The following is a 70,758-nucleotide window of genomic DNA, read 5'->3' as shown; positions in this document are numbered from 1 at the left end:
CCCTTCCCATTTGGGTTCGAGCTTGCCCCGGGACTCCGTTCTGGTGGTTCTGGTGAGGACTAGGTCTCCTCCCTCGAATTCTTTGGGGATGATAGTGTTGTCGTGCCATGCCTTCATCTGCGCTTGGTATTTATTCAGTGCCTCTAGGGCAAGAACACAGTCTCCATCGATAAGGTCCTTGGAGGTTGACTCGTCGACATCAGGATTGGTTGTGGAGCTCGCTCGTGGAGATCCATGCTTCAACTCTTGTGGCGTCATTGCTTCGGATCCGTACATCAAGAGGAAAGGTGTGAACCCGGTCGCTCTGAATTCTGTTGTGTTCAGTGCTCATATGACTTCGGGAAGTTGGTCTGCCCATTTGCCATTCTTGTCATCGAGTAGCCTTTTCTTGATGGCACTGAAAATTTTGTCGTTGGCGCATTCAACTATTCCATTGGATTGCGGATGGTAGACAGAAGCGAACACTGCCTTCGTGCCGATAGAGTTGCAGAATTCTCGACAGTCTTGGTTGTCGAACTGTTAGCTCTGATGGGACTCTGAACCGACACACGATGTTCTGCCAGAAGAATTTTTGGGTTGTTTTAGAGGTTATTGTTGATACGACTTTGGCCTTGATCCACTTGGTGAAGTATTGAATGACGACGAAGGTGAATTTTAGGTTGCCATGTGCTGTGGCAGTGGTCCAACGATGTCTAGTCCCCAACGTTGTAGTGGCCAGGTATGTGCAATAAGCTTTGTGAGTTGCAAAGGGGCACTTGTTCAAGGTGAGAATTTCTAGCATGCTTCGCACGAACGAGTTACCCGGTTGGCCATGCACACAATTGTTGACCAATAGAAACCTTGATGCATGACTTTAGCAGCAAGGGCCCTTGGTCCCGAATGTGACCCACATATACCCCTGTGGACTTCGCGGAAAGGTTCTATGCCTTCGGCTTCAGTTATGCATTTCAACATGGGTTGACTTATCCCTTTTTTGTAGAGATGTCCATTGACTATAGAGAAGTCTCTACTTCTGTGTTTTAATCTTCAATTGTTTTGTCCAGACATTTTCACCACACAGAGGACATGCAAATTTCCCATGAACCTTATGAGATGCAAGCATTCCTAAACCAGGAAGATCACTTATGGTCATAAGCACAGCCCCTCACACAGTAAAACTCTCATTTCTTGATGCATCATATGTGTACAAGCCGGTTAGAAATAAATCCTTTAGGTCATCCAATAGTGGCTCAAGGAACACATGAATTCTATCTCCAGGACTTTTAGGACCAGGAATCAATAAAGAGAGCATAAGGTTGTGACCTTTCATGCAAAGCCATGGAGGAAGGTTATATACCACCAATACAACAGGCCAACAACTATGCGTAGCGGTCATCATCCCAAATGGATTAAATCCATCAGTAGCCAAACCAAAACGAATATTACATGATTCTAATGCAAATCCTAGGAACTTTTCATCCAACCTCTTCCACACCGGTGCATCAGCTGGATGTCTTAGTGCACCATCCTTAATGCGCTCCTCGTCATGCCATCTTAGAAGAGAAGTTGTTTCTCTACACATAAACATTCTTTTCAACCTCTCTTTAATTGGAAAATATCGTAATACTTTGCATGATGTTTCTTTCTTTCTTTCCTTATTTGTTAATACAGATTTGGGATCCTTATCCTTCCACCTCGAAACCTTACAGGTTGCACAAAAATCATCATTCTTATTTTCCTTCCAGTACAACTGACAATTCTTTGGGCAGGCATCAATATTTTCGTATCCAAGTCCAAATTTAGAGATTATTTTCTTAGCCTCATAAAAGTTCTTGGGCAGTTCATTTCCATTAGGAATAGCCATATGCAGAACCTCAAGTAGATCCCCAAAAGATTTATTTGACCATTTGTTCATGGACTTGATATTAAACAAAAGCACAAATAAAGTTAGTTGTGTGAGTTCACAACCTATCCATAATGGCCTTTTTGAATCTTCAAGCTGTTTATAAAACTGTTATGGTTCTATATTGGGTCCCTGGACCGATTCTTGACCATCAGTCATAGGTGTGTCATCATACAAATGATCAACGACGTCTTGAATCAGCTGGTCAACATGAACATACCTTTCGTCAATATTCGAATTTGGTTCTGGACTACTTGTGTGTTGCACTGAAACATTACCTTGAAAATTCCATTCATCATAATTCTCAAGTATCCCATTACACACCAAATGCCCATACATGTCATCCCTTGTTTGAACAGTAGTGTGCACACATGTCTGACATGGACAATAAATCTTGATACCTTCAGGTTTATCTTTAAATGCAAATTCAAGGAATTTCTCTACACCAACTAGATATGGATCAGAACCTTTAGAGTAACGCAGAAGACGCTTGACCAGGCCAATATCCATTCTGACACTGGAACAAAATACAACCATTCATCTACATATGTTTATTTCTCCAAACGTAACTACAATACATTGATCCAAAATTCATAGATAGCTATCTTTGAGACATTGGTAACTCCATTGAGTAAATGAGTAGTCAGTTTCAGCACAGAATGATATCTACACAGCACACCAATATCTCCAAGGTGGGGAATGAGAGGGATACCTTGCCTGAGCGCTTGTGGTGGGGAGTAGGCCTTAATGAAGTCGTGGGGATCACGTCCTTCACTGTGGGAGACCGGCGCGATCCTGTTCCTCATCTCCTCTCGCTGTCCTACAGAAGGCGCACACTAACTTTTGTGGAGGCGTTGGTGCGCAGCGGCCAACAGGGAGTTGGTGTGGCCGGCGGCCTATAGGTGCTTGGGTGTGGCCGTGTGGGCGAGCTTGGCAGGTGGCGCCGGGCGCGGCCAGAAAATGGACACGGCGAGCTTGGCAGGCGCCGCCGGACGTGGCCGGAAAATGGAGGCGCGGATTTCTGGGATCCAGGGAGGCCGAGTGGTTGGTCTTGCAGGGATCTAGGGAGGCCGAGCGGATTGCAAGAATTGTTATAAGAAACTGAAGTGCCATCCATACATGCAAATCTACTAGGGTCTGTTGGTTAGCTGGTGTTAATGTTGAACAGTTGGCCTTGAGTTTGAGGCTCCTAAAGGCCTTTTTTTGCCGAATAAACAAATATAAAACTGTAAGCTCTTTTTTGCCGAATAAACAAAATTACAACAAATATATAACTTTAAGTGCCTTGACAAATCGCAACTACTATTTTCACATAGCTAGCGGGTGTTTGATAAGTAAAATCACAAAAAGGATGCAAAAAATATTTTCATAAAATAAAACACCAATACAAAAGTGGACCAAAAGGACTTCATACTTGAGTTGGTTGCCTTTTGTTACATTCTACATGTTTGTTGTTCAATTTCTCATTCTATATTTTTGCACAATTAAGTATCATACCACTATGCTTCATTAAAAAAATAAACAACACAGTTTCATTATTGCCTCAATACCAAAATTACTCAACAGATGTAAATGTTGCCACCATTCAAATTACTCTACGCATACGGTTGCAACGCATGGTAAACGTTGTCGTGGTCGTAGTTACTCTACGGATGCAGTTTACAACGCATGTTAAACGTTGCTAGTACCATTATTATTAACGAATGTGGCTTGCAACATATAACAAGCGTTGCAACCTAATCACTTCCAACACATATAACTATACGTTGCTAGGTATACGTTGCCATAAGGGGGTTTGTTTTGTAGTGACATCGTCGGACCACTGCCCATAGCACAAGGCAACCTAAAATTCACCTTCGTCATCATTCAATACTTCACCAAGTGGATCGAGGCTAGAGCCGTATCAACAATAACCTCTAAAACAACCCAAAAATTCTTCTGGCAGAACATCATGTGTCGGTTTGGAGTCCCATCAGAGCTAACAGTCGACAACGGAAAACAGTTCGACAGCAAAGACTTCCGAGAATTATGCAACTCTATCGGCACAAAAGCAGTGTTCGCTTTTGTCTACCATCCGCAATCCAACGGAGTAGTTGAACGCGCCAACGGCAAAATTTTCAGTGCCATCAAGAAAAGGCTACTCAACGACAAGAAAGGAAAATGGGCAGACCAGCTTCCCGAAGTCATATGGGCACTGAACACAACAGAATCCAGAGCGACCAGGTTCACACCTTTCCTCTTTATGTACAGATTCGAAGCAATGACGCCGCAAGAGCTGAAGCATGGATCTCCACGAGCGAGCTCCACAATCACTCCTAATGTCAATGAGTCAACCTCTAAGGACCTTATCGATGGAGATCGTGTTCTTGCCCTAGAGGCACTAAATAAATACCAAGCGCATATGAAGGCATGGCGCTACAACACTGTCATCCCCAAAGAATTCGAGGAAGGAGACCTAGTCCTCACCAGAACCACCAGAACAGAGTCCCGGGGCAAGCTCAAACCCAAATGGGAAGGGCCCTTCATCGTCAAGACAAAAACATCCCCCAACGCCTACAGGCTCGCTTCACCATCCGGCGAAGACCTAGAGCACTCATGGAATGTGGATAACTTACGAAAATTCTTCGTCTAGTCCCAAGGTCTTCACGACTTTGTAATTTTCGCAGACACTATCTCAGTCGGGCCCGCATTCTTTTCCTCGCAGGGGGTGAGGTTTTTAACGAGGCGAAGCCATGTAATAAATTACCGCAAAAATCCCCCCCAAAAAAAAATTCAAGACGACATTACGACTGTGGATGTCAAAAAAGATCGCGGAACCGGTCTTCGACATTCGACGCCAAAACAGTCACCGCAACAGCAAGGCTCGACAGCCATTGCGTGCGACAAATCCAGGCAAAAGTCGCCTAAGGGTGCAGCCGGATAAGCACCGCAAGTGCGTAACACCACCCACAGGGTGCGAAGTCTTCTACAAGACACATTTCTATTCGAGCAAAAGTCGCCTAAGGGTGCAGCCGGATAAGCACCACAAGTGTGTAACACCACCCACAGGGTGCGAAGTCTTCTACAAGACACATTTTTATCTGAGCAAAAGTCGCCTAAGGGTGCAACCGGATAGGCACAACAAGTGTGTAACACCACCCAAATGGTATGAAGTCGTCTACAAGACGCACATTGTCCGAGCAAAAGCCGCTCAAGGGTGCAGCCGGATCAACACAACACGTGCGTACCAACACCTACCAGGTGCGAAGTCGTCTACGACACGCACACGTCTATCGATGCCAAAGTCACCTAAGGGTGCAACAAACTCACAATAGGCACAACAAAAAACATGAAGTTGTCACAAAAGAACATCAATATATCAATATAAAAGGCACAAAGGCGCCACCAAGCGCAATTTAGCACACAACACACGTTACAACCACACGGTGTACACTATACATAGGATATTTACCCATCACAAAAGTCCCCATCACAGTTCTTTGGCGAAGGGGGGGAGGACATCATTTTCGCTCATCGTCGCCAAAGAACGGCGATGGTAATACTCATTATTACATCGGCTCTTCCTTCGTAATAAGACTAGCTTCCCGAAAATTAAACATCATCAAACTCAACTCTTCCCCTTCAAAAAGGTCTCGCAGGTCCCCTTCCTCGATACATGACCCAGACGTCAACGCCAGTAACTCACGACAGGCACCCTGATCCAGCCGTGGTCCGATCCGAAGACATGACCTCTCCATGCCCATTCGTCGATGTCTTCTAACACCTTGCGAAGACTCACCGACACTTTGTTTGGACACCCCACCTTTTTCGCCCTCGCAAGTCACCTGAGAATGCACCGATCGAAGTCACCAGCGCTTCGTGGGGGGCGGTCCCCAATGAAGACTCCACTGCTGCTAAATCCAATGCCGCAAAATAGTCTAAATCGTCCTCCGAGGATTCATCATCCATCCACAAAAAAGGGCTCCCCAAATTTCCACCCTCCGAAGACCACGACCCAAAGTCTGATTCCCCCGACACATTACCACTAAGAGACATCGCATTTGCATCCATCATAACATCATCACTCATAGCATTATCAGGGTTTGCTTGCGCAGGCCCGGACGCCAGAACCTACGCAACAACCGATCTTTAGTATCATACAAAACTAACACTATCAGTCTACCCCATATTACATTCTCTCAACCTACACTGAAGCATTTGTCGTCGCAAGACCCTTAGCGGCACCTCCTAGAAGCATCGTTTGCTCTTCGGCTCCCGCCTCCACCAAAGCATCCCTCCGGGTCACCGAGCTTTCAAGGCCAGCGAGGTCCTCCACATCTTCTTCGTTCATCACCTATGTAGACAACATAACAACATTTTAAAAAAAACGAACACACACAACACCCCTTGCAAAACCAACAAAATACTTGTGTCAGTGCTCGGTCCGCCCTTTCCCGGACGATGCAGCAGCCATGGGGACCCCATATCCTATCATAAAGTGCCCCAGCGGAGCGCTTCAGCACGTCATCTTCAATATGGAAAACTTCACGATCGAAGTCCTCATTCGCTCGGTCGAGGACTTCGAAGTGTCTGCATCCCTCTCAGGACAAAGCATTCGCAGCCCCCTCGCAAGTAATGAGAGACGTGTAGGACATGAGACCCGTCACGATAGACGGGAGCGACTCCAGCTCATCTTGCAACCACCCCAGAAAGAGGATCCCCACCTCCTCCCCCGATTCATCAAGGGGGGCAGTCTGCGCGCCAAGGTCACGATACTCATCCACGAAAAGCACGTGCGTCCGTTCAACCCCAGCGCGAGTGGAAGAATCCGACCTTTCGCGGTGGCCGCACATATTCTTTAACTCCAACTCTAGCTCGACGGTGCGCTTGTGGGCAGCCTGAGCCTCCGCACGGGCTTTTTCCGCATCCTCCTTCTCATCAGTAAGTCGGCGATCGAGGTCCTCCTTTTCCTTCTCCAGTGTTGTTAGCTTCTCGAGGTGGTTCCGGCTCTTATTTTCGGCCGTCAACTTATCCCTCAGTGCCTCATTGTGCTACGTTCGGAGGCGCTCAATCCTTCCCTCGAGCCGTCTCCTCTCGGAAACAAACTACGAGGTCAGCGACCCCAAGGCGACTTGCTCGGCGAAGGCAGTCACCTGACATCAAACATCCAAACTCAGTACAACAAAACAAAATCACCATATATATATAATAATTATACACACTCACAAAATCGCAGCTGCTGTATGGCAGACGCAGCCACACCAGCAGCGGTGGTGCCGAGGCAAGTCCGCCTCCGCCTCCAGCGACGGCCCAAAATCTCGATTGTTGGTCCTCCGAGGTCCCTGCGTCGCCCTTCGTCGTACCCATCCGGCCAGCAGCCGCTGTCGACAGTACCACCGTCAACTGCCCAGCCTCCGCCCCTACATCACAACTAAGTTTTGAAACATGGATTTACCTGACTAAGAGAAATCAAGACAACTCACCAGTAGGCGGCAACCCAGTCTGGGCATCAAACATGGTAACGCCTCCCACCAAGTAGTCATCTACTGACAACTCCTGGGTGGCCCCGCTAGTCCCTGACACCGCCGTTTTAGTCGCGCACGGTGGCGAAGGGAGTCTCGCAGCGGCAGCAGGCGCCACGGGCGGAGGCATTGCCGCAGCTAGGGCCGCAGCCTTCGCGCTAGCTCATGCCAGCTGCGCTTCTTGACGCGGGTCCACCAGATGGATGGGGGCCTTACACTTCTTTTGCTGAGCGTCTTGGCGATCTTTCTCCATCACTGCTGACACAACAACACCAATATTCCTCCGGTAAGGAAAATTTCTCAAATCACGAGCCAATCGAGATGTAAAAAAATCATCGCCAACCGCTCAGGTTATAGGGTCATTCCTAGGCAATCGACCCCCGGTAACCTTCAGCATGCGCGAAGAAGTTTCCCGGAGCTCGGGCGAAGACATCAATTCCTCGAGAACAGCACACGTCTCCATTAACTCCTCAACAAAACTAACAATGGCCCTCGGCCCAGTCTCATCATCCCCCATACCTAATTTCCTCTTTCGAGCGGCTGCAACCGGAGCCTTCTCCATTGAGGAGCCTTCGTCGGACCGGGGTTTCACTTGCTTGCCTCGATCATCGCTGACATTAGCGGAATCCCCCTCCGAGTAGGGACCAAAAGGAAATTTATTCAATTCAAAGACACGGTTCAACCTGACTTTGAACTGAGAATATCCCAACTCCTTAACATTTCAGTCTTCGGCGCAAATTTTCCGACAATCTTAACAGCCTTCGACTCCACTTCACGCACGAAAGCGTCCGCATCCCGCCAACGCAAGTCTACAGCGAAGGCTGGACCTCTCACCAATTTATCTCACATGGTTGGCATCTGGTGAGGTATAATCTCGCCCAAAGCCCACCCATGCGCCAAAGGCCACACTCCGGAAGCGATAAACTCTTCCACGAAGTCACATCCACTGCTCAGATAGGCTGCGTAGCGAAGGGCCTCCTTGTCTTGATCCCCCTTTGCCACCTTAAACTGTGGAAACACCACATAACAATGCGAGCACAAGATAGCAGGGGGCAAACTGGGCAACCCTTCGACGTCGCCTGGCGCCACATAAAACCAGAACTCCCACCAGTTACCCCACTTATTTTTCGCACATGGAACAATCTCGATAACTTCAGCCGAGGTATTTCCAGTCCTCGGCGTAAAGGTGCAGAACCCAAACTGAGCAATCATTCCACCTATCTACCTTTTTTGCCAGTGCAGACATTAATTTTTCGCGAAGAATTCAACAGATGGTTCCCCACCATATGAGGACACAACCAACTCCCCCTCTGGCTCAGGGAAATCTTTAGCCCCTGGAGCCCGTCCAACTCCGCTTCCAAAGTAGCCTAGCCGCTGCATCTCTAGCATGCGGCCTAAGTAAATCATCGAGGTCCCGAATTCAACCATATGATCGGGCTACAGGTCCACCGCCGCAGAATCGCTAATCGTCTTCTCAGACGATGGTGTGGTCGGCGACACGCTTGCAACGGACGACGACGAGGAAGAGAACGACATGGTCACGTATCGTCGGCGATGGCGGGTAGTCTGCTTGTGCGGGCCAGATCTCTGGTAGAGCAAGAGCAGAGAGGGCAAGCAAGCAAATGAAAGAACTAGGGTTTCGGTAGCACGCACTCGAACGGGTGAAAAGCTTCAGCTCGGGCTCGGTTTTTTATAGGCCAGGAGCGGTGCCTCGGGAACTCAACAGTCCCATAGTAACACATCTCATCAACGGTCACATTTCAAAAAACCCCATGGGACCACTTCGAGCAAGGGCAGCATTTTCGCCATCTTACGACATACTTCGGCACCAGCTGACTTATTCGAACTCGTCCCTCAGAGGGCAAATGTTGGGGCGAAGGCGTAATGCCCCCTCGGTCGAGAGGCTAGTGCTAAAGGATTCAAGATTGGAGACCTCGAAGGCCTGAAGATTGAGCTATATTACGAAATGCACGGGGAGAACACACAGGCGAAGACTCAGGTGCTCCCTTCGCTAGGACAGGCCAGGGCGAAGACCATCAAGGACTGCGGAGATTTAACAATCAGGACTGTGAAGACCATGCATTGTAACCTGCCACTAATTGTAATAGGGGGCTCGTGTAAAGTCGGCCCATGTTATAGGATCCCGATCGTAGGTCGCCACGCAGGCAGGGCTGGTAGTGGGTCAGCCCATGTTTGTAATTGATTACGCTGTAATGACCCGCCATAACCCCTCAAGGGGAATATTCCGGGGATAACGTAGGTAACTGAGGGTGCAATCGTCTTTGGCGGGGCAGGGCCGACCCTCGGTTACCTATAAATACCCCCGTACTGTACTATTGCGGGGGACAGAGAAAAACACTGTTGCCCTAATACACTATGTTTATTGGGATCAAACTGTTTTCCACTCTCCCACTATTTGACCTTGGCTGACCGCGAGTTAGCGAGTTCCAATGGTGCTCACCCTTACTAAATTTTGATCAAAAGGATGTGAAGAAGAAGGCTTTGAGGAAGACGTTGATGAATTCTAGATCTAGCGATGCGCCAGCCATCTTCCTGTGGGCGATCACCCATGAGAATTGTTGTGTTGTGATGAGAATTATGTTTAAGCAAACTTTGTCATTGAGTTGTGATAAGTACTCTACTTTTATTTACGTATCAAGCATTGTCTTATGATATTTGACACTCGTGACATCAACATATGTGTGGAAATGAATCCTGGCGCACATATGTTATGCATTCGGTTTTGCCCCTAAAACAGGGTGTGACACCCTCCTCATTGACCTTTGGCTCAGTTGCACTCACCGCCCTCATTACCTCAGAAATAGGGGTCGTCTCAACGGTATTTGGTGTTTCACCCTCAGTGATTAATCTAGTAGTTGAACAAACTCTAGCCATCGGCAGATTACCGAAGCTTTGCAAAAGCACTCATGCACAAGAGGAGAGCTTCGGAGGTAGAGGAATTTGTGGCAGTAGGTTGGTGCAAGCAATAAATGCCGTAACAAATTCACTAGGTCGCCCGACTTATGAAGCCCGGTAAGCGATGCTTTCACCCTCTGATCAGTGGACCATTATGAAATATTTAACTTCGTTTTTAATAACGCGCCCAAGGAAGGCGTTTTTGGACTTTTGGCACGAGGCCTTCGTCTATTTCGCGAGCTAAGCTCGTTATGAAAAGTGAACTGGCACCGCGAGGGACTACTGTTGGGGGGGGGTTCTTCTCCCGAAGGACACTAATTTGACAATTGTCTTTTATCTTGTTTCATATGATGTTGTAGTAATGCCGATGGTCGGTTTCTTTTGAAGCTGCTAATAGACGCAGACACGAAGACAACAGCTTCGAACATACAATTGTGCATGCATGACTGACGAAGCCGAGCAAGATTATGAAAAGTCTTGAAAACTTATTCATCAAGACAACGAGAGGAAAAGACAACATTACCCTCAATATATCTAATAGTTTAAATGTATAGGCTTGAGGACACAATTGTAATTTCGCCGAAGATGTTCCCTACACCTATAAATAGCGGAACAGTGTCATGCATTGTTCACACTTTTTGTCAGAGTAGAACCTATCGCTCTACTTACAAAGCTTAGTGAAAGGGCTTCGAGCTGAGTTGGTTAGGTGGTCTGAGTAGGACTCCTCAGGTCCTGAGTTCGAATCGAATCCCAATGGGAGCGAATTTTAGGCTGAGGTTAAAAAGGGTCACTCGTTGGTTCGTCTGGTTATGTGTACACGAGATGAACTGACCTATAAGGTCATATGCTATATATATGTTTGATTTGTGTTGTATATTATTTTCAATATTAGTTACATTTCATTTGCTCGTTTTTTTTTGCATCTTCATTCTTTTATTTTATGTTCTCTGTGAGAGTGTGAGATTAAAAAGGATAAATATAAAGCTTGATCTAATTATGTTGCCTGCTTATCTTTTGATGCCTTTAAGAGGTCAAAATCTAGTGACCAACATCAGTCTTAGTCCTGGTTTCCCTCCCACCTTCTTCGTCTGAACCCTTCCCGTTGCTAACATCCTGGAATCAATATAATGGCACGCATGAAAGATCACACACATCGAAAGAATAGCCATACGTATATAATTAATTACTCTCTTTATTTTAAAATAGTAGTCATTAATTTTTAATGCATGTGTTTTATATATGTGTCTAGATTTATTATTATCTATTTAAATATAGACATAAAAATCAAGAACGGAGAGAGTAATATAATGCGAAACAACTATCTGCTGCCGATCGACCGACGTTGATTTCTAACCTCACATCAGTTTATGTAATGGGTTTAGTTGGCTTCAGGTGTCTCTTTTTATTACTGACAGCACCACCCCCTGTCGTTGCGAGAGAGAAAAAAAAAGTTGCGTTGGTTGGTTGGTTTGCGAGGCCCCATCGGGATCGGAGGTAGCCCGAGAACGGGAGCAAGAACGCGGCAGCCAATGGCGACGCCGCCCCCGCGAGAGCCGTGCGGGCATCAGATTTCCCTGCTGATGTCTCCAGCTCCCAACAGCGATTCGGAATGGTCGTTGCGGCAGCCTCTCACACTGCTCTCTTCTTCGGCAAGCTACCCGCTCGGTGAGAGTGCGAGACAGCAGACATGCGCTTTTTCCTTGTGGTTGTCAAGCACGGCAGCAGCTGGACGGCTAACTCTGACATGCATGCATACACTATTCCACTCGCTTGGTTTGCTTTCGCCGGCCAAGGCTTATCAGGTTTGCTTTGCTGGAGGGGAGGAAGAGGACCATGCTGCTTGCATATTGCTGGCTGGTGGAGATGTTTAAGGGGCGGGCAATTCTCCGTCGTCTAGGGTTAGGTCCTTGTCCCTGTCGTCTCCTGCGATGCAGAAGTTTCTCCTTCTCTATCTCCAATGAATATCATCAGGGATAATTTCTTTCCCGTGTGTTCTCTCGTTGAGGAATTAAATTGAATGTCAAAAACCTCCAGGATTAACACCAAACAAAAGTATTTAGGGCTTGTTCGGTTCTACCCCAATCCATATAGATTGAGGGGGATTGAGGGGGTTTCAATCCCTATTAAGTCAAAATCTCCTTCAATCCGTATCAATCCTCTCCAATCCATATGGATTAAAAATAACCGAACAAAGCCTTAGGGCTCGTTCGATTCTACCCCAATCCATATGAATTGATGGGGTTTTAATCCCTAATAAGTCAAAATATCTCACAATCCGTACCAATGCCCTCCAATCCCTATGTATTGAAAATAATCAAACAAGTCCTTAAAAAGTTTTCAATTTGAACAAGTTGGAAGGGTTTTTGTGGAGTTGGACCCTGAGTTTCAGTAATCGAACCATAGATGACTGGTCTAACACCTCCACATTGTAATCCTAATAGAGTACAGTTGGGCAGTGGACCATGCAACATCCGATGGGGTTGGAACTCCTCCCATTTTTAAGGATGATGGTTTTTCAAATTAGAAAATTTATATAAAATCTTACCTTGAGGCTATTAATATTGGAGTTTTTTGAGCTGCTACTCATAAGTTTTTTAAACCTAAGATCCCACTAACCTAGTAGAAGATGGAATCATTATGAAAAATGGAATGCTTAAGAACCCACTATTAGAGGCCTTTGCAATGATGTATTCATTAGAGTTCTTAACTACAAGGAAGTCATGTTCTTTGGTCTGATATTTATGTACTACATAAAAGATACCAAGAGATAGCGAGAGGAGCATTGCCACTAAGCCATGAAGCAAATATTTTTTATATTCTCCAGCATAAAAATATTAATGATATGAACTCATGGTTGAATGTACATGTAGAGGAAGAGAATGGATTAGGACTAAAAAACTCACCAAACTAGATGTTGTGACAAAAATATTAAGTGTACTCTCAATGGAGAAGTACGACCATAGCATCACCGTGCTTCACTAAATTGATCTTTTCACCACTACACCGACTTAAATATTGGAGAATAACAATTCTCTTAAGATATAAGCATACATCCATGATCAAGATGATTTTTCTTCAAATAAGAAATGTCTGACTCTCAAAGCCAATCATAAGAGAAATGACAAAGCTAAGTGAAGATTGCACTGACGGTGAATAAACATATAGCAAGGTTAATTCATTCATGCACACCACATAATTTGATAGTTCCTGTTGAGAAACTTTTAAGAAACTTATACACTAGAAGTCATTGATTCATTAAATAAGCACATGTTTGAAAAAAGAATGATAGACAATATATATATATATATATATTATTATAAACAAAAAAAACTTCACAACTCGAGCAATACATTTGTTTCATCATCACTTTCGCACTCATCTATGTATGTTTTATGTTTACATACTAGTTTATATTTTATTATTTTTATTGCTAACGAGAAAAACATTTCTACTATTTTTGATACAACAATGATGAGAACATAAAAACTAAAGGATGATGATGTATTAGTATATTTTTTGATGTTTGAAAAAGGTTCCAATTATATTGAAGTTCTGTTATACAAAACCACCACGCCTTGTTCCCTTATAATATCAAGTATCTCTCTAATCATATCATACTCATCTTACAATCGGGTGTACCAAATATATTAGCAAGTGTATATATCAAGCCAATTTATGAAAAATGTTGATAACATCATATCTGCTTTATGAGAAAGAAGCTCGAGATAACAAACTCAAACTCGATAAATGAAATCTATCACCTGCGTGTCGGAGCTCCTCCACGCCCAACCCGCAATCTTCTTCTTGCTCAGGACTCAAATACTGCATGCTATCTAGCCTCTATATCTCGTGCTTCTTAAACCTCAACCGCTTCTTCTCTTTTTCTACTCTCCACGTCCCTCCGAGCTCTACTGTTCCAAACCGACTCCCTTCACGCTCGAAGCTCTGCAAATACAAACACGCTCTTCTTCTCCCCCACACCCCGTGCTTAGAGAACTGCAATTTTATCATCATCTTCTCCTCCCAAACTTACTAACCTCCCATTCCTTTCACAATTGTGTGCACAATTGGATCGAGTTACCAATTATGTGTGGTTTCTTTCTATCTTTGTTCTCTAGCAATAACAAATTATATTAGATAAAATTTAAACCTATAATGAATAATAACTAAAGACACTAAAAAATAATATAAAAAATATCTGGTCTAACTCGTGTTATCCGTTTCATCGAATTTGGTGTACTCCAATGTCCCAAAACAAAGAACTTAATTAGGCAACAAAATCTTATTAGAAAAGCAGTTGTGTAGACAAAGAAGGATCAGAAAAAGATATAGCAATATCAAATAGCTAGCCACTAATCTCTTATCCCTATCAACATGTATACATATCTTATAGGGCTGGGGTTGGTAACGCTCGTCAGTAGGCAAGCCATGAATACTAACATGCTATTCATGTTATCTCTACTAATCCTTATGATCGGAGCGAGGGCGTCCACCAAGCCTCCGTGCCCCCGCCCGCGCGCGTCTTCCTCCCTACATCCCGCCCCCGCCCGCGCGTTCCTTCCTTGCATCCCGCCCGCGAGCACGCGTCCCCACCAACCCCGCCCCCGCCCGCCCGCGCGCGTCTTCCTTCCTTTCCCACCCGCGAGCACGCGCCCCCACCAACCCCGCCCCCGCCCGCGCGCGTCTTCCTCCCGGCATCGCGCCCCCGCCCGTGACTCGACGGTAGACGTCCGCAGATCCCGCCACCAACCTCGCCGCCGGGTATCTTGCCCCACACCAAACCGCGCCCCCTGCCCTCGCCCTCGGCCACAGGGTGCGCCATGCCCCCGCCCCCCGACTCGGCGCCGTGACCGCCGCCCTTGCTCTCCCCTCCATCCTGCCTCTTTCGCCGCCCCATCCTCCTCGCCCTGGTGCCCAGGCAGCCGCAGAGCGTCAAGCCCCCTCGGAGACACCGTTGCCCGCCCCACTCACGCCGTTCGCAATCGTCCTCGGATCCGCGACCACCGGCCCGCTCAGGGAACCAAGCATCTCGCCTCCCCGACGCAGCGATCCAAGCATCTCGTCTCGACGGACGCTCGCGTCGGAATAGATGGCATGTGAAGACGTCGTTCACCTCCGTCGAGGACGCCGTCAGCAGTTGCGTACGTGCGTTTGATCTTCCTCTGATGCCGTAGAAATGTTAGTGCCTACTGTCTTAACTATTAGTAGTCATGTTATTAAAAAGCTTATTTTTCTTTTTGTATTCTCTTAGGTTGAAGCTGTTACAGTACATGTGACTCAGAAGTATTTTGTGAGTGCTTCCAAGGATAACTCTTGGTGCTTCTATGATATTTCAACAGGATCTTGCCTGACACATGTTACCTCCCTCACACACATGCACACATATTTTTACTACATTTGAGTATGCATATCATTGTGCATGATTATTTTTATCAGGTTGGCGAGGCTTCAGGACAAGAGGGATATACATCTGCGTCTTTCCATCCAGATGGTCTTATCCTTGGAACGGGAACTACTGATGCTGTTGTTAAAATTTGGGACGTGAAGGCTCAGGTGTGATTTGGTACTGTGGTGTCACTTTATTCAAGTTTGTTTTTAGGTGATCATGCTCTTAAAACATGTCTGATAATGACATTTCTATCTGTAGTCAAATGTCGCAAAGTTTGAGGGTCATGTCGGACCAGTCACTGCTATGTCTTTCTCTGAAAATGGTTACTTCCTAGCGGTACGTAATTTAGATAAAAGCTACGTGCACAATGACAAATTTATTTAGTTTCTAATATTTCCATCACTTTACAGACTGCTGCTCATGATGGTGTTAAGCTTTGGGATCTTCGTAAATTAAGAAATTTTAGGACTTTCTCTTCCTATGATTTGGACACGCCAACCAATACTGGTAAGTAACTTGGCCATGAACAGTTAGAATGGTGCACATGCTTGCATTTGCATATGTATAATTATAGCTATCGGGAGAGGGTCATTTGATGTATGAAATGCAATATCAACTTGTTGCCTTGATACTGTATTCTTTTGTTTGGATCTGCTTCATGTAGAATTTATTTGTTATCTTGTTAACTGGATTTTTTTTGGTTCTTAAGAGCGAGTTTAATGATATGATGTATGCTATTTTTTTCCTTGCAGTGGAATTTGATTTTAGTGGAAACTATCTTGCCATTGGTCTGATATGATGTATGCTATTTGTCTCATATGGAGGAACTCTTTATACTTCCAGATTGTTTTACACTTGGTGCAATTATCAATGGACTCTGTCTGAAAGGTGAGACTGAAGCTGCATTAAGATTCTTTAATGAATACCGCCATAGGAATATAGATCCTGATTTTGTTGGTTTCATGAGCCTTATCAAAGGACTCTAGCAAAAGGAAGGATGGAAGAATCCAGGGGCATCTTGAGGGAGATGTTTCAGTGCAAAGAAGTCACGGAGTTAATAAACAGTGTTGGAGATAAGATTCAGGCAGAGTCCCTTGTTGATCTCCTATCTTCTGCATGTGATCAGGGGAGGATTGATGAGATTGTAACAATCCTAAATGAAGTTTTGGAAATTATCTAAACCCACTGCAGATATAATGATGAAAAAACACTGCACACATACTGCATTGCTTCGTTCAAAATGATATAAAAAATACTCTTTTCAAAAGAAAGCAAGATGTAAACTCTACCATTAATTAATTGCTCATTATGTTGTCTGTGCCACTAATTCTATACTATTTTTTTCTTAAACTCTTGTCACCTTACACCCACTTTGGGAGCAAGTTCATGTGTAAGACCATGCAAATCAATGTTCATGAAAATTTTGTAGAGAGTACATGTTGTCGTCACCTTCACAATATAGACGTAAATTGTGAGTCACCGTTATCTCGCTTTACTTGATACTTGTACGTGAATTTTATATTTGCTAGCTACGTTGTTTCAAGTTAATGAATAAGTATTCATCATAATTCATCCATCAACTATATGGCAATGTCGGAATGGTCAAACCGCTTGCTGTAGGTCGAGCATGGATGCTTTGATTAGTTCATGAGTATCTTTAATCATTTCAGGTAGGGGATTTTCTTATGTTGCTCAGAAGATGTAGTTTGTTTTCAACTACCAGCATGTTCTTACTTTGTTACTGTCATGAGGATTATAGGATTTGTGCTTGGAGATTGGCCACCAGCCCACCAAGGCCTTAGGCTCAGTCGCTCAGGTAACTTACCTCGTTGATTGTTGAATGTAATAAGCCGTAACTTTCTCTGGGACATTATAATCATGTTGCAGCTCTTGTTTGAAGACCTAAATGTTAATAATGGTGTGTCTGTCTGTCTACTGCTTGTGTATGTCTGCTACTCATGTTGGATCTCTTGTTTCATATTTTGGGATGTGGAGATAATCTTCGTGTCGCTGGACCGCGACGAGGCCAGCTTCCGGGACCACTTCCAGGGCATGCCGTGGCTCGCGGTACCGTTCGACGCTGCTGGCCTACTACGGCAGAAGCTGTGCGCGCGCTTCGCCATCGAGCGTATCCCTGCACTGATCCCTCTGTCAGCGTCAGTGACGTCGTCCAGCGGGCTGGGATGTGGAGAGGACGCGGTGAGGCTGGTTGGCGAGTATGGAGTAGATGCGTACCCGTTCAGTGCGCAGAGGAGGGAGCTGGAGAGCATGGACGATGCCAGGAGAGAAGGAGGCCGGCTTCAGGAGCTTCTTGGCTGCGAGGAGAGAGACTTTGTCATCAGTGCAGATGACATAAAGGTGAACAAAAAATTCGTGAAATTTCTCATTAATCAAAACTACTTCCATAAGTGCATCCCCCTTTGCATTTTTCATTTTGACCATTTAGTCAACCTGGTTTAGTTTTACAGTTCCTCTTATCCTTTGACAATGTTTTTCTCTTTTCAGATCCCTATAGCTGACCTTACTGGCAAGACAGTCGGCCTGTACTTTGGAGCACACTGGTGCCCACCTTGCCATGTCTTCACCAAACAGCTCAAGGAGGTGTATAACGAGCTGAAAATCTTGAGACCGGGAAGCTTCGAGGTCATCTTCGTTTCGATAGACCGCAGCAAGGGGGAATTCCAAGCAAGCATGAGTTCAATGCCATGGCTTGCCATCCCTTATTCTGACGCTGCAAGGAAAAGGCTTATAATCAAAGAGACTAATTTTGATTGATGTATTTTCTTTGTCATGTGATGAAGTTTGGTAAGGAACCAAAAGAAAATGCCTCCAAGACCAGATGTGATTCAGCTCCGTAAATGTGATTTTTACAATTCTATCATCCTTTGTGTTGGCTGAACCATCGTCCAATACTTTGATGTCTGGTCGTCCAAACAATGCCTGAGTTTGCTTCTCAATCAGTGAGACCATAATTTGTGAGATATTAAAGTTGATAATATAGGTGGTGTTTGTTTTTTAATCGTTGTGCACTAACATTTTATCGAATATTTTTTTAGTCTGTAAAGCTCTTACGATGATTTTCTGGTTATTTCTTTGCAAATGTGATTGCAGCTGTCGATCTTGTCATGTGGATGAACAAGAAGATCTCATGCTCGGTACTTTCTGGTGCCACTGCCATCTGGCTCCTATTCGATGTTATGGAGTAGCATCTCTTCGCCTTGGTGTGTTGATGCCCTAAACTTCTTCTTTTGTTTATTATAGGTTTCTGGTTCCTACAGTTCTTGGGAGCTGTTGCAACTATTATGTGAACTATAATTTTACTATTATGATTGTATTTGTAGCCTACATTTTGTAGAGAAAATAGAGACTAATAGAGAAGGCAGAGGAAGAAGAGTGTTTAAGAAAAGAGAAGGAAAAAAGAGAATAAGTGCCTCCATGTCGGGGTAAGTACTACTGAACTTTTAGCTTAAGTGCCTCCACGTGTTTAAATCATCTTTGCTTTTATCCCTGTTAAGAGTAATATCTGTTCTATTTGAAACTGAGAGTCACTACCGGTGAACCATCTATGTATGTTATCCTACATTCTCTATGATATAAGTAGGTTCTAATTTTTTGGCCGTTCGCATAACAATTTCTGAAAAAAACATGACATAATTCTATCAGAACATTTACGGTATTCTTTTATTGTTGAATAAAACACTGAATGCTAAGGCATGCATTAATCCATACGTCTTGTGAAATACTACGGTCTAGGGAAAAAGTGTGTCTAAAAAATACGACAATATTTTTTCTCTAGAACTGATATGTGACATTTGTGTATTTTTTTGAATCTTAGAAGAACTTCCAGGTTAATATGGACGAACTGAACCATCTACTCGTATCTAAGAACTTGCAAGTTGCAGGTTAATAGGATTCCTGATGTAAGCTTTGTTGGGTTCATGTTGAATGTATTTTTTTGAAATGATTTTGTTTTTGGTGATTGTAAAAATTATGTGAGCATGTTAGTTATTTCTCTGCCTGGCGTGAGTTTGAGGAATGGTTTGTATGAATCCTGCCTATGTTTGCATATTGTTTGCTTGGATAACAACTTGTTTGGATCCATTAGCCCTAGATGCTCTTCTATGCCACTGGAAGTGAGTAATTATGTCGTCGTCACAATACACGGGTATTATATCATGATGCACGGGCATTTTTCTTGTCTCGTGACAACGCACGAGCACGTACCTAGAGCTCTGCCAGGGCTCTAAGTTCATTAGAGGCTCGCAATTTGTGTTCCGTGGCATCGCACGGGCACCCACCTAGTTTATATATATGAGTGCTACCACCGTTTGTTGCTGCTTTTGTTAAAAGAACATGCCACGCTGCTTGCCCATACATATATGTATATCTATTGAAAGCATGACGCCGTTGAATAACTGCAAAGAATTCAAATATAATTCAGTACTCTAGGTAAACGCATGTTTGAAAAAAAATACGGCAATTCTTAAAAACAAAACAATAATTTCACATGTCGACCTATACATTTGTTTCACCGTCACACATTGACACATATGTATATGTTATGTATACGCCGTATACATTGTGTATACTAATTTTACTTCCTCTTATTCTTGCTGCCAACGAGCAAGACGACGTAGAAGAGTGCCCTGAAGAAGAACCCCCAGGCCACAGTAACCAGCAGGCATTTCCATTTGCCAATGTCCGTGACGGCCTGCTGCGCCAGCACGTCGGCGCCGGTGGTGACGCAGGTTGTGGCCGTCATGTTGGACCCCAGCGTCCTGCTGATGGCCTGCAGCACCTTGAGCTTGACGGGCTCCGTCATGTGCCCTATGGGCGTGCCCTCGAACATCTCGACGCCGCGCGAGAAGCAGCGCGAGGCGTCCCTGAACTCGTTCTGCAGCACCGCCTGGTACGGGTACTTGACCAGCGACAGGTAGTGGAACCAGATCCAGTAGTCCGGGATCCTGTCGCGGTTGATGAAGAAGCCCGAGAAGAGGAGGAAGTAGGCGAGGATGGCGACGACCACCGTGTAGCCCAGCATGACGTGCGGCACCACAGCGGAGAGGAAGGTGACGAAGCCGCTGCCCGCCCAGAAGGAGGCGAGGATGATGAGCACGAAGAAGAGGAACGAGGGGGCGCCGCCCGCGAGCCCCACCGCCCAGAACGTGGTGACCGCGAACGCCAGCGACAGGAACACCAGCGGCGGGAACGCGACCACGGCGTTGGCCAGCACGTAGGAGATGCGGCGGTAGGCGTTGTGCGCGGTCTCGCGGAGGTAGATGTGGCGCTCCTGCACGAACACCGGCAGCGCGTCGGCGCACACGTAGAACATGGTGGACATGGCCATGGCGAAGAAGCCCAGGCGCTCCTGCACGCCCTTGGGCGTGTCGTCGAGGCGCCAGAAGATGGTGGCCAGGATGAAGCCGGTGACCATGATGGTGCCGAGGCGCATGACGAAGAGCTCCGGCATGCGGCCCGTGTTGGTGAAGGAGCGCTTGATGAGCACCCACACCTCGGTCCACGGCGGGTTGGCGAACGTTGGCACCGACGACGCGGTGACCGCGCTCCCGGCCACCAGCTTCCCGCGGGACACGCTCTCGGCGATGGCGAGCTCCAGCGGCATGAGCTTGCTGCTGCTATCGTTGTCGTCGTCGTTGTTGTTGTCAAAGGTGGAAGTGGAACTGCTGCCGTTCTGCCACTTGACGTTGAAGTCGGCGAGCGGGGCGGCGCCGTCGGGGCAGCGCTCGTACTCGCGGATGGTGTCGAGCGCGAACTCGGCCGGGTTCTCGTTGTCCGGGATGGGCGCGCCGAAGTCGGCGAAGAAGGGCTTGAGCCCCGCGGGCGTGCCGGCGTACACGGTGCGCCCCCGCGAGAGCAGGAGCAGCCTGTCGAGGATGGCGAGGATGCGCGCGCTGGGCTGGTGGACGGTCATGATGACGACGCTGCCGCTGCGCGCGATGCGGCGGAGCACCTGCACGACCATGAAGGCGCTGGCGGAGTCGAGGCCCGAGGTGGGCTCGTCGAGGAACAGCAGGATGGGGTCGTGGATGATGTCGGTGCCGATGGACACGCGGCGGCGCTCGCCGCCCGACACCCCGCGGTGGGCCTCGTCGCCGATGATGGTGTCGGCGGCGCGGGCGAGGCCGAGCTGGTCGACGAGCGCGTCGACGCGCGCGCGCTTGCGGTCCGCGGGCAGCGCGCGGGGCAGGCGGAACTCGGCGGCGAACAGCAGCGTCTCGCGCACCGTCAGCATCGGGTACAGCAAGTCGTCCTGCATCACGTACGCGGAGATGGCGCGCAGCCGCCGGCCCTGCAGCGGCTCCCCGTTCAGCGTGGCCCCGCCGCCGCGGAGGCTGTCCCGCGCGATGCGCCCCGCCAGCGCGTCCAGCAGCGTCGACTTGCCCGACCCGCTCGCGCCCATCACCGCGAACAGCTCCCGCTCCCGGGCCTCCCCGGAGATGCCGTCCAGCAGCGTCTTGGTGTTCCGGGTGGCGCTGGCGGCGGTCGCGGACGACGCCGGCGCGTCCAAGGACGCCAGGCGGTTGCTGGGCCAGCGCGAAGGCAGGCAGCCTAGCCCGCTGCCGCGCTTCCTTATGCTGTAGGACAGGTCGGTGAAGCGGAGCACGTACGGCACCGTCGGCTGGGGCAGCGGCGTGGCCGCCGCCGCCTCGCCGTTGCCGCAGGAGGCTGGCTCGTCGATGTCGACCGCGACGGCGTGGCCCGGGGTGGCCATCCGCGTCAGTCGGTTGTTGGTCCTTTGCTCCTTGCTGGGTGCACGAGCTCGGCGCGCTCTGGTGGTGGCGTGTCGCTGCGGAGACCTCGGTCGGCAGGTGGTCGGGTTGGGATGGCAGAGCGTGGCGTGGCTTGGCGCGTTTACTTATATATGTAGAAGAAGCATAGGAGTGGAGCTGCCTGGAGCTGGAGCACGCGAGTCGGAGTTGGCCGCTGCTGGGCGAGTGGGCGTTTTCCGTTCCCCTTCGCGGCTGTTTCTTATCGAGTTTGGTAGCCAAACTTGTACAAGACAGATCGGAAATAGAATGCAGTTACAAAAATCGTATTTGAGCCATATATGAACAAAAAAAAATTGTCAATCAACTGTGCAGTGAGTCATCGCAACAGCTTTGTAGGTGCACTATAGGAGCCCTTGCTCTTTCTCTTCACAAAGACACGCTACAAAGATGGTGAAGGTGTCGGAAACCATGTCACCGAACATATCGTAAAAAGGAAAAAAAAGAGAGGATCAAACAAGGGTCGTTGTACCGGTCACCGTTACTCCACCCAGTCCATGTGAGCAGCAAGAAGTCTTCCAGGACGATCACGGTCTCACCAGCGCTCTGTTACCGTGCGGTTGGCAGCAAGAACCAGCAACAGCGGCAGCACAAGTCGCGCATCAACCGCAATTTCTAAATGCAGTATCGGGTTGTTTTGACTCACGGCCTCAGCCCTCAGCACTCATCAGGCAAACCTCAACATGCGAGCATTCACTTATTCAGATGCAAGCAAGCACCAGTGGCATCATATCATATATATATTATCCATGAGAGGGTAAGAGTCATATCTCAAAGCAAGCAAAATAAAGTCCTTGTTTCAGAGAAGAAAATGATGTAGCTATTGTGTCTTCGATATGGTAGCAAAAAATAGCAATACGATTGCCCATTGCATTGAGAAGCACCACCACAATCTGGGACCGCCAGCGCTCAGGGTGACTTGCTTCCAGTGGGGGAGCCACTGCGGGCAGCAGCATCAGCATCGACATCAGCAGCAGCATCATTGTTACCATTGCCATTGGGGCTTGGGCTACGGTCAGCCCTAGGACTCGGGCTCCGCTCACCTCTAGGACTCGGGCTCCGCTCACCTCCAGGACTCGGGCTCCGCTCACCTCCAGGACTCCGGCTACGTCCATTGGCCGCAGGGCTGCGGTTACTACCAGATGGACTGCGGCTGCGGCTGCAGCTCCTGCTGTTCTCCCTCCCTCTGGGGCTGCCGCCACGGTCTGAGCCATTGCCTTCGCCATTATCCTTTGGTGGTGGGCTCATCACCTGATCCTGGGGGCTGCGACTCCTTGGGCTCCTGCTTCCATCAGGTGCGGGGCTGCGCTCCTTTTCCTTTACTGGTGGCGAGGCAGATCGCATGGGGCTCCTGCTATAGCTAGGACTCCTTGATCTCCTATCGTCACGGTCACGACGACCTCCCCTAGGAGATCTAGACAGGGATCTTGATCGACTGAGGGTAATAAAAACAGAAATGTTAAAACAAGCCATATAACAACAAAAAAGATAGCAGCAAAACAATAATAAAATAACGAATACAAGTGATCGGCTCAACTCTAACAAAACAAAACGGTTCTTAATCATACCTATAGCTCCGACTCCGGCTCCTGCTCCTGCTATAGCTTCGACTGCGGCCCCGTCCACGGCGGGGAGATGGGGACCGTGAGTAACTTCTCTCTCGCCTGAAATATACATATTCATCAAGAGCAAGTAATACCGTTAAAGATAGGCTACGATTAGATAGCATTAGGCTTGAGCACAAAAATATTATCAATTATCACCTGAGACTCCTAGGACTGTTCTGGCAATTTCTTTCTATATGGCCCCTTTCTCCACAACGGTAGCATTTGTTTTTCCAGTCACCAGCTTTACAGTCTCTTGCCCAGTGACCATCAACTCCACAGTTGAAACAACGACCTGTACCTGGTGGAGGGCCTCTCCCCATATATTCACGTGAGCCACCTGAACCACGTGGGACCTGCAAGCACAAGTTATACACAAGATTGCACGCAGATCCAATATCAGAATAAACATCATAATTTGAATGATGAAAAAAAGGAGAAGATAAGATTTATAATCAGTTCATCCAGAAATCATATAATTGAAGAGGCAACTTACCCCTTTAGCAAACTCAACAACAATACGACTCCCATCAACATCCCTGCCATCTAGCTGGTATCGAGCCTCATCAGCATCGCGATGATCACTGAACTCCTGTATGGTAATTTGGCAAGAAGCAAAACAAACAAAACCATGTATATAAAAGAAATACATTTCCCACACAATAACAAATGGGCACAGAAAACGAAAATAGATACTGAATTGAACTGAGGGAGGTAAACTTAGCGTACAATAAATGCATAGTCACGCTTCAACTCCACTTCTCGTATTCTGCGCAAAGGGTTGCCACAAACAGTAAGCCGTCACGTCATGTGTCAAGTACTCAAATGCATCACCAACTTGGAACTTCCACTAAAACAGTCAATAACATTACACCAAGGGCACCCTTCACCAAATGGTCACCAAGTCCACCAAGGGCACCCTTCCACCAAAGACCTCCGGTAAAAACCGAAAAACCTTCAACAAGATCATCCAAGTCAAACACACAATTTCTGAGGGGGGAAACTTTCTACATTATTTAAGTAACAGAAACTACCAAAGACAATGTTTTGGAGAGAGGCTCAACCACAAGTAACTTGATAAGACTCAATAGTACCACTGAACCCAGTACCTGCTAAAATGGCTATAAGAAGGGTAGCAAGGGCCCCTTAGCTTACTAGGCTCTCCTATATATCAGATGGTTTGCACCTCCACCAGTTCAGAACAATCATTGTTTACCATCTGATGGCGAATTTAACAAGAAACTCATTACTTTACTTGACACCTGATAGCAACAACCTATTAAAAGAGCAGGAGAACCTCCTCACTAGTACATTCTATAAGATCATACATAATGACAGCCCAAGTGTTTCTCAGAAATCAAGTATCCTGACTGGTCTGATCATATTTTTAGACAATGTAAAGCATTGCAAGATTTTCAATTACTGGATACTCTTGGCAATCTCTGACTGAGCACAGTGCTGGTCTTACCTTCCATATCTGCCAAACAGATGTTCTAAATCGCGGGAACGAGTACGAGTGGCCAATCTGCCAACATACAAGCGCGTGCCTCCATAGCGGTCATCATAGCGAGGCATATCTCCTGTCAACAAAAAAAAATACTATTAGTTGTTTCATCAAGAACTTAATGAATAAAGTGGCAGAAAGCACCTACAAATTGCACTAACAATACGGTTTAGTGATAACAAGTGAAAGGATTACAAACAATTCAATCAGAGCCCTAAATGAATGGTATGCACTAAAACAGAGGATTTCCCCTGTCACCTTGTACAATCTCATGACAGTGCATATGTCATAGCGAACCTGACACCACAAGAGAGTATCGACAAAGCTAGTGATTACAATTGCAACGCGGAGGCCCCCACAGAGTCATATGATCATATCAGATAGCAACCCAACTAATAACGTTGGTTGCTGGTCATTAATCATGAGAACCACTATACAGAAACTACTATTAGATCAGTACCATCCGATAGAATTGATCCCCAAGGGATTGAGATCAACTGTATTTTCCCTTCGCTAAAGGTCTAAAGCCTCGTTATTTCATTGCGGGAAGCAGTTGTCGCTAGTTGCCAACTGCAATGCAGCCACAACACTATGCAATTCAAGGTAACAGAAACTAAAAATTCAGACTAGAATTCCCCGACCTTACCCAACCAACCGAAACAGCCTAGTCCTGCAACAAAACCGTGAGCAAGAGAGTATCAACAAAGAGGGCAGCAGAAATTGCAACTTGGAGGGCCCCCATGGCCATGGTTGATTGATGCTCAGCACTTATGAGAGCAACCATACAGAAATTTCGGTGTGAACAGTAGCATATAGCCTTAGGCTAGAATCAATCCCCAAACATTCGGGCTCCACTGTACTAGCCATTCACTACCAAAATAATATAAGGTCTAAATCATTGTTGTTGCATTCCAAGGCTGGACCATTTGAGCAGGAGCGGAAAGTAAATTTGAATTGCGCAGTATTGCTGCTGACCGACTGTATTGAAACACTATTCAATTCAATATCACACAGTAATATAGGGTACCAGTGTTCAATTCGAGGTAGCAGAAACTAAAAATCGCACACCCGACCGAGGATAGACTAATCCCCCAACAAAAACCCAGAATAACCCCCCCCCCCCCCCCCCAACAAAAACCCTAAGCGACCCTCGAAAGCCCTAGCGACTGTAGATCGGGCGGGCCAAAGGCTCACAGGTCCCCGCGTCAAACTGCATGCGGGGCGTGCACGGAGGTTCATCTGAACAATAGAATCGCTTCTAGAAAACAAACACCGACGGGCAGACGATCCCCGCCACGCAGCGCGGCAAAGCCAGGAACGAACGAAGGAACGCCCCGATTCGCGGCCCCACGGGACGTAGCGGCAATCGCGTCCCTCCGTGGAGAGCGAGCGATACGGCGGCCGCTCGCCGGCAAGAGACGAGAGAGAGAACGGTGATAGGACAGGTACCTGGATCTGCGTGGAGCCGGCGCGCGAGAGGAGGGAAGGGAAGGGGAACGGATGTGGTAGGAGGGATCTCAATTCTACTAGAGAGAAACTGATGATGCCGCCGGCGGCGGAGGTGGAATTCACTCGTTGTGCGGGGCTGGGCCGAGCTGGAACGCCGATGGGCCTGCACCGCCTTTTGGCCCATGGGCTGGAACGGGGAGGCCTGACCTAGTAAGCAGCTGGCGGCTCCCTAGTAGGCCAGACCAACCAACCATATCCTTTCCCCACCCCGCATCGTCGGACACCCTCCAAAGTCCAAACCCTCTCCCCGCCGCATCGCCGCCGCCGGAAGCGCCTCCCTCGATCCAGATCCAGGTACACCGTGCGCCTCCACCGCTCTCTTTCTCCTCACGCTGTACTGGTTGCGTTGGCCATCTTCCCGTTGGTTGGTTTCTTTACTGCTGGTAAGGACCCGGTGGCTTGCCCTTCATGTTCCGCTGGATCTATGCTCTGCAGCGAGCCCTCGGTTCCGTTTTTTTAAAAAAAATTGTCGTCTTTGCTTGCGGCGATTTTGCTGCTTACCGGGTCGATTTGCTTCTTTGGCGCCCCGCTGTGTTCGATGATTTTGTAAATTCTCGCTCCGTTCTGGCTGTCTGGTAATTTACGGCCGACAGGTTCCAACTTTTTTGCTGCGGAGATCGTGATTTGCTTGTCCGGCGTGTTGCTTAGGGTTTTGCTGGGGGACGATTTCTTGCGCGGATCTCAGATTTATTTAGCACCTGGGCGATTAGGGGTATTTGCAGCTTGATGAGTAAAAGTGCGTACAATCCATGGCCGCTGCCATTGCTGTGATGTTCGAACTGATATATGGTTGTGTAGATTGAACCTGGGATCCATTTTCTAGTTGGATTGTCGAAGTATTAGATGGCTCAGATATATGTTTATGCTCTTATGTTCTTGTTGTGTGAACTTGAGCTAGATTTTTTTTACTTCTCATTAGAATACTGACGCTTATGCTTCTCACGTGTTCAGGAGATATGCCTCGCAATGATGATCGCTATGGGAATACACGCTTGTATGTTGGAAGATTGTCTCCCCGCACCCGTTCTCGTGACCTAGAATACCTTTTCAGCAAATATGGGAGGTAAGCATCACATTATATGCACATAGAACTATTCTGAAACTCAGAGTGTGCTGGCGTGCTGCTTTTTGTTATGTGGTCGGACACCAGTTATGCTCTACTACCTCCGTTTTTATATATTTGACGCCATACAATTCCACTTTTACATGCCGACGTCAAATAAAAATGAACGGAGGGAGTAGTATATATCATGAGCACGTGATGTTAACTCTGCATGGTTAAATTTTGTGGTACACAACTACACATCAATCCAGATATAAAATACAATAGCAAGCTAGGGGCTTTCCTATCGTGTTCAAAAAAAACTCGACCTGTGGGGGTAAGACCGTCTGTACAATATTATATTAAGAAGACCTTCTCACACAGGTCAAGAAGACCTTCCACGCAGGTCGAGAAAACCTCTAAACTCCTGCCCCACCACCCCCACCCATACACAATGGCACCGTAGCCCAAGTGAGAACGACCGGGCCAGGCCTGTGCTTTGGCTTGGGACAGGCGAGGGGATGTTTTAACTTTTAACCACAGCCTGAAAATTCGCTCCCACGGGGAGTCAAACCTAGAACCTGACAAGTGCTACTCAGACCACCTAACCAACTCGCCTGTTCATAATAGGTAGTTTATGAAGGTGTTGGGTTTTGTGATGCTTGACATCATTTTGAGGTTTTTGTGGATGGGGTCATACAAGTCTTCTGATTTTATTGGTGTATGTTCTGTTACATCACTAAGCACAAAATAAATGTTTGACCTGGGCCTATTTGACTTGAATGATCTTGTTGAAGGTTTTTCGGTTTTTTACACAACCATGGAGGTGTGGTGGAAGGGTGCCCTTGATGGAATTGGTGGCCATAGTTCCAATGTTTGTGGAGGACTTTGGTGAAGGGCGCCCTTGGTGTAATCTTATTGACTGTTGTAGATGATGAAGTTGCAAGTTAATGTATTTGAGTACTTCGACTCACGTCAGCTTATTGTTTGTGGCAACCATTTCCGCAGAATTCGAGAAGTGGAGTTGAAGCGTGACTATGCATTCATTGTATGTGTACTTTACTGCCCTCAGTTCAATTCTGCAACTGTTACCTATATAATGGTGGCTTGCTCATATTATAGAAATTGAAAAAAACATTTGTTTTAATTGTGGCATTCTTTATTGTGACCCTTGGTTAATTGCAAAACAGGAATTCAGTGACCCCCGTGATGCTGATGATGCACAGTACAACCTAGATGGCAGGGACGTCGATGGAAGCCGCATTATTGTTGAATTTGCTAAAGGGGTAAGTTGGTGCCCTGCCATTGTGCTGCTGCTTAAATGAGCATATGGATATTGAGCTTATGATTTTCCAAAATAACTTGTGTTTGCAGGTTCCTCGTGGTTCTGGTGGTTCACGTGATTACAACGGAAGAGGACCTCCACCAGGAACAGGCCGTTGTTTTAACTGTGGAGTTGATGGTCACTGGGCAAGAGACTGTCAGGCTGGTGACTGGAAGAACAAATGCTACCGTTGTGGCGAAAGGGGCCATATAGAAAGAAATTGCCAGAACAGTCCAAGGAACCTCAGGTGTTTATTGTTAACACTATCAGCTACATTCCACAGCTATATGACACACTTAAGCACTATATTCTAGTGTATATCATTGAATGCTTTCATTAAAGAAGTTGCTTGCTAAATATGTTTAGGCGTGAGAGAAGCTATTCACGGTCTCCATCCCCACGCCGAGGACGGGGCCGCAGCCGGAGCTACAGCAGAAGCCGGAGCTATAGGTATTCTAAAGAAAGGAAACCCCTTATTGGTCATGTATTTTGTCTATTTTGATGGTGTTCGCTGTTTTTTCTATTCTTCTTTATCTTGCATTTCTGTTTTATTTTCGTCAAGCATCATTGTGTTAACAATCCTTCTTTACCCTCAGCCGATCCAGATCCCCGTCTGGATCTCCTAGGGGTGGACGCCGAGACCGTGATGAGAGGAGATCAAGGAGTCTTAGCTACAGCAGGAGCGCAAGCCCTAGGCGTTCTGTGTCACCTGTAAAGGAAAAGGAGCGCAGCCGCACACCTGATGGCAGTAGGAGCCCCAGCCCAAGGGACAAGGTGAGCCCACCACCAAAGGATAATGGTGCCCACAATGGCTCGGACCGTGAAGACAGCCCTGGGGGCAGGGAGATGAGCAAGAGGAGTCGGAGCCCGTCTGATGGCTACCGTAGCCCTGTGGGCAATGGGCGCAGCCCGAGCCGTAGCCCAAGCCCCAAGGTCAACAATGGTGATGACCCAAGCCCCAAGGGCAACAATGGTGACGACCCAAGCCCCAAGGGCAACAATGGTGATGACGAGCACCGCGGTTCACCAAGAGGAAGTCAGTCCCCCTGAACTGAAAAACTCCCCGTGCAATTTGGGGAGCAGTGTGCCTGATTTGAGAAAACAAACTGTATTTTGCCATTTCTCAGACTTGTGATCTTTTTGAGCAAGAAAACTCGGTGTAAGAATTTGTTGCCCTCGGGTGTAAGACAGATTTGTGGTATTTGAGCTTTTCATCCTGCCAAAAGCTGAATATTCATTCAATTGCCAAGTATCTCGAGTTTATCTGCTTGGAATGCATGTTGGAATGAATAGCTGTAGTTTAGAGCATACAAACAGGCGAAGTCACAGCATGGATATATGCACATGTCTTTTCTAGTTAAGCAGCACGACTATATAACCATTCTTTGTATCTTCTTTATAGGGTAGTCTGGATGGTGCTGTGCGTTATGGATATGGCAGCATCGGCCTATTAGCAGGCATCCCAAAAGAACATCGCCGACATTTTTCGTTGTTTAGCTGCATGGGAAAACAAAGTAGTAAATCTGTAAAAGAGTGCATAAGTGCCGTCGGCCTGTCGCCTACGGACACACATGGATGGTGTGTGCATGACCTCTCATGCATAGTGCACCTATATGGCATCCACTGGGCATACTTTTTCTTCAGGTCGTGGTCCAAAAAAGACCATCTCCATGGACCATGGTTGCAGGTTTTAGTTTCAGCAGGCATATATGCAGATCATTAACCAAGATATTAAGGTGATACCTGTTCGTACTGCTTTTAAGGTTAGGTAGCGTGCAACACGCAGGCTTGCACATAATAGCTGCTTGCATAGTAGTAGTCGTTATCGATTATAGGAGTCAATAGAAGTTCATAAATTTTTCGTTCAAGGTGATATTGGTTTCAATTCCACTAACCTCGAGAACAACGATCACCCAAAGAACATATATGAACAGCAGAATAAACCACACAACCAAGATGCATAACGAGAGATAAGCTAGAACGACGGGCGACCACTCTGACGAGGAAGCATCTGGCACCGCTCCGCACGTTTCCTTGAGCAGCTTCTGTGCTTCGTCCGCAACTGTGATCCTAGCTTGATTACGCATTGAGATAATTCTCGGTTATGGATCTTCAAATTTGGAAGAGAGTGTTTGGAAGATTTTTGGTTCCTCGTTGTCTCCTCCTCCAGGTGCCCTTTCTGCAGCCATCTTTCTGGTGATCTCATTTGGAAGATGCAAATTCAGGCTTTCGCCTTGGTCAGTGGGTTTATTGTTTCAGGCATCTTTTGGAGGTATTGATGTCAACTATCACGTTTTCCAGCTGCATGATAGAGTTTTTCAGTTGTCGGTTACTTCCAAGATGGTGGGTTTCATATATACAATATCAAAATGATTGAGCGTCCAGATTTTAAAGCTTTCTTCCACCTTTGGAACTCGGGGTGGCCCCAATTGGATCAAAGAATTCCGTGATTTCCAAGCGGAAGAAGCTGCTAAATGGAGTATTGTTGAAGGGAAAAAATTGACTGCCTCTTTTGCAGAGTCAGTTGGTCGGCCTATTCTTTCAGGTGCAAATGTCGTACCTATTAGGAAGAGGAGGACCGGTTTCATTTCATTCGAAGAGTGAATGATCGACTTTCTGGAAGAACTTCCGTCTTCAGGAGAATACAAGGTATTTCTTATGATTGCAGGTCGGAATCATCACTTGCAAGCGAAGAACTCGGTTATCTCTTCGGGAAAATTCAATGCTATTAAGGCCTTGTTCGGTTATTCACAATACACATAAATTGGATGAAATTGGAAAAAATGAAGAAAAAATTTAACTTATTTGATATTTAAACCCATCCAATCCCACTCAATTCATATGGATTGAGAGCTAACCGAACAAGCCCTAAGTTGAGTGGCAATTATTCAAGAATTAATTCCTGCAGTTTCAGCGGGGCTAGTCAAGATTCAAATTCAAATGGGAGAAAGATGGGCCGGCTTCAGTTGAGGCCCAAATTGGTTGGGTTGAATGGTCAATCAGCCAACAGTAAAAATGGCTCCGACCCAACCGTTTTAAGGAGCATGCGTTTTACAAATAATTTCTGCCTCTTTTGTAAAGTAAAGGGTCATTTGGAAGCTTTTTGTCATGTAAGGCAACAGAGAAGGGGATTTCATCCTCAGAAGATCTTGTCTGATTCATTCAAAGGTAAGTGGCCTATAGAATTCTGGAATTTGGACACAAGTAATCTTATCTTGGTCAAATTATAATTATGAGCAGGTTAACCTTTATTAAAAGTTAGTTGATTAAACATAAGCTAAATAAATTTCCGATTATATAAGTATGTGAGATGCCATAATCAGTATTGTTAATGCGTAGGTAATTTTATTACGAAGCTAACGCAACTGGAATGTGTCAAAAAGGAGTTAAAATGAATTAATTATGAATTAAACAAAATCATGTAATTATTTCTACACTAGAAATCATTATCTCTAATTCATTCTATAGGGTTTAATAAAATGTGGACTTAGACTAGTAATACTGAGGAACATAGGGTCGCTTTTATAAAATTCTGGGCCCGGGTGTATTGCTCTTTGCATAAGGATGGACGGTGGGTTGTTAATCGAGAAGCACAGGGGGTTTTTTTGATAATCTGCCGTGGCAGCATCACATGTGACGCTCTTGAGCCCTCGGATCAAACATCAACGGCTTAGATCTAACCATCGAAGGGGTGCACTCATCTTCTAATCTTTGCCGCCCATATGCCGATCAACGATATCCAACACCCCGAGCCAAACCAGCCTCCTATGATTGCTCACCGCCCCTCATCGGTGATCTAACGGCGCAAACACCATCCTCCCCAGCCCAACAGGCATATCATACCGGAGCAAAGCCCTACGTCGGAGGTCTCGTCGGCGCACAACACAACAACCCTTTAGCGCCCTATTCTCAACACTATTTGGTGCAACACGAAGTAGGGGCTAATCCGAAAGCATCAAAGGTGATCTTACCAGCGGTGGTGGCATTGGTGAGGCAGACCTCAGAGTGAGGAGGTTTGGTGGCGTTGGTCGAAGTCCGACGATCAATTCTCGCCGGCCAGAGCCACCGCATCTTCCAATGCCCCTACGGATACGTCCGCGGTACACCACTGAATCCCACTGCACACACCCCAAACCCCTGATGAGGGCACCGACGTGAACTGCACGAGACGGCGGTGGACAGTATCTGCCAGATCCCTCTGCGCTCGTCGACGACCTAGTCCACACCTCGGCGACAATCGATGCAACTAGATGGGCAGACGATCGAGGGCCTCCTATATATCTGTCACACCCGGTTTAGAAGGCAAACCGAATGCGAACCATGTACGTGCCAGGATCAGCAATTCACGTATACAACAATTACATAACTGGACATCATCACATAGTGCTCAAATAATGACATAAAAGAGGGTATAATAGTTGATTACATCATGAAGTCTGAAATATCCATATAGTCTTTAACAATAATCAAAGTGCAGAAAAGAAACGTAGATACACACGGTCTACACAGGCAACCGACTGGGGGTTTGCCGCTAACCCACGCCTAGAACTCATCGTACTCTTGGAACTCCTAGAAGTCCTCCTCCACGACTTCATCTTCACCTGAGCAGTGGTTGCAATGCTGACAACTGGGGGGTTTGGTGTGTAAAGCAAGAGTGAGTACACATCAACATACTCAGCAAAATGTCCCGTTTGGCTGTAGTGGACTAGCTTTATGTGGAGTTAAGTCAAGCTGTTGCTTTTAGTTGGTCAGGTTATTATTTACTAGTAGAAAGCCACGTTTTAGCATTAACCCAAGTTATTAACCCAGATGTACCCTTTCCAAACGGAAAGAATACCACTTACCATTACCATAGCCAATGCCAAAACCATCATTCTCGTTGCCACCTGTAATCCGAACATCTCTGATCAAGTGTCACTAATCAATGGAGCTCCCTTGGTCGCTCATAACCGTGAGCACGACTGATATATCAGTTTTCAAACACTCTGCAGAGGTTGCACACTTTACCCACAAGCCGTGATTCCCTTTCTGCCTAGAGATCATGACTCTCAATTGATCACTACCAAGGTGACCCAGCAGGGTATCACTACGTAGCCTTTACAAAGATTCCCCGGGGCTGTAGCCGCCCGTTAGGTTTCCTAAATGCACCGCACTCCTCCCCAAGGGGTGAACCAAACTTGGCAGAGCGAGCCGCATACACCGAGCCCCATTAATGGCATGACGGCTAAGCGAACTACACCCCGGTTCCTCTAATTATTCAGCTAAGGATGTCCCATTCCACCCTCATGGTTGCACTGTTTTTCCGGGCGGTCATCCAACGAACAGGTCCTTACGGAGAGGCACTCGAGAAACAGCTCGAGTCCCCTTAAGGGCCACAAGTACCATCATCATAATCAAAAGGGAAAACAGCGTATCATAGATATCTTATCATGTTCATTGATTAATGTGAAGCACTAGCATAAAGCTAAACTGAAATAACCCAACCAAAATAGGTAAACAAGGACAAGATAGACAAAAGCTAGTCAGTCCTTAGGTATAAACTGTGTAAATGCGGGAAGTGAATTATAGGAATTAGTAGGACATAGATGGGTCAAGGGACACTTGCCTTCACCAACCGACTGCTGCTCAGGGTCTTCACCTGCAACTCCTTCGGACTCCGCCAACTGACCGTTATCTATACGAGTTCAAACATACATTCCACACATTTAATACAAAAGAACAGTACACCACACAATGGAATGCAATAAATAAACAGACGTTCGACGTAGGGCTCGCACTTACGACTAAGCGAGAAAGAGAGAGGCCACGGTCGAGAAGCGATCACGTTACACAATTATAAATTAAAATACTTGTCTAAACAGAATGGTATTAATTTAGCCATCGCGTTTAACATAGGGTGAAGTCATGTTCTATGTTTAATCATTATAAGCAGATAAAGGTAAATTAAAAGGATTGTCGCGCGGCGAGATGCGCGACACAACACTTAAATTGAATTAAAAAATAAACGACTCGTCGCGCGACGGAGCGCGCAACGAGACAATAGCATTAATTATAAAGAGACGTTAAGCGTCGCGCGACGAAACGCACGACGGCATACGTCATCAAACTGAATTTAAAACGAAACGTCGTGCGACGAATAGCGCGACACAACTCATTAATAAAGATGAATTTGGAATGAATCGTCGCGCGACGAAGCACGCGACGCAGCACATCGACTAAACTAAAATTAAAAAATGGATTAAACTGAAACTTAAACGCCGCGCAACACAGTCACGCGCGCGCGAACACGCTGCGCGTGCCGGGGGCACGCGAGCGCGGGGTCGCGGGGCGCGCAGGCGCGCAGGGTGCGAGGGCCGCCGGGGCGTGGGGCGCGGGGCGTGGGAACGAGCCGCCACAGGGCGTGGACGCGCAGGGGCACGGGCGCGGGGACACCGGGCCACCGGGGCGCGAGGGTCGCAGGCGAGGCCGCCGGGGCGGGGAGGGGCGCGGGGGCCACAGGCGAGGCCGCTGGGGCGGAGAGGGGCGCGGGGTGAGCCGCCGCTAGGGCGCAGATGCGTGAGGCCGCGGGGCCGCGGGCGCGCAGGGGACACGCGTAGGGGAAAAGGAAGGGGAGGGGGAGGGGAAGAGAGAGAGGGAGAGGGGAGGGGAGCTCACCTCGGGGTCCAAATCCGGCGATCACCGTCTCCAAAACCTAGGGCACCACGGGGGAGAGAGAGAGAGGTTGCTGCGCGGGAGAAATCAAATGAGAGAAAGGGACCAGGGGGCGCGCACATGGGGGAGGACACAGGCGCCAGGGGCGCGCCGAGCCGGGCTGGGCCGCACCGCGGGTCAAAACCCCATGGCACGCACAACCACAGATCGGAAATCAATCCGCGAAGCAAAATCCGAAACAGAACTAAGCAACGCACGCGATTAAGCACGAAATCAGACAAAGAAATATGATTCGGTATGATGCAACACTCGTGACCACTTAGGTTTTGTTTACACATGACACGGACACCAGTCGCTATATCGCTTTGAAATTGGGAAGAAGGAGCGAAACGGGAAAAGAAAAGAGAGTAATGCCTAAATTTGGTGAGTAAAAAGAAGAAAAAATTCTACCCCCAAATTCAGGGCGTTACAAACCTATCCCCCTTAAAAGAATCTCGCCCTCGAGATTCAAGGTTGGCCAGCAAAGAGTTCAGGGTACTTGGCCATCAGATCATCTTCACGCTCCCAGGTTGCTTCTTCCTCAGAGTGGTGACTCCATGTGACTTTGCACATCCTGATAGTTTTCCTCCAGGTAACTCTGTCTGCAGTCTCAAGAATCTGCGCTGGCTTCTCAATGTAGGTCAAGTCCTCCTGGACCTCCAGACCCTCCACTGGCAACTGCTCTTCTAGCACACGTAGACACTTCTTCAACTAGGACACATGAAAGACATCATGCACTGCGGATAGGACTGGGCAAAAAACCCGTTACCCGTTACCCGAACCCGAAATACCCGAACCCGAACCCGTAATACTGGGTACCCGAAATTTATTTGGTAATTTTGGGTACTAACTTGTGAAACCCGAAATAATTCTAGGTAATTCGGGTAGCGCCAACCGGTACCCGAACAACCCGTACCCGAAATTACTACAGCCCAACTGCCCACTGTTACACGGTCGGCCCAGGCCCACCAGGCAAACCCTACGGTCGTATGGGCTATGGCGGTATGGCCTATGGCGTCTGGCTGAGTGGCTGGCGTACAGCCGCACGCCCGCACACGGCCAGCACAGAGCACACCGCCTGCAACCCCGCGCATCGCGCGCACACGCTCGTCGGCCGTCGCCTTCGCCAAATCGCCGTTCGCTAGTCTTCCAAGTTCCAACCTCGCGGCAGGCCGGGGCCGGTAGCCATCAAGCCGCGCCATCGTCTAGCTCCAGCCGCGCCAGCCGCCAGGGCTCGCATCGCAGTTCGCAGTGCAGGGGATCCCACCATCCCGGGGCACCGAGTCGCCACCACGCGGTCGACCGCCACCAAACCCAGCCGGCCACGCGCCCACGCCATCCTGCTCGGCTGCTCCTGCCAATCTGCCATCCAAGTTAGGGTCACTAATCTGCTCATCCCTAATTCCCTACTGAGCAGACAACATAGCACATCCCTAACCCTAATCCGACCTTGCAGGCTCGCAGCAGGCAGCACGGCAGTAGAGCACGCATACCTCATCGGTCGACACGATGACACCGACTGAGGAATTGAGCAACGCATTTATTTCTGGATGTGTCAGAATTTCCAGATGTGTTTCCGGAAGATTTACCAGGTATGCCACCTGAGCGGAAAGTTGAGTTTGCTATAGAGCTTCTTCCTGGCACCACCCCCATTTCTAAAAGAGCCTACAGAGTTTTTGGACCAGAGTTAGTTGAACTCAAGAAGCAGATCGATGAGCTGTCAGAGAAAGGTTACATCCGGCCAAGCACCTCGCCTTGGGCCGCCCCTGTCCTGTTCGTGGAAAAGAAAGATGGCACCAGAAGGATGTGTATTGATTACCGAGCTTTGAATGAAGTCACAATTAAGAACAAGTACCCCTTGCCCAGAATAGAAGATCTGTTCGACCAGTTGAGAGGAGCCAGCGTGTTTTCAAAGATAGATCTGAGGTCAGGTTACCATCAGCTCAGGATTCGACCTTCAGATATTCTGAAGACGACATTCATTACCAAGTATGGGTTGTATGAGTTCACGGTGATGTCTTTTGGTCTAAAAAATGCACCGGCCTTCTTCATGAATCTGATGAACAGTGTATTCATGGATTATCTTGACAAGTTTGTGGTGGTATTTATCGGTGACATTCTTATATATTCTCAAAGTGAGGAGGAGCATGCAGATCATTTGAGGATGGTATTACAGAGATTGTGAGAGCACTAGCTGTATGCAAAGTTGAGCAAGTGTGAGTTCTGGATTGAAGAAGTCCTGTTCTTGGGTCACATAATTAACAAAGAAGGATTGGATGTGGATCCGAAGAAAGTGGCAGACATTCTGAACTGGAAAGCGCCAACAGATGCTCGAGGAATCAAGAGCTTCATTGGAATGGCCGGATATTATCGGTGATTCATCGAAGGGTTCTCGAAGATTGCGAAACCAATGACAGCTTTGCTAGGCAACAAGGTTGAGTTCAAGTGGACCCAGAAATGCTAAGAAGCCTTTGAAGCGCTGAAAGAGAAGTTGACTACAACGCCTGTCTTAGTCTTGCCTGATGTGCACAAGCCCTTCTCAATGTATTGTGATGCTTGTTACACTGGTTTGGGATGCGTGTTGATGCAGGAGGGAAGAGTTGTGGCTTACTCGTCCCGACAGCTGAAGGTTCATGAAAAGAATTATCCAATCCATGACCTAGAGTTGGCAGCAGTGGTTCACGCACTGAAGACATGGAGGCACTATCTGTATGGGCAGAAATACGATGTTTACACAGACCATAAGAGTCTGAAGTACATATTCACTCACTCAGGGCTGAATATGAGGCAGCGAAGATGGTTAGAATTGATCAAGGACTATGAATTGGAGATTCATTACCATCAGGCAAAGTGAATGTAGTAGCAGATGCTTTGAGCAGGAAGAGTCAGGTCAACCTGATGGTCGTTCATCCGATGCCTTATGAGTTGGCCAAAGAGTTTGACAGGTTGAGCCTCGGATTTCTAAACAATATGCGAGGAGTAACAGTTGAGTTAGAGCCTACCCTAGAGCGGGAAATCAAAGAAGCACAGAAGAATGATGAGAAGATCAGTGAAATTCGGCAGCTGATTTTGGAAGGAAGAGGTAAAGATTTTTGGGAAGATGCAGAAGGTGTGATATGGTTCAAAGATCGTTTGTGTGTTCCCAATGTCCAGTCCATTCGGGAGTTGATCCTTAAGGAAGCTCATGAGTCAGCTTATTCTATACACCCTGGAAGTGAGAAGATGTATCAGGATCTGAAGAAGAAATTCTGGTGGTACGGAATGAAAAGGGAGATCGCAGAGCATGTGGCTATATGTGGCAGTTGTCAAAGGATCAAGGCAGAGCATCAGAGGCCAGCTGGGTTGTTGCAACCGTTGCGAATTCCTCAGTGGAAATGGGATGAAATCGGAATGGATTTCATAGTCGGATTGCCTCGCACTCAAGCCGGCTACGATTCCATTTAGGTAGTGGTGGACCGCTTAACCAAGTCGGCCCACTTCATACCCGTCAAGACCAACTACAGCAGTGCAGTGTTGGCAGAGTTGTACATGTACCGGATCATTTGTCTTCATGGTGTGCCAAAGAAGATAGTGTCAGACAGAGGAACACAGTTCACCTCTCATTTCTGGTAGCAGTTGCATGAAGCCTTGGGTACACATCTGAATTTCAGTTCAGTTTATCATCCGCAGACAGATGGTCAGACCGAAAGAACCAATCAAATCCTCGAGGACATGTTGAGAGCTTGTGCGTTGCAAGATCAGTCCGGATGGGACAAGAGATTACCTTACGCAGAATTCTCCTATAACAACAGTTACCAGGCTAGCTTGAAGATGTCACCATTTCAGGCACTTTATGAGAGGAGTTGTAGAACTCCGTTGCAATGGGATCAGCCTGGAGAAAAGCAAGTGTTCGGGCCAGACATTTTGCTCGAAGCTGAAGAGAACATCAACATGGTTTGAGAGAATCTGAAGATAGCGCAATCAAGGCAGCGAAGCTATGCAGACACAAGAAGGAGAGAGCTGAGTTTCGAAGTCGGAGACTTCGTCTATCTGAAAGTTTTGCCGATCAGAGGAATCAGAAGATTCGGAGTCAAAGGCAAGCTAGCACCTCGCTATGTCGGTCCGTACCAGATTCTCGCAAGGCATGGAGAAGTGGCCTATTAGCTCAGTTTGCCAGAAGGCTTGTCCGCAGTTAGGCCTAGGCATTCAGGTTACCCGAAAATTTCGGGTCGGGTTATCCGGGTAATTAAAAGTTCGGGTTTTAGAAAGTGTTACCCGAATTTGCACTGGGTAATATAGTACCCAAAAGTTCGGGTACCCGACACTTCGGGTTCGGGTATCGGGTACTCCCGAAACAACCAAATTAAATTTTAAAAACAGCCACCAGAGCAGATGCACAAACAAAACAATCAAGTTCTCAAGATTCAAGTGTTACCCGAATTTTAAAAACAGCAACTAGAGCATACACGCTCAGTCGCACACGGCACACACGCATACACTCTAGACAGACAGACACGACACACACGGCACAAACAGATGCACACACCCAGCTCACACATACACAGTCGCCCAGCTCAGTAGCTCATGCATACACACTAGACACTACACCAGACGTCCAGCAGAGAGCAGACACCAGCAGATACCGGCCAGCCACCGCCCAGCTCACAGCTCACGCATACACACTTACACAGTCTGCACCAGCACCACTGCACGGCTGCACCAGCCACCAGCACTCCAGCAGAAACCGGCCACCAGCAGAAACCGCCCAGCTCACTGATTAGGCTGATTAGCAGAAACCAGCAGCCACCAGCACTCCACTTCACCAGGCAGCAGATTAGGCTGATTAGCAGATTAGCAGCCCTTCTGCCATTGATGTGTTGTTTATCCTGCCATTCTGTACACGAGATTAGCATCTCACTGATTAGCATTAATAAAAAAGAGTATAAAATTATTTAAACATTAAACAATTCATAGCAGATTAGCAGCTCACTGATGTGTTGCTTGAGACTTAGAAGTGGAAGTAGCCTCGGTTCTTTTTCCTTTGCCACCATTACCAAATTCTTCAATTAGCTCTACAATTAAAGGAGTGGAAGCATTGCGCTATCAATTAGAAATGGTTAAACATCAAATACATACAAAAATAATGGAACATACCTTTTTCTATAATAGTCAATTCCTCGATATTCTCTTGTATGTTAATGGGAGTAGACCTTCTTAGCCAATCTTGGGTACATACAAGGGCCTCCAACATGAAAGGAGTAAGGGAAGTACGAAAATCATCCAAGATATGCCCAGTTGTGCTGAAACGGACTCTGAAGCTACTGTTGATATTGGTATAGCTAGGATATCTTGGGCCATGTGAGCCAAAACCGGCAATCTATGTGCATTGTCCTTCCACCAAATGAGAATATCGATCTTTTTTTCTATGTCTTCACAATCTTCAGATAGGTATTTGTCAAGTTCTGATTTGGTAGTGTTGTTACTACTATTAGTCAGCTTCATTTTCTTGGCAATAACTTGTTTAAGCTTCCCTCCTGGAGCACCTTTTGCTTGAGTTGAATCTGTTTCATCTGTTGATTCTTCAATTGGTGCATAAATATTTCTATATTCTTTAAACAGTTCTCGGATACATGTCTTAATAGCAGACCATACTAGTTGTCCTCTGTCCTCACCAAAGATCTCTTCAATGGTAATCTTATGGTACAAAGATAACTTGTATCTTGGATCAAGAAATGCAACCACAAAAATCAATAGATTGATGTTCTCCTTTTCCTTACCCTTTCCTTTCCCTCTATCCTTCTCTGGTTGTGGCTCATTCCAAACTCCCCAATACTTGTCATATTTCTCTTTCATTCTCAAGCCCATTGAAACTCGCAAAGGATCCACACTATCAATCCATGACTGAATCAACAAGTGGATCTCTCCAATCTCGTGAAAGAAGGTGTTACTAGTCACATGAAGACTAGAGGAGATGCGAATAGTGAGATCATAGAAATGCTCTAGAAATTCAGCCATCTTCTTGGCATCCTCCCAATCATCCTCAGATGGGTGACCATGTCCTCCTCTTAGCTCAGATAGCTCCAAAACATAGCTAATGTCGTCTTCAGCCAACTTTATAAATACCTTCTCATACACAATCACAGCCTTCAACATTAGATATGTTGAATTCCATCTTGTTGGGACATCAAGCCTCAAAAAGGCCTTGATGTCCACCTTCTCTTCCTCTGCAATTTCCTTGAACTTTACCAACCTTGACGTTCCATTTTTATGTAACGAACTGCATCCCTAACACGCTGCACTGAGAGGTCCACATCTTTCAAGCCATCTCGCACAATGAGGTTCACTATATGTGCAGCACACCTCATGTGGAGATACTTGCCATCTGCTATTGTTGTTTTCTGTAATTGTCTTCTCAAATAACCAATAGCACTATCATTGGCACTTGCATTATCAACTGTTACAGTCATAATTCTATCCAAACCCCAGTCCACCAAACTTTTGATCAAGCTTTTCCCAATATCATCCCCCTTATGCCCCTTTATCTTGAAAAAGCTAATGACTTTCTTCTGCAAAATCCAATTCTCATCAATAAAACTTGCTGTCACAGTCATATACCAAATTGTTGTTGGGAAGTCCAACAATCTGTTGTTACACTAACTCTTTGACAAGAGTCTTTGAAGAACTTCTTTAGCTTGGCCCTCTCTTGGAAGTATGTACGGACAATGTCCCTAGTACAAGTTCTTCTAGATGGCACTTGGAACCGTGGGCAAGCTTTTGACATAAATTTTCTGAAACCTGACTTCTCACCAAAAGCAAAGGGCAACTCATCTTCTATGAGCATTTCAGCAAATGCATCCCTTAATGAATTTTGATCAAACCTCCAAGTGCTAGGAGCTTCCCCTCTGGTTGCTTGCAAAGTACCTTGCTTTGGGTCTTTATCAAATTTATTGGGGTTGCGCTTGCAGACATTAAAATGTTTATTTAATGAAGATGTACCATGCTGATTGGAATCAGCCTTAAGGATACGCTGACAATATTTGCACTTAGCAGACTTTAGCCTTCCCTTCTCATCTTTGATCTTAATGAAATGATCCCACATACTTGACCTTGGCACAATCTCCTTCCTTGCCTCCTTTTTCTTAGTTTCGTTCTCAGGGTCTACAAAATTAGCATCCACTTGGCCTTCAGTTCCACTAGATTTACCTCGTATAGTTTGTGACTGATCACCTATTGTTTCCATAGTTGCTTGCTCAAATTGAGTAGCAGTACCCATAGATTCTTTTTCCAATTCCATGTCTATTATATCATCGATACTATTAGGCATCTGCAAAAACCTCAAACCTTATACTAACTTGCTAAGTTAGTGATGTTTAGACAACATATACTAAGATACTGATGCTAAAAAATACATACGTTGCTCGATTCCTCGGTCGGTGTCGTCGTGTCGACCGATGAGGTATGCGTGCTCTACTGCCGTGCTGCCTGCTGTGAGCCTGCGAGGTCGTATTAGGGTTAGGGATGTGCTCTGCTGTCTGCTCAGTAGGGAATTAGGGATGAGCAGATTAGTGACCCTAACCTGGATGGCAGATTGGCAGGAGCAACCGAGCAGGATGGCGTGGGCGCGTGGCCGGCTGGGTTCGGTGGCGGCCGACCGCGTGGTGGCGACTCGGTGCCTCGGGATGGCGGGATCCCCTGCACTGCGAACAGCGATGCGAGCCCTGGCGGCTGGCGCGGCTGGAGCTAGACGATGGCGCGACTTGATGGCTGCCGGCCTCGTCCTGCCGCGAGGTTGGAACTTGGAAGACTGGCGAAGGCGACGGCCGACGGGCGTGTGCGCGCGGTGTGCGGGGCTGCGGGCGGTGTGCTCTGTGTTGGCCATGTGCGGGCGTGCGGCTGTACGCCAGCCACTCAGCCAGACACCATAGGCCATACCGCCATAGCCCATACGACCGTAGGGTTTGCCTGGTGGGCCTGGGCCGGCCGTGTAACAATGGGCAGTTGGGTTGTAGGAATTTCGAGTACGGGTTGTTCGGGTACCGGTTGGCGCTACCCGAATTACCCAGAATTATTTAGGGTTTCACAAGTTAGTACCCGAAATTACCAAATAAATTTCGGGTACCCGGTATTACGGGTTCGGGTATTTCGGGTTCGGGTAACGGGGTTTTTGCCCAGTCCTAGCTGCTGAGGTGGGCGCTGGTTCTGCCTGAACTGTTGAGGTGAGTTACCTGAGAAACAAGGACGATTGCTGCTTCCAGGCTGAGGTCCACTGATCTTACGCTTGCGATCCTCCATCTCCTTGCGCTTCTTCTCTGTCATAACCGCTCTGTCGATCAGGTGCTGAAATGTGGGGAAGGTATGATTCATCAGATGATACTGCAGAGGGTCGACTAAGCCTCTCAGGAAGCGATACTGCCATTGGCATGTGTGTTGACATCTTCGGGAGCATAGCGAGACAGCTGCAGAAACTTGTCTCGGTACTCACTAATAGACATAGGCCCTTGTTTGAGCGCCAGGAACTCCTCTTTCTTCACTGTCATCAGACCTGCAGGAACATGGTACTGACAGAAATTGTTTCTGAATTCCTCCCAGGTGATGGTGTCGAGGTTGGCATGGGTGGCGAGGTAAGACTCCCACCAAGACTGAGCTGCTCCTCTCAGCAGATGGGGACCATATAGAACTTTCTCCCTGTCGTCGCACTGAGCGGTATGCAACTCCCGCTCCACAGTGCGTAGCCATTCTTTAGCATCCATGAGGTCAGAAGAGTGAGCGAACGTTGGGGGGATGACCTCTCATGAATTCAGCACGCTTGTCCCTGGACATCTGAGGCGTCTGAGGCTGAGGTGGTGGCTGCTACTGCTGCTGCTGAATGGCAGCCAGAGTCTGACTGATGGCTTGAACTGCCTGAGTCTGCATCAAGAACATCTGCTCGATCGTCATCGGGGGTGGGGGTGGCAGCTGCTGTTGCTGGGGTGCCTCATCCTGCTGAGCTGGCCGCTCCTGCTGAGAACGCCTTCGTCCTCTGTGCCTGTTTTCTGACATCTGCAGAATGCAATCACACATCAAAACTGATCTTGCAACTTGCAGCATAAGAAAAGAGTATAGAATTCTTCCACCATACTGAACAGATGAACATCTTCACTGACTTCCAACACAGGCAAACACAGCTTCTCAGATAAAGAGGAAAGTAGAACAAAAGGGCTTCTCAACTAGGTAACTAATTTTATTAACACTTAACAGGTAAACCAAAGTGCAGGGGATACCTACACCCTGGTGACAATCATTACAAAGATCCAAATCCAACATAGTTCACCATGACAAACATAAAGGCACAGGATAAGCAAACTACCATGTCTAACTAAGACTAACTAAGAGTAAGACTGATGCTAAGAATATAGCTTCTATATGTATTTTTTCGTATTAATTACAAGATCCGACGCTGACGATCTATGGTTCTAAATTTATCTTGGTCCTGTAGTCGGGGTCGCCATAAGTCTGGTGTCCACGCCGAGGTGAGCGGTACGGAAGCTGAGTCCCGATGGGAGCGGGGGAGCCATCCTCCAGGTGATGATGCTTCGCGCGCTCAGCCCACAGCTGTGCGATATCAGCACGAGCCCTACTCAGCTCGTCTAATGCATGGTCCAGCTCCGTGTTTAGCACGGCGACTAGGTTGACTGTGCTGCTCAACCTACGATTGTCCTCACCAACAGGTGAGACAACCACGCCTCCTGTGCTGCCAGATGGACGGCGGGGGTAATACTTCAGGTTGAGATCGTCGGCTACCCCGTCGAGCACTGAGCAGTAGTGCGAAAGCGCACGCCGTGCGACATCTTGCATGGCCGCCTCGGCTGAGTCCTGCTCAGAGATGGAATAGTGCTCTGAGCAGACCTCTGCACCCCGCAGACTGTTCTCCGGACGGCGCACCAAGCAGGTCGCCTCCCAACGGTCCGGGTAAACCCCGCTGAAAGGGAAATGTGCCCTTGGGCCATTTCTAAGTATTTTGGTGATTGAGTGCCAACACAAGTGCTTAAATGTGAATTTATGCTCATGGATGGACAAAGTGCAAATCAAGAGTAAAGGTATGTTTCTAAGCCTTAGTACATTGGTTTTGTGTACTAATATACTTGTCTAAGTGTTAGAAACAGAAAGAAGAAGAAAAGAGAAGAATTGGCTGTGTACAGCCAAAAGGCTGTTTCGGTCTGGGGCACCGGACTGTCCGGTGGTGCACCGGACAGTGTCCGGTGCGCCAGGCTGCCTCGGGCAAAGTGGCCGCTCTCGGGAATTCGCCGACGGCGTACGGCCAAAATTCACCGGACTGTCCGGTGTGCACCGGACTGTCCGGTAAGCCAACGGTCGGCCAGGCCAACGGTCGGTCGCGGAATCCGCGCGCGACACGTGGCCGAGCCAACGGTCAGAAGGGGGCACCGGACTGTCCGGTGTGCACCGGACATGTCCGGTGCGCCAACGGCTCCCTGATCTGCAACGGTCGACTGCGCCATTTTTGGAAGGAAATCGGGCACCGGACTGTCCGGTGCGCCCGATGACAGAAGGCAAGAATGGCCTTCCAGATTTGCTCTCAACGGCTCCTAGCTGCCTTGGGGCTATAAAAGGGACCCCTAGGCGCATGGAGGAATACACCAAGCAACCTTAGAGCATTCTTGATCATCCACACTCAGTCTTTGCGCATTCGTTTGTCATTCTCAGTGATTCGAGCTCCGTTCTAGTGAGAACTTTGAGATAGTCTTTTGAGCTCGATTCTTGGCTGTGTGTGTGCGCATTTTGCTGTGGATTTGTGTGTGTTGCTTCCCTCCCTTACTCCGTATTTCTTTGTGAATCTCAAGTGTAAGGGCGAGAGACTCCAAGTTGTGGAGATTCCTCGCAAACGGGATATTGAAAGGAAAAGCAAAACACTGTGGTATTCAAGTTGGTCTTTGGACTGCTTGAGAGGGGTTGATTGCAACCCTCGTCCGTTGGGACGCCACAACGTGGAGTAGGCAAGCGTTGGTCTTGGCCGAACCACGGGATAAACCACTATGTCACCTCTGTGTTTGATCTCTTGTGGTATTGTGTTTTGTTGAGACTCCTCTCTAGCCACTTGGCGATTATTGTGCTAACACTTAACAAGTTTTTGTGGCTATAAGTTTAAGTTTCCCAGGATCACCTATTCACCCCCCTCTAGGTGCTCTCAATTGGTATCGGAGCCGTTCTCTTCACAAAGGGACTAACCGCCCGAAGAGATGGATCCTAAAGGGAAGGGAATCGTGATCAACGACAAGGAGAAGGAGTCCTTCGTCAACGAGCCAAGGGATGACAAGTCCAACGACTCGGGCTCGGGTCACAGACGCAAAGATGGGAAGAAGAAGAAGACAAGACGCATCAAGGAGATCGTCTACTACGACAGCGATGAGTCTACTTCCTCCCAAAAGGACGACGACCACAACGACTACGAGAAAAAGAAACCGGTCAATTCGAACTTTTCTTTTGACTACTCTCGTATTCCGCATAGTTCAAGTTCACATTTGCTCTCCATTCCACTCGGCAAGCCCCCACACTTTGATGGAGAGGACTACGGATTTTGGAGCCACAAAATGCGTAGTCACCTATTCTCTCTCCATCCTAGTATATGGGAGATTGTAGAAAGTGGAATGCACTTTGATAGTTCCGATAGTCCCATGTTCATTAATGAGCAAATACATAAGAATGCACAAGCTACTACTGTTCTTCTAGCTTCCTTGTGCAGGGATGAATACAACAAAGTGAGCGGCTTGGATAACGCCAAGCAAATATGGGACACCCTCAAGGTCTCTCATGAAGGGAATGACGTCACCTTACTCACCAAGATGGAGTTGGTGGAGGGCGAGCTTGGACGGTTCGCAATGATAAGGGGCGAGGAGCCAACTCAAACATACAACCGGCTCAAGACCCTTATCAACAAAATAAGGAGCTATGGAAGCACGCGATGGACGGACCACGACGTCGTCCGACTGATGCTAAGGTCCTTTACCGTTCTTGATCCTCATTTGGTGAATAATATTCGTGAGAATCCCAGGTACACCAAAATGTCGCCCGAAGAAGTCCTTGGAAAATTCGTAAGTGGGCGAATGATGATCAAGGAGGCAAGGTACGTGGACGACGCCTTGAATGGACCGATCAACGAGCCGCAACCTCTTGCTCTCAAAGCAACAAGAAGCAAGGAGGCGCTACCTAACAAGGTGGCACAAATTGAGGCGGCCGGACTTAATGATGAAGTGATGGCTCTCATCATCAAGAGATTCAAGATGGCGCTCAAGGGTCGCAAGGGACAGCCAAGCAAGACCAAAGCCAAAGGGAAGCGCTCATGCTTCAAATGCGGTAAGATTGGTCATTTTATTGCTAACTGTCCCGATAATGAAAGTGACCAGGAACTCGGGAGCAAGAGGGAAAAGAAGAAACATTACAAGAAGGCCAAGGGCGAGGCACATATCGGAAAGGAGTGGGATTCGGATTGCTCCTCCTCCGACTCCGACAATGAAGGACTCGCCGCCACCGCCTTCAACAAGTCGTCCCTCTTCCCCAACGAGCATCACACATGCCTCATGGCGAAGAAGAAGGTATGTACTCGAGAAAGTACCACTTATTCTTCTAGTGATGATGATTCTAGTGACGACAATGAAATAGACTATTCTAGTTTATTTAAAGGTCTAGATAGAATTAAATTTGGCAAAATTAATGAGTTAATTGATGCCTTGAATGAAAATTATAGGCTTTTAGAAAAGCAAGAGGATTTGTTATATGATGAACATGATAAATTTGTAGAAGCACAAAAATCTCATGCTTTAGAAGTTAAAAGAAACGAAATGCTTTCTTGTGAATTATCTTCTTGCCATGAGACAATTTCTAGCTTAAGGAGCATTAATGATGACTTGAATGCTAAGATTGCTAGTAAATCTAACTCTTGCGTAGAGAATGTTATAACTTGCACTAGGTGTAAAGATATTAACATTGATGCTTATAGTGAACACCTAGCTTGCATTTCTAAATTAAATGAAGAGGTGGCTAGTCTTAATACCCAGCTTGAGACTAGCAAAAGTGATTTTGAGAAACTAAAATTTGCTAGGGATGCCTACACGGTTGGTAGACACCCCTCAATTAAGGATGGACTTGGCTTCAAGAGGGAAGCCAAGAACTTAACAAGCCATAAGACTCCCATCTCCGCCAAGGAGAAAGGGAAGGCCCCTATGGCTAAAAGTACTAAAAGGAACCATGCTTTTATGTATCATGATAGGAGACAAACTAGAAATGCTTATAGGAGTTATAATGCTTATGATGACTTTAACTCTCATGCCATGGTTGCTTCTAGTTCTTCCTATATGCATGATAGAAATATGTCTAGAAGAAATACTATTCATCATGTGCCTAGAAAGAATATTATTCATGCTCCTAGGAAAGTAGTGAATGAACCTTCTACAATTTATTGTGCTTTAAATGCTTCCTTTGCTATTTGTAGAAAGGATAGGAAAATAGTTGCTAGGAAGTTAGGGGCAAAATGCAAGGGAGACAAAACTTGCATTTGGGTCCCTAAGGATATTTGCACTAACCTTGTAGGACCCAACATGAGTTGGGTACCTAAGACCCAAGCCTAAATTTGCCTTGCAGGTTTATGCATCCGGGGGTTCAAGCTGGATTATCGACAGCGGATGCACAAACCATATGACGGGGGAGAAGAAGATGTTCACCTCCTATGTCAAGAATAAAGATTCCCAAGATTCAATTATATTCGGTGATGGGAATCAAGGCAAGGTAAAAGGGTTAGGTAAAATTGCAATTTCTAATGAGCACTCTATCTCTAATGTGTTTTTAGTTGAGTCTCTTGGCTACAATTTGCTATCTGTTAGCCAACTATGCAATATGGGATATAATTGTCTTTTTTCAAATGTAGATGTGTCTGTCTTTAGAAGAAGTGATGGTTCACTAGCATTTAAGGGTGTATTAGACGGCAAACTTTATTTAGTTGATTTTGCAAAAGAGGAGGCCGGTCTAGATGCATGCTTAATTGCTAAGACTGGCATGGGCTGGCTGTGGCATCGCCGCTTAGCACATGTGGGGATGAAGAACCTTCACAAGCTTCTAAAGGGAGAACACGTGATAGGTTTGACTAATGTGCATTTCGAAAAAGATAGACCTTGTGCAGCTTGTCAAGCAGGTAAACAAGTGGGAGGAGCGCATCACAGCAAGAATGTGATGACCACTTCAAGACCCCTGGAGTTACTACATATGGACCTCTTCGGACCCGTCGCCTATCTAAGCATAGGAGGAAGTAAGTATTGTCTAGTTATTGTTGATGACTTTTCCCGCTTCACTTGGGTATTCTTTTTGCAGGATAAATCTGAAACCCAAGGGACCCTCAAGCGCTTCCTAAGGAGAGCTCAAAATGAGTTTGAGCTCAAGGTGAAGAAGATAAGGAGCGACAACGGGTCCGAGTTCAAGAACCTTCAAGTGGAGGAGTTCCTTGAGGAGGAAGGGATCAAGCACGAGTTCTCCGCTCCCTACACACCACAGCAAAATGGTGTGGTGGAGAGGAAGAACAGGACACTCATTGATATGGCGAGGACGATGCTTGGAGAGTTCAAGACCCCAGAGTGCTTTTGGTCGGAAGCCGTGAACACGGCTTGTCACGCCATCAACAGGGTCTACCTTCACCGCCTCCTCAAGAAGACGTCGTATGAGCTTCTAACCGGTAACAAACCCAATGTATCTTACTTTCGTGTATTTGGGAGCAAATGCTACATTCTAGTGAAGAAGGGTAGAAATTCTAAGTTTGCTCCCAAAGCTATAGAAGGGTTTTTGTTAGGTTATGACTCAAATACAAAGGCGTATAGAGTCTTCAACAAATCTTCGGGTTTGGTAGAAGTCTCTAGCGACGTTGTATTTGATGAGACTAATGGCTCTCTGATAGTCGCCTAGAGGGGGGGTGAATAGGGCGAAACTGAAATTTACAAATATAAACACAACTACAAGCCGGGTTAGCGTTAGAAATATAAACGAGTCGGAGAGAGAGGGCGCAAAACAAATCCCAAGCGAATAAGCAAGTGAGACACAGAGATTTGTTTTACCGAGGTTCGGTTCTTGCAAACCTACTCCCCGTTGAGGAGGCCACAAAGGCCGGGTCTTTTTCAACCCTTTCCCTCTCTCAAACGGTCCCTCCGACCGAGTGAGCCTTCTCTTCTCAAATCAACCGGGAGCAAAACCTCCCCGCAAGGACCACCACACAATTGGTGTCTCTTGCCTTGGTTACAAGTGAGTATTGAGCACAAGAAAGAATGAAAGAGAGAAAGCAATCCAAGCGCAAGAGCTCAAATGAACACGGCAAATCACTCTCACTAGTCACTAGGGCTTAGTGTGGAATTGGAGAGGATTTGATCTCTTTAGTGTGTCTAGAATTGAATGCTAGAGCTCTTGTAGTAGTTGAGAAGTGGAAAACTTGGATGCAATGAATGGTGGGGTGGTTGGGGTATTTATAGCCCCAACCACCAAATGTGGCCGTTGGGAGGCTGTCTGCTCGATGGCGCACCGGACAGTCCGGTGCACACCGGACAGTCCGGTGCCCCCTGCCACGTCATCACTGCCGTTGGATTCTGACCGTTGGAGCTTCTGACTTGTGGGCCCGCCTGGGTGTCCGGTGCACACCGGACAGGTACTGTTTGATGTCCGGTGTGCCAGCATGGGCGATTCTGACTTCTGCGCGCGCAGACGGCGCATTAAATGCGCGGCAGAGAGCCGTTGGCGCGGAGATGACCGTTGCTTCGGAGGCGCACCGGACAGTCCGGTGTACACCGGACAGTCCGGTGAATTTTAGCGGACTAGCCGTTGGCGTTTCCCGAAGCTGGCGAGTTCCTGAGGCCGACCTCCCTTGGCGCACCGGACACTGTCCGGTGTACACCGGACAGTCCGGTGAATTATAGCCGAGTCGCCCTGGAAATTCCCGAAGGTGGCGAGTTTGAGTCTGAGTCCCCTGGTGCACCGGACAGGTACTGTTCACTGTCCGGTGGCACACCGGACAGTCCGGTGCGCCAGACCAGGGGTGCCTTCGGTTGCCCCTTGCTCCTTTATTGAATCCAAAACTTGGTCATTTTATTGGCTGAGTGTGAACCTTTTACACCTGTATAATCTATACACTTGGGCAAACTAGTTAGTCCAAAGATTTGTGTTGGGCAATTCAATCACCAAAATTATTTAGGAACTAGGTGTAAGCCTAATTCCCTTTCAATCTCCCCCTTTTTGGTGATTGATGCCAACACAAACCAAAGCAAATATAGAAGTGCATAATTGAGCTAGTTTGCATAATGTAAGTGTAAAGGTTGCTTAGAATTGAGCTAATATTACTACTTACAAGATATGCATGGAATGTTTCTTTCTTATATAACATTTTGGACCACGTTCGCACCACATGTTTTGTTTTTGCAAAATTTTTGTAAATTCATTTCAAAGATCTTTTGCAAGTAGTCAAAGGTAAATGAATAAGAGTTTGCAAAGCATTTTCAAGATTTGAAATTTTCTCCCCCTGTTTCAAATGCTTTTCCTTTGACTTAACAAAACTCCCCCTAAACGAGATACTCCTCTTAGTGTTCAAGAGGGTTTTGATATATCATTTTTGAAATACTACTTTCTCCCCCTTTTGAACACAATAGGATACCAATTGAAAAATACTTTTGGAAAGTACTAAGTTTTTGAATTTGGTGGTGGTGCGGTCCTTTTGCTTTGGGATCATTTCTCCCCCTTTTTGGCATGAATCGCCAAAAACGGAATCATTAGAGCCTTCGAAGTAATTTCTTCCCCTTTGGTCATAAGTAAATGAGTTAAGATTATACCAAAGACGAAGTCCTTTTCTTTGATGCTCATTTCTCCCTAAAGAATAGAGAGTTGCTTGGAGTGATGGCGAAGTATGAGTTACGGAGTGGAAGCCTTTGTCGTCGCCGAAGACTCCAATTCCCTTTCAATATACCTGTGACTTGGTTTGAAATAGACTTGAAAACACATTAGTCATAGCATATGAAAGAGACATGATCAAAGGTATATTTATGAGCTATGTGTGCAATCTAGCAAAAGAAGTTGCGAGAATCAAGAATATTGAGCTCATGCCTAAGTTTGGTAAAAGTTTGTTCATCAAGAGGCTTGGTAAAGATATCGGCTAATTGATCTTTAGTGTTAATGTAAGAAATCTCGATATCCCCCTTTTGTTGGTGATCCCTAAGAAAATGATACCGAATGGCTATGTGCTTAGTGCGGCTATGCTCGACGGGATTGTCGGCCATTTTGATTGCACTCTCGTTATCACATAGCAAAGGGACTTTGGTTAATTTGTAACCGTAGTCCCGCAGGGTTTGCCTCATCCAAAGCAATTGCGCGCAACAATGACCTGCGGCAATGTACTCGGCTTCGGCGGTGGAAAGAGCGACCGAATTTTGCTTCTTTGAAGCCCAAGACACCAAGGATCTTCCCAAGAACTGGCAAGTCCCCTATGTGCTCTTCCTATTGATTTTACACCCCGCCCAATCGGCATCCGAATAACCAATCAAATCAAACGTGGATCCCCGAGGGTACCAAAGCCCAAACTTAGGTGTATAAGCCAAATATCTCAAGATTCGTTTTACGGCCGTAAGGTGTGATTCCTTAGGGTCGGATTGGAATCTTGCACACATGCATACGGAAAGCATAATGTCCGGTCGAGATGCACATAAATAAAGCAATGAACCAATCATCGACCGGTATACCTTTTGATCCACGGACTTACCTCCTGTGTCGAGGTCGAGATGCCCATTAGTTCCCATGGGTGTCTTGATGGGTTTGGCATCCTTCATCCCAAACTTGGTTAGAATGTCTTGAGTGTACTTCGTTTGGCTAATGAAGGTGCCCTCTTGGAGTTGCTTGACTTGGAATCCTAGAAAATACTTCAACTCCCCCATCATCGACATCTCGAATTTCTGTGTCATGATCCTACTAAACTCTTCACAGGTAGACTCGTTAGTAGACCCAAATATAATATCATCAACATAAATTTGGCATACAAACAAGTCATTTTCAAGAGTTTTAGTAAAGAGTGTAGGATCGGCCTTGCCGACTTTGAAGCCATTAGCAATAAGGAAATCTCTTAGGCATTCATACCATGCTCTTGGGGCTTGCTTGAGCCCATAAAGCGCCTTAGAGAGCCTATAAACATGGTTAGGATACTCACTGTCTTCAAAGCCGGGAGGTTGCTCAACATAGACCTCTTCCTTGATCGGTCCATTGAGGAAGGCACTTTTCACGTCCATTTGATAAAGCTTAAAGCCATGGTAAGTAGCATAGGCTAATAATATGCGAATTGACTCAAGCCTAGCTACGGGTGCATAGGTTTCACCGAAATCCAAACCTTCGACTTGTGAATACCCTTTGGCCACGAGTCGAGCTTTGTTCCTTGTCACCACACCATGCTCATCTTGCTTGTTGCGGAAGACCCATTTGGTTCCTACAACATTTTGGTTAGGACGTGGAACTAAATGCCATACCTCATTCCTCGTGAAATTGTTGAGCTCCTCTTGCATCGCCACCACCCAATCTGAATCTTGAAGTGCTTCCTCTACCCTGTGTGGCTCAATGGAGGAAACAAAAGAGTAATGTTCACAAAAATGAGCAACACGAGATCTAGTGGTTACCCCCTTATGAATGTCGCCGAGGATGGTGTCGACGGGGTGATCTCGTTGTATTGCTTGGTGGACTCTTGGGTGTGGCGGCCTTTGCTCTTCATCCTCCTTGTCTTGATCATTTGCATCTCCCCCTTGATCTATGCCGTCATCTTGAGGTGGCTCATTTGATTGATCTTCTTCTTCATCAACTTGAGCTTCTTCCTCATTTTGAGTTGGTGGAGATGCTTGCGTGGTGGAGGATGGTTGATCTTGTGCATTTGGAGGCTCTTCGGATTCCTTAGGACACACATCCCCAATGGACATGTTCCTTAGCGCGATGCATGGAGCCTCTTCATTACCTATCTCATCAAGATCAACTTGCTCTATTTGAGAGCCGTTAGTTTCATCAAACACAACGTCACATGAGACTTCAACTAGTCCTGTGGACTTGTTAAAGACCCTATATGCCCTTGTGTTTGAGTCATAACCAAGTAAAAAGCCTTCTACAGTTTTAGGAGCAAATTTAGATTTTCTACCTCTTTTAACAAGAATAAAGCATTTGCTACCAAAAACTCTAAAATATGAAATGTTGGGCTTTTTACCAGTTAGGAGTTCATATGATGTCTTCTTGAGGATTCGGTGAAGATATAACCGGTTGATGGCGTAGCAGGCGGTGTTGACCGCTTCGGCCCAAAACCGGTCCGGTGTTTTGTACTCATCAAGCATGGTTCTTGTCATGTCCAATAGAGTTCGATTCTTCCTCTCCACTACACCATTTTGTTGTGGCGTGTAGGGAGAGGAGAACTCATGCTTGATGCCCTCCTCCTCAAGGAAGCCTTCAATTTGAGAGTTCTTGAACTTCGTCCCATTGTCGCTTCTTATTTTCTTGATCCTTAAGCCGAACTCATTTTGAGCCCGTCTCAAGAATCCCTTTAAAGTCTCTTGGGTTTGAGATTTTTCCTGTAAAAAGAATACCCAAGTGAAGCGAGAATAATCATCCACTATTACAAGACAATACTTACTCCCGCCGATGCTTATGTAAGCAATCGGGCCAAATAGATCCATGTGGAGTAGCTCAAGCGGCCTGTCGGTCGTCATGATGTTCTTGTGTGGATGATGGACTCCAACTTGCTTCCCCGCCTGGCATGCGCTACAAATCCTGTCTTTCTCAAAATGAACATTTGTTAATCCTAAAATGTGCTCTCCCTTTAGAAGCTTATGAAGATTCTTCATCCCAACATGGGCTAGTCGGCGGTGCCAGAGCCAACCCAAGTTAGTCTTAGCAATTAAGCATGTGTCGAGTTCAGCTCTATCAAAATTCACTAAGTATAGCTGACCCTCTAACACACCCTTAAATGCTATTGAATCATCACTTCTTCTAAAGACAGTGACACCTGTATCAGTAAAAAGACAGTTGTAGCCCATTTGACATAATTGGGAAACAGAAAGCAAGTTGTAGTCTAAGGAATCAACAAGAAAAACATTGGAAATAGAATGGTCAGGAGATATAGCAATTTTACCAAGTCCTTTGACCAAACCTTGATTTCCATCCCCGAATGTGATAGCTCGTTGGGGATCTTGGTTTTTCTCATATGAGGAGAACATCCTTTTCTCCCCGGTCATGTGGTTTGTGCACCCGCTGTCGAGTATCCAACTTGAGCCCCCGGATGCATAAACCTACAAAACAAATTTAGTTCTTGACTTTAGGTACCCAAACTGTTTTGGGTCCTTTGGCATTAGATACAAGAACTTTGGGTACCCAAACACAAGTCTTGGAACCCTTGTGTTTGCCCCCAACAAACTTGGCAACGACCTTGCCGGATTTGTTAGTCAAAACATATGATGCATCAAAAGTCTTAAATGAAATGCTATGTTCATTTGATGCATTAGGAATTTTCTTCTTAGGCAACTTGGCACGGGTTGGTTGCCTAGAACTAGATGTCTCACCCTTATACATAAAAGCATGATTAGGGCCAGAGTGAGACTTCCTAGAATGAATTTTCCTAATTTTGTTCTCAGGATAGCCGGCAGGGTACAAAATGTAGCCCTCGTTATCCTGAGGCATGGGAGCCTTGCCCTTAACAAAGTTAGACAAATTTTTAGGAGGGGCATTAAGTTTGACATTGTCTCCCCTTTGGAAACCAATGCCATCCTTAATGTCAGGGCGTCTCCCATTATAAAGCATGCTACGAGCAAATTTAAATTTCTCATTCTCTAGGTTGTGCTCGGCAATTTTAGCATCTAGTTTTGCTATATGATCATTTTGTTGTTTAATTAAAGCCATATGATCATGAATAGCATCAATATCAACATTTCTACATCTAGTACAAATAGATACATGCTCAACAATAGATGTAGAGGGTTTGCAAGATTTTAATTCAACAACCTTAGCTTGTAATATGTCATTTTTAGTTCTAAGGTCGGAAATAGTAGTATTGCAAACATCAAGATCTTTAGCCTTAACAAGCAATTTCTCATTTTCAATTTTAAGGCTAGCTAGGGAAGCATTCAACTCATCAATCCTAGCAAGTAAATCAACATTATCATCTCTAGGATTTGAAGTTGAAACATTGCAAACATGTGAATCAACCTTAGCATTTAAACTAGCATTTTCATTCCTAAGGTTGTCAATCATCTCACGGCAAGTGCTTAGCTCACTAGATAATTTTTCACATTTTTCAATTTCTAGAGCATAAGCATTTTTAACCTTAACATGTTTCTTGTTTTCCTTAATAAGGAGGTCCTCTTGGGAATCCAAAAGGTCATCCTTTTCATGAATAGCACTAACCAATTCATTCAATTTTTCCTTTTGAGCTATGTTAAGGTTGGCAAAAAGGGAACGCAAATTATCTTCCTCATCACTAGCATTGTCATCACTCGAGGATTCATATTTAGTGGAGGATTTAGATTTAACCTTCTTTTTGCCGTCCTTTGCCATGAGGCACTTGTGGCCGACGTTGGGGAAGAGGAGTCCCTTGGTGACGGCGATGTTGGCGGCGTCCTCGTCGTCGGAGGAGTCGCTAGAGCTTTCGTCGGAGTCCCACTCCCGACAAACATGGGCATCGCCGCCCTTCTTCTTGTAGTACCTCTTCTTCTCCTTTCTTCTCCCCTTCTTGTCGTCGCCCCTGTCACTATCACTTGATAATGGACATTTAGCAATAAAGTGACCGGGCTTACCACACTTGTAGCAAACCTTCTTGGAGCGGGACTTGTAGTCTTTCCCCCTCCTTTGTTTGAGGATTTGGCGGAAACTCTTGATGACGAGCGCCATTTCCTCATTGTCAAGTTTGGAGGCCTCGATTGGTTGTCGACTTGGTGTAGCCTCCTCCTTTTTCTCCTCCGTTGCCTTGAATGCAACGGGTTGGGCTTCGGATGTGGTGGCATCGTCAAGCTCGTTGATCTTCCTCGAGCCTTCGATCATGCACTCAAAACTTACAAAATTCCCGATAACTTCCTCGGGGGTCATTTTAGTATATCTAGGATTACCACGAATTAATTGAACTTGAGTAGGGTTAAGGAAAATGAGTGATCTTAGAATAACCTTAACCACCTCGTGGTCATCCCACTTTACGCTCCCGAGGTTGCGCGCTTGGTTCACCAAGGTCTTGAGCCGATTGTACATGTGTTGTGGCTCCTCCCCTTTGCGAAGCCGGAACCGACCGAGCTCCCCCTCAATCGTTTCCCGCTTGGTGATCTTGGTGAGCTCATCACCTTCATGCGCGGTCTTGAGCAAATCCCAAATCTCCTTGGCGCTCTTCAACCCTTGTACTTTGTTATACTCCTCTCTACTTAGAGAGGCGAGGAGTATTGTTGTAGCTTGAGAGTTGAAGTGCTCGATTTGGGCCACCTCATCCTCATCATAGTCCTCATCCCCTACGGATGGTACCTGCGCACCAAACTCAACAACATCCCATATGCTTTTGTGGAGCGAGATTAGATGAAATCGCATTAAGTCGCTCCACCTAGCGTAATCTTCACCATCAAAAGTTGGTGGTTTGCCTAATGGGACGGAAAGTAAAGGTGTATGTTTGGAAATGCGAGGGTAGCGTAGGGGGATCTTACTATACTTCTTGCGCTCTTGGCGCTTAGAAGTGACGGAGGGCGCATCGGAGTCGGAGGTAGAAGTTGATGAAGTGTCGGTCTCGTAGTAGACCACCTTCCTCATCCTCTTATGCTTGTCGCCTTTCCGATGCGGCTTGTGGGAAGAAGATTTTTCCTTCTTCTCTTTGTGGTGAGAAGAAGATTTCTTCTCCTTCCCTTTGTTGGAGGAGCTCTTCTTCTTCTCCCTCCTTTTGGTGCGGGACTCTTCCGATGAAGTGCTCCCGTGGCTTGTAGTGGGCTTTTCGCCGGTCTCCATCTCCTTCTTGGCGTGATCTCCCGACATCACTTCGAGCGGTTAGGCTCTAATGAAGCACCGGGCTACGATACCAATTGATAGTCGCCTAGAGGGGGGGGTGAATAGGGCGAAACTGAAATTTACAAATATAAACACAACTACAAGCCGGGTTAGCGTTAGAAATATAAACGAGTCGGAGAGAGAGGGCGCAAAACAAATCCCAAGCGAATAAGCAAGTGAGACACGGAGATTTGTTTTACCGAGGTTCGGTTCTTGCAAACCTACTCCCCGTTGAGGAGGCCACAAAGGCCGGGTCTTTTTCAACCCTTTCCCTCTCTCAAACGGTCCCTCCGACCGAGTGAGCCTTCTCTTCTCAAATCAACCGGGAGCAAAACCTCCCCGCAAGGACCACCACACAATTGGTGTCTCTTGCCTTGGTTACAAGTGAGTATTGAGCACAAGAAAGAATGAAAGAGAGAAAGCAATCCAAGCGCAAGAGCTCAAATGAACACGGCAAATCACTCTCACTAGTCACTAGGGCTTAGTGTGGAATTGGAGAGGATTTGATCTCTTTAGTGTGTCTAGAATTGAATGCTAGAGCTCTTGTAGTAGTTGAGAAGTGGAAAACTTGGATGCAATGAATGGTGGGGTGGTTGGGGTATTTATAGCCCCAACCACCAAATGTGGCCGTTGGGAGGCTGTCTGCTCGATGGCGCACCGGACAGTCCGGTGCACACTGGACAGTCCGGTGCCCCCTGCCACGTCATCACTGCCGTTGGATTCTGACCGTTGGAGCTTCTGACTTGTGGGCCCGCCTGGGTGTCCGGTGCACACCGGACAGGTACTGTTTGATGTCCGGTGTGCCAGCATGGGCGATTCTGACTTCTGCGCGCGCAGACGGCGCATTAAATGCGCGGCAGAGAGCCGTTGGCGCGGAGATGACCGTTGCTTCGGAGGCGCACCGGACAGTCCGGTGTACACCGGACAGTCCGGTGAATTTTAGCGGACTAGCCGTTGGCGTTTCCCGAAGCTGGCGAGTTCCTGAGGCCGACCTCCCTTGGCGCACCGGACACTGTCCGGTGTACACCGGACAGTCCGGTGAATTATAGCCGAGTCGCCCTGGAAATTCCCGAAGGTGGCGAGTTTGAGTCTGAGTCCCCTGGTGCACCGGACAGGTACTGTTCACTGTCCGGTGGCACACCGGACAGTCCGGTGCGCCAGACCAGGGGTGCCTTCGGTTGCCCCTTGCTCCTTTATTGAATCCAAAACTTGGTCATTTTATTGGCTGAGTGTGAACCTTTTACACCTGTATAATCTATACACTTGGGCAAACTAGTTAGTCCAAAGATTTGTGTTGGGCAATTCAATCACCAAAATTATTTAGGAACTAGGTGTAAGCCTAATTCCCTTTCACTCTCCAAGAGAGCAAGTTGTTGATTGTGATGATGTAGATGAAGAAGATGTTCCGTCGGCCGCTATACGAACCATGGCGATTGGAGAAGTGCGGCCACAGGAACAAGATGAACGAGATCAACCTTCTTCCTCAACAACAGTGCATCCCCCAACTCAAGACGATGAACAGGTTCATCAACAGGAGGCGTGTGATCAAGGGGGAGCACAAGATGATCATGTGATGGAGGAAGAAGCGCAACCGGCACCTCCAACCCAAGTTCGAGCGATGATTCAAAGGAATCATCCCGTCGATCAAATTCTGGGTGATATTAGCAAGGGTGTAACAACTCGATCTCGATTAGTTAATTTTTGTGAGCATTACTCCTTTGTCTCTTCTATTGAGCCTTTCAGGGTAGAGGAGGCCTTGCTAGATCCGGACTGGGTGGTGGCCATGCAGGAGGAGCTCAACAATTTCAAGCGCAATGAAGTTTGGACACTGGTGCCTCGTCCCAAGCAAAATGTTGTGGGAACCAAGTGGGTGTTCCGCAACAAACAAGACGAGCACGGGGTGGTGACAAGGAACAAGGCTCGACTTGTGGCAAAAGGTTATGCCCAAGTCGCAGGTTTGGACTTTGAGGAGACTTTTGCTCCTGTGGCTAGGCTAGAATCAATTCGTATCTTGCTAGCATATGCCGCTCACCATTCTTTCAGGTTGTACCAAATGGATGTGAAGAGCGCGTTCCTCAACGGGCCGATCAAGGAGGAGGTGTACGTAGAGCAACCCCCTGGCTTCGAGGATGAACGGTACCCCGACCATGTGTGTAAGCTCTCTAAGGCGCTCTATGGACTTAAGCAAGCCCCAAGAGCATGGTATGAATGCCTTAGAGACTTTCTAATTGTTAATGCTTTCAAGGTTGGGAAAGCCGATCCAACTCTCTTTACTAAGACATGTGATGGTGATCTGTTTGTGTGCCAAATTTATGTCGATGACATAATATTTGGTTCTACTAACCAAGAGTCTTGTGAAGAGTTTAGCAGGGTAATGACGCAGAAATTCGAGATGTCGATGATGGGCGAGTTGAACTACTTCCTTGGGTTCCAAGTGAAGCAACTCAAGGATGGTACCTTCATCTCCCAAACGAAGTACACGCAAGATCTGCTAAGCGGTTTGGGATGAAGGACGCCAAGCCCGCAAAGACGCCGATGGGAACCGACAGACACACCGACCTCAACAAAGGAGGTAAGTCCGTTGATCAAAAAGCATACCGGTCAATGATAGGGTCTTTACTTTATTTATGTGCTAGTAGACCGGATATTATGCTTAGCGTATGCATGTGTGCTAGATTTCAATCTGATCCTAAGGAGTGTCACTTAGTGGCGGTGAAGCGAATTCTAAGATATTTGGTTGCTACGCCTTGCTTCGGGCTCTGGTATCCAAAAGGGTCTACCTTTGACTTGGTTGGATACTCAGATTCCGACTATGCTGGATGTAAGGTCGATAGGAAGAGTACATCAGGGACGTGCCAATTCTTAGGAAGGTCCCTGGTGTCGTGGAACTCTAAGAAACAAACCTCTGTTGTCCTATCCACCGCTGAGGCCGAGTATGTTGCCGCAGGACAGTGTTGCGCGCAACTACTTTGGATGAGGCAAACCCTCCGGGACTTTGGCTACAATCTGAGCAAAGTCCCACTCCTATGTGATAATGAGAGTGCTATCCGCATGGCGGAAAATCCTGTTGAACACAGCCGCACAAAGCACATAGACATCCGGCATCACTTTTTGAGAGACCACAAGCAAAAGGGAGATATCGAAGTGTTTCATGTTAGCACCGAGAACCAGCTAGCCGATATCTTTACCAAGCCTCTAGATGAGAAGACCTTTTGCAGGCTGCGTAGTGAGCTAAATGTCTTAGATTCGCGGAACCTGGATTGATTTATAGCATACATGTGCTTATGCCTTTGATCATGTTCATTCTGCATTTTGTTGCTTATTGTGGTGCTCAAGTTGTACAAACATTCCCTGGACCTCACAAGTCCTTGTGTAAGTGATGCACATATTTAGGGGGAGTTGTGTTACAACTTGACCCTTTGAGACTAACCATATGCTTGAGTTTACTTGATTTAGTCTCGAAGGAGAATTGAAAGGGAAAAGGTGGACTTGGACCATGAAAGACTTCCACTGCACTCCGATGAGAGGGTAACTTATTCCAAGTTCATCTCATGAACTCTTATTGCCATTTACTCCTAATTGAAGATTTTGGTGAGGCAATGGGGTTATCGGGCCAAGATTGATCCCGTTTTGGTGCTTGATGCCAAAGGGGGAGAAAATAAAGGCCAAAGCAATAAATGGATCAGCTACCACTTGAGAAATTTTGAAAATAGTAAAATAGAGCTTTTTGTTTGTCAAAACTCTTGCATTGTCTCTTTTGTCAAAAGTTGGCCTCTTGTGGAGAAGTATTGATTATGAAAAAAAGGGGGAGTTTTTGAAATCTTTGATCAATCTCTTGTGGAGTGACTCTCTTTATGCTTCAACATGTATGTTTGACTTAGAGATAGAGATTTGAGTTTGATTTGCAAAAACAAACCAAGTGGTGGCAAAAGAATGATCCATATATGCCAAAATTGAATCAAAATAAATTTGAGTTTTATTTGAAGTGATATTGCACTTGTTCTAGTTGCTTTATGTTGTGTTGGCATAAATCACCAAAAAGGGGGAGATTGAAAGGGAAATGTGCCCTTGGGCCATTTCTAAGTATTTTGGTGATTGAGTGCCAACACAAGTGCTTAAATGTGAATTTATGCTCATGGATGGACAAAGTGCAAATCAAGAGTAAAGGTATGTTTCTAAGCCTTAGTACATTGGTTTTGTGTACTAATATACTTGTCTAAGTGTTAGAAACAGAAAGAAGAAGAAAAGAGAAGAATTGGCTGTGTACAGCCAAAAGGCTATTTCGGTCTGGGGCACCGGACTGTCCGGTGGTGCACCGGACAGTGTCTGGTGCGCCAGGCTGCCTCGGGCGAAGTGACCGCTCTCGGGAATTCGCCGACGGCGTACGGCTAAAATTCACCGGACTGTCCGGTGTGCACCGGACTGTCCGGTGAGCCAACGGTCGGCCAGGCCAACGGTCGGCCGCGGAATCCGCGCGCGACACATGGCCAAGCCAACGGTCGGAAGGGGGCACCGGACTGTCCGGTGTGCACCGGACATGTCCGGTGCGCCAACGGCTCCCTGATCTGCAACGGTCGACTGCGCCATTTTTGGAAGGAAATCGGGCACCGGACAGTGTCCGGTGTGCACCGGACTGTCCGGTGCGCCCGATGACAGAAGGCAAGAATGGCCTTCCAGATTTGCTCTCAACGGCTCCTAGCTGCCTTGGGGCTATAAAAGGGACCCCTAGGCGCATGGAGGAATACACCAAGCAACCTTAGAGCATTCTTGATCATCCACACTCAGTCTTTGCGCATTCGTTTGTCATTCTCAGTGATTCGAGCTCCGTTCTAGTGAGAACTTTGAGATAGTCTTTTGAGCTCGATTCTTGGCTGTGTGTGTGCGCATTTTGCTGTGGATTTGTGTGTGTTGCTTCCCTCCCTTACTCCGTATTTCTTTGTGAATCTCAAGTGTAAGGGCGAGAGACTCCAAGTTGTGGAGATTCCTCGCAAACGGGATATTGAAAGGAAAAGCAAAACACTGTGGTATTCAAGTTGGTCTTTGGACTGCTTGAGAGGGGTTGATTGCAACCCTCGTCCGTTGGGACGCCACAACGTGGAGTAGGCAAGCGTTGGTCTTGGCCGAACCACGGGATAAACCACTGTGTCACCTCTGTGTTTGATCTCTTGTGGTATTGTGTTTTGTTGAGACTCCTCTCTAGCCACTTGGCGATTATTGTGCTAACACTTAACAAGTTTTTGTGGCTATAAGTTTAAGTTTCCCAGGATCACCTATTCACCCCCCCCTCTAGTTGCTCTCACCCGCGACTGTGCTGGAAGACCACACAACGATACTCGATAGACCAAGTACGTCGGTCGAGTGCCCGACATAGCAGGGTGTCAAGCGCATCGTGGAAGTGACACCCGCGAGCAGCGTCGCGAGTGATGGGTCGAGCAACCCATCCTTCCAACTCCTGCTCCTCAGAAAGGTCGGTGTCATGGCTCGAGCTGCTGTTGCCACCTCCGTCGTCTGGGTCTCCTCCAGTGGCTACTCCAGCGGCTGGGGCGCTCAGTGGTGGTGCAGGGGGCGCCTCCAGCGGGAGCACAGGGGAACAACTCCTCATAGACTCTATCTCCTGCTGAAGCGAGAAAGAAGAGTCCTGCTGCTCCAGCTCCTGTCGTCGACGCTCCTGCTCCTCATGCAGGTGGTGGTGTAGCCTCTCCAAGTGGCTGGACTGACCGGTCACTGGACGACGAAGCAGACGCTCCGCGAGACGAGAGGGTAAGAAGGGGATGACAAACTTCCGTGCAGTGTGTCTAAGATGAGCCATCTACAAAAGACACCGTAAGCATAAGAGTGAGAACAGAACTAATATGACCAACAAGTAAACCATGAAAAATTAGGAATTAGAATGAAACAAAATTTTTTGCAAGGTATAATAATATATAGTAGAACATAGGTTTGGTCGATATGACCAACTTTTGAAGGGATACCAAAGTCAAGGTAATAATAGGGGTCTATAATCCTTAGAACGACCATTCTACTCTAGGTTAGCGGTCCTAAGTCAGCACGACCTCTGATACCACCTATGTCACACCCGGTTTTAGAAGGCAAACCGAATGTGAACCATGTACGTGCCAGGATCATCAATTCACGTACACAACAATTACATAACTGGACATCATCACACAGTCCTCAAATAATGACATAAAAGAGGGTATAATAGTCGATTACATCATGATGTCCGAAACATCCACATAGTCTTTAACAATAATCAAAGTGCGGAAAAGAAACGTAGATACACATGGCCTACACAGTCAGCCGACTCCGGGTTTGCCGCTAACCCACGCCTAGAATTCATCATACTCTTGGAACTCCTGAAAGTCCTCCTCCACAACTTCATCTTCACCTGAGCAGTGGTTGCAATGCTGACAACCTAGGGGGGTTTGGTGTGTAAAGCAAGAGTGAGTACACATCAACATACTCAGCAAAATGTCCCGTTTGGCTGTAGTGGTCTAGCTTTATGTGGAGTTAAGTCAAGCCGTTGCTTTTAGTTGGTCAGGTTATTATTTACTAGTAGAAAGCAGGTTTTAGCATTAACCCAAGTTATTAACCCAGATGTACCCTTTCCAAACGAAAAGAATACTACTTACCATTACCATAGCCAATGCCAAAACCATCATTCTCGTTGCCACCTGTAATTCAAACATCTCTGATCAAGTGTCACTAATCAATGGAGCTCCCTTGGCCGCTCATAACCGCGAGCACGACAGACATATCAGTTTTCAAACACTCTGCAGAAGTTGCGCACTTTATCCACAAGCCGTGATTCCCTTTCTGCCCGGAGATCATGACTCTCCATTGATCACTACCAAGGTGACCCAACAGGGTATCACTATGTAGCCTTTACAAAGATTCCCCAGGGCTGTATCCGCCCGTTAGGTTTCCTAAATGCACCGCACTCCTCCCTAAGGGGCGAACAAAACTTGGCAGAGCGAGCCGCATACACCGAGCCTCATTAACGGCACGACGGCTAAGCGAACTACACCCCGGTTCCTCTTATTATTCAGCTAAGGGCGTCCCATTCCACCCTCATGGTTGCACTGTTTTCCCGGGCGGTCATCCAACGAACAGGTCCTTACGGAGAGGCACTCGAGAAACAACTCGAGTCCCCTTAAGGGCCACAAGTACCATCATTATAATCAAAAGGGAAAACAGCGTATCATAGATATCTCATCATGTTCATTGATTAATGTGAAGCACTAGCATAAAGCTAAACTGAAATAATCCAACCAAAATAGGTAAACAAGGACAAGATCACAAGATAGACAAAAGCTAGTCAATCCTTAGGTATAAACTGTGTAAATGCGGGAAGTGAATTATAGGAATTATTAGGACATAGATGGATCAAGGGACACTTGCCTTCACCAACCGACTGCTGCTCAGGGTCTTCACCTGTAACTCCTTCGGACTCCGCCAACTAACCGTTATCTATACGAGTTCAAACATACATTTCACACATTTAATACAAAAGAACAGTACACCACACAATGGAATGCAATAAATAAACATACGTTCGACGCAGGGCTCGCACTTACGACTAAGCGAGAAAGAGAAAGTAACGGTTGAGACCACGGTCGAGAAGCGATCACGTTACACGATTATAAATTAAAATACTCGTCTAAACATAATGGTATTAATTTAGCCATTGCGTTTAATACACGATTATAAATTAAAATACTCGTCTAAACATAATGGTATTAATTTAGCCATCGCGTTTAACATAGGGTGAAGTCATGTTCCATGTTTAATCATTATAAGCAGAAAAAGGTAAATTAAAAGGATTATCGCACGGCGAGACGCGCGACACAACACTTAAATTGAATTAAGAAATAGATGACTCGTCGCACGACAGAGCGCGCAACGAGACACTAGCATTAATTATAAAGAAATGTTAAGCGTCGCGCGACGAAACGCACGACGGCATACGTCATCAAACTGAATTTAAAACGAAACGTCACGCGACGAAGCGCGCGACACAGCTCATTAATAAAGATGAATTTGGAATGAATCGTCGCGCGACGAAGCGAGCGACGCAACACATCGACTAAACTAAAATTAGAAAATGGATTAAACTGAAACTTAAACGCCGCACAACACAGTCACGCGCGTGCGAACACGCTGCGCGTGCCGGGGACATGCGAGCGCGGGGTCGCGGGGCGTGGGGTGTAGGAACGAGCCGCCACGGGGCGTGGACGCGCAGGGGCGCGAGCGCGGGGACACCGGGCCGCCGGGGCGCGAGCGCGCAAGGGCGCGGGCGCGAGGACGCCGGGGCATGAACGCGCAGGGGCACAGGGCGCGGGGGCCACGAGGGTGAGGCCACGGAGCGCGCAGGGCGAGCCGCCGCCGGGGCAGGGGCGCACGGGGCGCGGGGGCCGCGGGCGAGGCCGCTGGGGCGAGCCGCCGCCGGGGCGCGGGCTGACGCCACCGGGGCGGGGAGGGGCGCGGGGGCCGCAGGCGAGGCCGCCGAGGCGGGGAGGGGCGCGGGGCGAGCCGCCGCCGCCGAGGCGAGCCACCGCCAGGGCTAGGACGCGCGAGGCCGCGGGGCCGCGGGCGCACAGGGGAAAAGGAAGGGGAGGGGAAGAGAGAGAGGGAGAGGGGAGGGGAGCTCACCTCAGGGACCAAATCTGGCGATCACCGTCTCCAAAACCTAGGGCACCACGGGGGAGAGAGAGAGAGGTGGGAGAGAGAGAGGTTGCTGCGCGGGAGAAATCAAATGAGAGAAAGGGACCATCGGGGCGCGCGCATGGGGGAGGGCACGGGCACCAGGGGCGTGCCAGGCCGGGCTGGGCCGCACCACAGGTCAAAACCCCGTGGCACACACAACCACAGATCAGAAATCAATCCGCGAAGTAAAATCCAAAACGGAACTAAGCAACGCACGCGATTAAGCACGAAATCAGACAAAGAAATATGATTCGGCATGATGCAACACTCATGACCACTTAGGTTTTATTTACACATGACACGGACACCATTCACTATATCGCTTTGAAATTGGGAAGAAGGAGCGAAACGGGAAAAGAAAAGAGAGTAACGCCTGAATTTGGTGAGTAAAAAGAGAAAAATTTCTACCCCCAAATTTAGGGCTTTACAATATCTACCGCGAGGGCAACGTGAGGATTCGGGAGTGTTTGTTAGGTGAGAAGATCTCGCGGTGATTCTGTTGGGACGGATTTGAATGGAGAGGATCTACAGTGCCGACTCGAGGGACCCACATGGCGGCGACCAGGAGCATCAGCGCACGCGTTGTCTAGATGAGCGAGTGGGGTCCGCTTACCAACGAGAGCTAGCGAGGTGGCCGCGCGCGAGCAGAGAGGACGTGCATAGTGGGGCCCGCCTGTCGGCGCCAGTCGCCCCCGCGGGCCGCGTAGGGGTGTCGTGTGTTGGGCTGGTGAGGCCCAATCCGAGTTCCCTTTCCTTTTCTCTTTTCTTTTTTTGTTTTTTATTTCTCATTTATTTTTTTGTTTTAATTTCAAGTTTTAACATCCAGTTTCATGACTATAGTTCAGATTTAAATGCACAGTACAAAGACTCGTCATGATGCATTTTTTATTTTAGTATTATTTTATTTATTCTAGTAAAATTCAATCTCTCACATGATGGTTTTATATTCTTGGTAATTAAATATGCAAAAGAATGAAAGGAACCTCACACTCATGTGACTATGGAAAACCCCTTTATTTCATATAGAACTTGGGTGTTACAATATCTGCACACTACAAGTCAAGAAACATGTTGCTCATACCATAACTCATACTAAGGTTAGTCAATTCTAAACCAAAGTCAATTATCTTCTTGATAATCACTTATCACACAAGAACACCATGGGTATATCCCGACCATGTGTTCATAATCTTTTTCTTGATGTGTGTATTATCAATACAAGCACAAGAAAAAAAAGTGAAGTCACTCAAATCATCAAAAGCCGAAGAAAAGTTAAAACAAGGTCATTTGAAATGAGCATAGCTTGGTCTATAAAGATATGGACAACACAAGTAAAAATAGCACAGCAACAAGAAATGATTCTAGTCTCTCGAGAAGAGGCAAAGGCTCAATACAACTAGCAAAAAGCTATATAGCGAGATTTAGGTACAGAGAGGCTATCAGAAGGTGAAAACCTATATAGAGAGAGATTTATTCAATGAGTCTCTAAACAAAGGTTTAGAGAGCGAGTTTAATAAAGAATCTTTGATGGCGGATGATTAATGGATTTTTCAGGTGGGGGCCCTCTCCCTCCTAGACCGACAAAAAAATAAAATCTTGGAGATGTTCTAAGATATTTAAAAGTAATATCAATGAGATGGCTCTCTGAATAAAGATGTCAAGATGAAATTTTGAGAGGCTCTTGGTGTAGCTTTTAGATGGTTAGCTAAGTGGCTTCTAGATGCTATACACATGGGCCGGGCCTTAAATTTGTCACAATATGCCCCATTATTGTGGGATATTTGCCCTCGTGATAGTGCGTGTATTCGTGTCTAGCTAAACAAGAACTTTATATACAATAGCTAGTACTTCCTTCGTTTTTAAATATATGACGCCGTTGACTTTTAAAAAAAAATTGATCACTCGTCTTATTTGAAATATTTATTCGTAAATCTAAAATTTCAAGTCGCGCTCAAACTAACTTAAGTGATAAAACAAATTATAACAAAATAAATAATATTTCATAATTTTTGTTGAATAAGACGAGTGGTCATTTTAAAAAAAAAAGTTAACAGTGTCATATATTTAAGAACATATGTAGTACTAATTTATGGGCCTACACTACACCATAGGTCAAGCTAAAACATAGTCACAAAACAACCACGGCGTTGCTGTCCCACTTGCTGTGTGAGATCCCATATTCTTCTCCAATGGAGGAGGAGAAAAGAAAGGAGATTTTATTTCACTCTGCTGAGATTTGTGCTCGGTACAAGATGTATTTTTTGTAGACCGGGCTTATCTTTTCTGGTATCTAATGCCATGCATTATTACCATAATATGAGCACCAAATAAAAAAATGCAATAATTGGCTCCACCAGTGGTAATCGGAACAAAGCACCTGCAAGCAAGCAAATATTGATGCGCGCGGGCGGGCTGTTGTGGATTGACGCTGACACCCAGTATTGGTTAAAGCTAAAATCGGCTTACTCTCTCCATCCTCCCCTCGTGCGAGCATCTTATTATCATCCACTACAAAGCTGGAGTATTGTTGATAAACAGTATGAGAATCTGTTGTAAAATTAGGCATTTTCGGTAGCCGTTTAATCAAAAAGAAAGAAAGAAATTGTAGTTTGGTGACATCAGAAATATGCACGTGTGATCTTATTAGCATGCTGAACATGTATAAATTAGTGAGGAACAAGACTTTCATCCTATGAGTAAAGAAGTATACCCAGCGGTAGAGATATTGTCGGCAGTGGCAGATTCAGAATCCATAGCAAATAGGGGCTAAAAGTTAACTATCTTTTTTTTCTCATGTTCTTCCTCATTTTATCTTCACCTTCACATTCCTTCATCTCCCTTTTCCCTCTTCTTCCTTCCTCTCCCTATTTTTCTCCCTTCCTCTCTCTTT

The 70,758-nt window shown here is 46.8% G+C and overlaps 4 protein-coding genes across 7 annotated transcripts; 2 read left to right on the top strand and 2 right to left on the bottom strand.

Moving 5' to 3' along the window:
* Nucleotides 1-15,687: 15,687 nt before the first annotated feature.
* LOC103635955 (pre-mRNA-processing factor 19) lies at nucleotides 15,688-16,502 on the top strand. The gene is made up of 4 exons (XM_020542656.1): nucleotides 15,688-15,852; nucleotides 15,947-16,024; nucleotides 16,099-16,195; nucleotides 16,441-16,502. The coding sequence occupies exons 1-4, from the start codon at nucleotides 15,703-15,705 to the stop codon at nucleotides 16,485-16,487; spliced, it is 372 nt and encodes a 123-aa protein (XP_020398245.1). The 5' UTR covers nucleotides 15,688-15,702; the 3' UTR covers nucleotides 16,488-16,502.
* Nucleotides 16,503-20,061: 3,559 nt separating this feature from the next.
* On the bottom strand, nucleotides 20,062-22,518 carry LOC100279509 (uncharacterized). Its single transcript, NM_001152509.2, has one exon. It carries the CDS (start codon nucleotides 22,419-22,421, stop codon nucleotides 20,283-20,285), a length of 2,139 nt encoding a protein of 712 aa, NP_001145981.1. The 5' UTR covers nucleotides 22,422-22,518; the 3' UTR covers nucleotides 20,062-20,282.
* A 632-nt stretch (nucleotides 22,519-23,150) lies between these two features.
* LOC100276428 (uncharacterized) lies at nucleotides 23,151-27,129 on the bottom strand. 2 transcript variants are annotated; one of them, XM_035961377.1, is made up of 7 exons: nucleotides 26,779-27,036; nucleotides 25,549-25,660; nucleotides 24,810-24,849; nucleotides 24,577-24,672; nucleotides 24,240-24,436; nucleotides 24,045-24,140; nucleotides 23,151-23,911 (listed from the first exon to the last, which is right to left on the bottom strand). In XM_035961377.1, exons 2-7 carry the CDS (start codon nucleotides 25,653-25,655, stop codon nucleotides 23,386-23,388), a joined length of 1,062 nt encoding a protein of 353 aa, XP_035817270.1. In that variant the 5' UTR covers nucleotides 25,656-25,660; nucleotides 26,779-27,036; the 3' UTR covers nucleotides 23,151-23,385. The 2 variants fall into 2 exon arrangements, with proteins under 2 accessions (XP_035817270.1, NP_001307183.1); NM_001320254.1 differs by having other exon boundaries at nucleotides 23,200-23,911; nucleotides 27,034-27,129.
* Nucleotides 27,130-27,263: 134 nt separating this feature from the next.
* LOC100382130 (uncharacterized) lies at nucleotides 27,264-30,711 on the top strand. 3 transcript variants are annotated; one of them, XM_008656981.4, is made up of 7 exons: nucleotides 27,264-27,387; nucleotides 28,045-28,156; nucleotides 29,144-29,183; nucleotides 29,326-29,421; nucleotides 29,510-29,706; nucleotides 29,826-29,909; nucleotides 30,056-30,711. In XM_008656981.4, exons 2-7 carry the CDS (start codon nucleotides 28,050-28,052, stop codon nucleotides 30,507-30,509), a joined length of 978 nt encoding a protein of 325 aa, XP_008655203.1. In that variant the 5' UTR covers nucleotides 27,264-27,387; nucleotides 28,045-28,049; the 3' UTR covers nucleotides 30,510-30,711. The 3 variants fall into 3 exon arrangements, with proteins under 3 accessions (XP_008655203.1, XP_008655204.1, NP_001168362.1); XM_008656982.4 differs by having other exon boundaries at nucleotides 28,933-29,183; NM_001174891.1 differs by having other exon boundaries at nucleotides 27,303-27,387; nucleotides 28,045-29,183; nucleotides 30,056-30,680.
* Nucleotides 30,712-70,758: the final 40,047 nt, after the last annotated feature.

Source organism: Zea mays, chromosome 8, assembly GCF_902167145.1.
Source record: "Zea mays cultivar B73 chromosome 8, Zm-B73-REFERENCE-NAM-5.0, whole genome shotgun sequence".
NCBI lineage: Eukaryota > Viridiplantae > Streptophyta > Magnoliopsida > Poales > Poaceae > Zea > Zea mays.
This window is presented reverse-complemented; position numbering and strand designations above follow the sequence as displayed.

What these genes read in the sequence shown, in the direction of transcription:
- LOC103635955 (XM_020542656.1), top strand. Translation starts at nt 15,703, where the DNA reads ATGCATATCATTGTGCATGATTATTTTTATCAGGTTGGCGAGGCTTCA. An exon ending in TTTGGGACGTGAAGGCTCAG is followed by an intron (nt 15,853 to 15,946) that starts GTGTGATTTGGT and finishes TTCTATCTGTAG; the next exon opens with TCAAATGTCGCAAAGTTTGA. An exon ending in GGACACGCCAACCAATACTG is followed by an intron (nt 16,196 to 16,440) that starts GTAAGTAACTTG and finishes TTTTCCTTGCAG; the next exon opens with TGGAATTTGATTTTAGTGGA.
- LOC100279509 (NM_001152509.2), bottom strand. Translation starts at nt 22,421, where the DNA reads ATGGCCACCCCGGGCCACGCCGTCGCGGTCGACATCGACGAGCCAGCC.
- LOC100276428 (NM_001320254.1), bottom strand. Translation starts at nt 25,655, where the DNA reads ATGCCTCGCTATGATGACCGCTATGGAGGCACGCGCTTGTATGTTGGC. An exon ending in AGCGTGACTATGCATTTATT is followed by an intron (nt 24,673 to 24,809) that starts GTACGCTAAGTT and finishes ATTACCATACAG; the next exon opens with GAGTTCAGTGATCATCGCGA. An exon ending in AGCCGGAGTCGGAGCTATAG is followed by an intron (nt 23,912 to 24,044) that starts GTATGATTAAGA and finishes TATTACCCTCAG; the next exon opens with TCGATCAAGATCCCTGTCTA.
- LOC100382130 (XM_008656981.4), top strand. Translation starts at nt 28,050, where the DNA reads ATGCCTCGCAATGATGATCGCTATGGGAATACACGCTTGTATGTTGGA. An exon ending in AGCGTGACTATGCATTCATT is followed by an intron (nt 29,184 to 29,325) that starts GTATGTGTACTT and finishes ATTGCAAAACAG; the next exon opens with GAATTCAGTGACCCCCGTGA. An exon ending in TTGTTGAATTTGCTAAAGGG is followed by an intron (nt 29,422 to 29,509) that starts GTAAGTTGGTGC and finishes TTGTGTTTGCAG; the next exon opens with GTTCCTCGTGGTTCTGGTGG.